Below are 72,089 nucleotides of genomic sequence, written 5' to 3' on the forward strand. Positions count from 1 at the left end.
AATACAACATTGTGTCTAAGTACGGTGTTGGGCGACCTTGAGTATGCATTGTCATAGATTCTACAACTCTGTGGAACTGTACTTGAGAAATGAACATCATTCATCCAGAAGATACTTCCTTATTTGGTAGTGGTGGAGCTGTCTAACACATCAGTCCAAAATCCCCCAGAGGTGTCAGATTGGGTTGAGATCTGGTAACTGCGAAGACCATAGCATATGATTTATCATTTTCATACTCTTCAGACCATCCAGTGAGATCTTGTGGATCCAACCCAACTGTCATCCAGTCCATTTCTGAATTTACCCCCACCACTCTTGTCTTTTTACTTCACCAACCGATGTGTCAGTGAAGCACATAATAATCAGGTGATGACTTGAAGCAGATGCATTTAAACATTTAATTTTTGAAAATGTACAGTGCAGAAGGCTCATGTGTGGGGAAATACACTATATGGACAAAGGTTTGGGGACATCTAACCATCACACCTACAGTTAGGTCCATATATATTTGGACACTGACACAAATTTTTTTTTTTTTTACCTGTTTACTGAAACATATTCAATTTATAGTTATATAATGGACATGGACATAAAGTCCAGACTTTCAGCTTTCATTTAAGGGTATCCACATTAAAACTGGATGAAGGGTTTAGGCGTTTCAGCTCCTTAGCATGTGCCACCCTGTTTTTAAAGGGACCAAAAGTAATTGGACAATTGACTCAAAGGCTATTTCATGGGCAGGTGTGGGCAATTCCTTCGTTATGTCATTCTCAATTAAGCAGATAAAAGGCCTGGAGTTGATTTGAGGTGTGGTGCTTGCATTTGGAAGATTTTGCTGTGAAGAAAACATGCGGTCAAAGGAGTTCTCCATGCAGGTGAAACAAGCCATCCTTAAGCTGCGAAAACAGAAAAAACCCATCCGAGAAATTGCTACAATATTAGGAGTGGCAAAATCTACAGTTTGGTACATCCTGAGAAAGAAATCACTGGTGAACTCATCAATGCAAAAAGACCTGGATGCCCACAGAAGACAACAGTGGTGGATGATTGCAGAATAATTTCCATGATGAAGAGAAACCCCTTCACAACAGCCAACCAAGTGAACAACACTCTCCAGGAGGTAGGCATATCAATATCCAAATCTACCATAAAGAGAAGACTGTATGAAAGTAAATACAGAGGGTTCACTGCACGGTGCAAGCCTCAAGAATAAAAAGGCTAGATTGGACTTTGCTAAAAACATCTAAAAAAAGCCAGCACAGTTCTGGAAGAACATTCTTTGGACAGATGAAACCAAGATCAACCTCTACCAGAATGATGGAAAGAAAAAAGTATGGTGAAGGCGTGGTACAGCTCATGATCCAAAGCATACCACATCAACTGTAAAACACGGCAGAGGCAGTGTGATGGCTTGGGCATGCATGGCTGCCAGTGGCACTGGGTCACTAGTGTTTATTGATGATGTGACACAGGACAGAAGCAGCCGGATGAATTCTGAGGTATTCAGAGACATACGGTACTGTGTGCTCAAATGCAGCCAGATTGATTGGTCGGCGTTTCAAAATACAGATGGACAATGACCCAAAACATAAAGCCAAAGCAACCCAGGAGTTTATAAAAGCAAAGAAGTGGAATATTCTTGAATGGCCAAGTCAGTCACCTGATCTCAAACCAATTGAGCATGCATTTCACTTGTTAAAGACTAAACTTCAGACAGAAAGGCCCACAAACAAACAGCAACTGAAAACCGCTGCAGTAAAGGCCCGGCAGAGCATTAAAAAGGAGGAAACACAGCGTCTGGTGATGTCCATGAGTTCAAGACTTCAGGCAGTCATTGCTAACAAAGGGTTTTCAACCAAGTATTAGAAATGAACATTTTATTTACAATTATTTAATTTGTCCAATTACTTTTGAGCCCCTGAAATGAAGGGATTGTGTTGAATAAATGCTTTAGTTCCTCACATTTTATGCAATCATTCTGTTCAACCCACTGAATTAAAGTTGAAAGAATAAACTTCAACTGCATCTGAATTGTTTTGTTCAAAATTCATTCATATTCAAGAGAATTTTTGGTACAGAACCAAAATTGGAACAATGTTGTCTCTGTCCAAATATTTATGGACCTAACTGTAGTGTTTGTTGAACATTCCATCCAGATTTAGCCCCCATTACTGTTATAATAACCTTCACTCTTCTGGAAAGGCTTTCCACTAGATTTTGGAGTGTGGCTCTGGGGATTTGTGTTCATATAGCCATAAGAGCATTAGTGAGGTCAAGCAATGATGTCAGGTGAAGAGGTCAGTGTTCCATTTCATCCCAAAGGTGTTCAGTGGGGTTGAGGTCAGGGCTCTGTGCAGGATACTTGAGTTCTTCCACTCCAAACTTGTCAAACCATGTCTTCATAGAGCTTGCTTTGTGCACAGGGGTATTGTCATGTTGGAACAGGTTTGGGTGTCTAAAGCCTAGGTCACAACCGGCCGTACGTGCTCCTACGGCTGGTCTATGTGCAAAAAACACAAGAAACGCACGGAGGGCGCACGTGTGACGTGCTGATTTTCGAGCCATAGACTGGCTGCAGACTGGCCGCAGAGGTTCTTTGTCATGTCAAATAAATTCTACGGGCGCTTATGTTTTTTTCAGGTTGCAAGACAAACTTATGGCCAACGTGCGTCTTTCTCCACGAACAAAAAAAACCGCTGCGATTTGGGAAACGCCAAAAATCACACGGCCAAAAAAATCTTCCGTCCGGTTGTGACCTAGGCTTTAGTTCCAGTGAAGGGAAATTGCAATACCACAGCATACGGTACTAAGACAGTCTAGAAAATTGTGGGCTTCTAAGTTTGGGGATGAACCACATATGGGTGTGATGGGCAGGCGTTCACATACTTTCGGCGTCTATGATTGAGGGGTCTTTTGTTCTTTAAATATACCTTTGTTGTCAATGCTTTCCATATGATTTTTCAATTTTCTCCACTGCTGCCGAATGCTGTTGGTAAGCTTCTCGCGAGCATGCTCACATGACATCTCTAAAGTCCCTTTAAAAGAAGTCTCCTCTTCATCATCTATTTGCTAGGTATCCAGAGTTATGAGGGACAACATGTAGAAAACAACAAATAAAAAATATTAAACTAACATTGGATTTCACAGTGGATTAAATTTGATTGATTACGTGTTTTTGTCATCAAGAGCTTCCACTGACTGACCAGATCTGTGAATTCAGTGTAGTTCTTCTGTCTTTGGATGTGGCTCTTTGGACTTAACATGGCCACCAGTTCTTGTTTCATTTGCTGAAGCATGTTTTTCAACTCAAAATTTTCCAGCATCAGCTCCCTCTGGCGTTTATCAAACTCATTTAGAAGAGTCCTGCACACTTCAGTTTCATGTCTAATGAAAAAAATGAAGGAAATTAGATCTATCGCTAATAATCTGTTGCTTTATCTGAAATAGGGACAAAGATCATGTTCATATGTGCCTGGTCAGGATCATGGTGCTTTAAATTAGGCCACTATATGTTTATATCTATGTAATGTTTTGGGAACCAACTAAATTACTCAGAAAACATCACTAGTAAGTTCAAAATAACTGCACATGCGCACAAGTGTAGTTTAGACCAATTTATGAACTGATGTAGAAATGTCAGAGGCAGAATTCACATACCATGCTGACAGTACTGGCATTTCTACTTCTTAGGGATGCAAGTGAAGACAAATATATTTGAATAGAACAGCTAAAGTGTTTTAAACAGATACAAATCAGCCTACTGATGGCTTAAGATACAGTGCACAGAGCTATTCTTGTTGAAAAGTAACACACACAAAAAAAGCATGTGAATATTGCAGACTACAGCACAAGATGAAGTTACCTTGCATCTGTCCTTCCAGTTTTCCACTGTCCTCTCCAGCCATCAGACTTCTCAACATAATTCAAAACCTCCATCCCTGATCGAGAGAATACACATATTATGTACATGCATTAAAGCTTGTTCTTCCATTGTTAAACACACACACACACACACATACACACACACACACACACTACGATACACCTGTGCTAACTGGGAACTGTATATTGATCCTTGTGTTGAATTTCATGAGCAATAGTGGCATGCAAAAGTTTGGGCACTGTTACTGAAAATGTTTGTTACTGTGAATAGTTAAGTGAGCAGAAGATGAACTGATCACCAAAAGGCATAAAGGTAAAGACGACACATTTCTTTTCAGTGTTTTCTGCAAGATTTGTGCATTATTTTTGTTTTGTACAATTGGAGAGTGAAAAAAGAAAAGGAACACCATGCAAAAGTTTGGGCACCCCAATACATTTGAGTTCTCAGGTAACTTCTACCAGGGTTCCAGACCTTAATTAGCTTATTGAGCTGTGGCTTGTTCAAATTCTTCATTAGGAAAGGTCAGATGATGCAGATTTCAAAGCTGGATAAATTCTCTGACTCCTCAAACTTGTCCCTAAAATCAACAGCCATGGGCTCCTCTAAGCAACTCCCTCGCATTCTGAATAATAAAATAATTGATACTCACAAAGCAGGAGAAGGCTACAAGAACATAGCAAAGTGTTTTCAGGTAGCTATTTCCTCAGACTGTAATGTTATTAAGAAATGGCAGTTAACAGAAACAGTGGAGATCAAGGTGAGGTCTGGAAGATGAAGAAAACTTTCTGAAAGAACTGCTCGTTGGATTGCTAGAAAGGCAAATAAAAAACCCTGTTTGACTGCAAAAGACCTTCAGAAAGATTTAGCAGACCCTGGCGTGGTGGTGCACTGTTCTACTATGCAGCGACACCTGAACAAATATGACCTTCATGGAAGAGTCATCAGAAGAAAACCTTTCCTGCGTCTGAGCCACAAAATTCAGCATGTGAAGTTTGCAAATGAACATCTAAATAAGCCTGATGCATTTTGGAAACAAGTCCTGTGGACTGATGAAATCAAAATAGAACTTTTTGGCCACAATGTGCAAAGGAATGTTTGGAGAAAAAAGGGTGCCAAATTCCAGGAAAAGAACACCTCTCCAACTCTGAAGCATGGATGTGGATCGATCATGCTTTGGGGTTGTGTTGCAGCCAGTGGCACAGGGCACATTTCATTGGTCGAGGGAAGCATGGATTCAAATAAATACCAGCACATTCTGGAAGTAAACATCACATCATCTGTAAAAAAAGTTGAAGTTAAAAAGACGATGATCCAAAACACACCTCAAAATCTACAATGGAATACCTCAAGAGGCACAAGCTGAAGGTTTTGCCCTGGCCCTCACAGTCCCCTGACCTAAACATCATTGAAAATCTGTGGATAGATCTCAAAAGAGCAGAGCATGCAAGACAGCCCAAGAAACTTGTAGAACTGGAAGCCTTTTGCAAGGACAAATGTGTGAAAATCCCCCAGATAAGAACTCAAAGATTATTAGCTGGCTACAGAAAGTGTTTACAAGCTGTGATACTTGCCAAAGGGGGTGTTACTAGGTACGAACCATGCAGGGCACCCAAACTTTTGCTTCGGGCCCGTTTCCTTTTTTGTCATTTTGAAAATGTAAAAGATGAAAAAAAAATGTTCTTAAAATATAAAGGGAATGAGTCATCTTTAACTTTATGCCTTTTGGAGATCATTTCATCTTCAACTTGCTTAACCGTTCACAGTAACAGCAATCCACTTTCCTTTACAATGTGAAGCAGACCTAGAATGGCTTATGTGGCTATAAAAACTAAACTCTTTGCTTGCTTGAGTGTTTAGTGTGTATGCTGCTCTCTTAGCTCTCTCAAAACACATTTTGTCTTATACTCAGTGGTCCACCTTTTGCGTAGGCAATGCAGCACCACCACACACATTTTACCTTGAAGTGAAATGTGCATAGTTTCATGCTGTTCAGTGGAAAAGCGCAACTAAACACACCCCCACACACAATCTCAGTCAAATATTTAGTACTAATACTTGTATACTAACACACAAAAATTGTATTTTTCTTTTTTAAAGTAACAAAACATGCAACACAGAATGACATTATAAGTTTTCCATACTCTGATTCATGTCCTTCTTGTCAGTAAGTAATTGACTGAGGTGCTCTTTAAGTCTGCTGAACTCTCTCTCTTTCTTCTTCAAACTGTGGTTGTACTGTGTGGCACGGCTTGCAATGATGTTCTGAAGCTTCTGAACCTGTTGAACATTTATAACAGTGTTACAGGTGTTGAACATACATTTAAAAGCATTGTAAATAATTTCATAACAAGAACATAGCTTACTGAAGCTACAGAGAACTACATGTTGCTATACAAATGTACCATATGTGGGTGCTATTATATACTGTAGTATGACTCTATAATCAATACAGAATGTAAGTGGCTTTATTACTGTCCTGTTTATAGCTAACGTCCTTACCTCCTCTTTTTCAGTTTTCAAACGTTTTTGTAAATTTCTTATATTAATTTCTAACTGCTGTTCTCGTTTACATAATTTGCCATTTTCCTTCTTGGAAAGTTCAAGCTGGTCCTAGAAAAGGGGATCAAGACACATAAGACTAAATGTTACTCACAAAACTTTAACATGAATGGCCATGTCAAAACCAAACTTTGCAGTACTTGATGCCAAAAACATTATTTGTTTGACAGTAAAACGTTGTGATTTCATGGAACTTTGAAAAAAAATTAAGCCTGATTTCCCATAGAGTAAAATAAATAAATAAATAAATAAATAAAGCTTTGTGTGTGGAGATGAAGAGATGCATGCAGTGGCATTACTGACCTTAAGCTGTGCCACTTCATGTTCATCCTCACTTCCCACAACAAAGTGATGGAGCTGCAGCAGCTCATACATGTTATTTAGGATCAAAATTATATCAAGTTCTTGATTCCTATTTGAATCATAGAAAATCGATGGCAAGCCCAGAGATGACAGCTCCTATGGATGTAAGACAGGATAGTCAGGTAAAATATTAGTCTACATTGCGAGCCATGATATATATATATACAGGGTTAGTCAAAATTATGTTAACACTAATGGATTATTTTTCTCCTGCAGATAGACGTACACCATGGGTAACAGATTAAATGGTACTGTTGCTCACTGTTTTTTGTGTGTTGAACATGATGGCGAACAGGTTGAGACCATCCTGTAAATCATCTTGCACATATGATGTATGTTTTGTGAATAAATGGTTTCTACCATTTAAGTGTTAACATAATTTTGACTAACCCTATATTTATTTATTAATTTATTTATTTTAAAGTGATCTAAATGAATGTACTTACTTTACCGATGTATTGCATGCACTCTGCGATGTTTTCCCCAGTACAGAAGACACTGGATCCACTGTAAGCTCTAAAAGGCAGAGGGGGCCTTATGGATTGGCTGTATGTCCTTGAGGGCGGCATCATGTTATTTATGTCTTCTGTACAAGTATGAAAATTAGAAGTGTTGTTCTCAGTATTTTGCAAACAACAATGCACAACTGTGTCACACAGAAAATGTAAATTAATACTGAACATTTTGAGACTGCTTTTCAAGTTCAAGTTCAAGTCAACTTTATTGTCAATAATGCCATATGTGCAGGACATACAGAGAACTGAAATTGCGTTTCCCTCTTATCCGTGGTGCAAACAGTAATAAACATGAAATATAAAATATAGGTACAAGATAAAAACTTTAAAAAGGGGGGGGGGGTATATTTACACACACAAGCTAAAGCTATCTAAGAAAAGACAGTGGTAATCCAGAAAGTATAAATATGGCAAATGTGGCAGTGTGAACAGAATTAATGGTATAAATTTAAACGTGACGAATGACAATATAAACAGATTTTGTGTTAGATGAGTTATAGTTAAGTGTATCCATATGCCAAATTATGTATCCTTAATTATAATCATAAAAAAGAGGCTGTGGGTGAAGGCAATACACGTGACACAGTTTATTGAGGTCAGGAGATATATCCATGTTTAAAATAGCACGTCAACTTTATATTTAGTCTTTTCATCTTTTTTTTCTGTTTCCACATGAGACTGACTGACTGACTGTGCAGAGCAAAAATATGTTCTTACTGAAGCTGTATAAAATTCATGTTGAAATTGCAATCCAGGACAGTCATTATAGTATTGTGTAGAGCGGGGAGACTTGGGATGGGGAGACTTGGGACAGTTTGTAGTCCCAGAAATTAACTTCTACCAATCAGGTTTTTGATTACATCAGAAGTTAGAGATTGCCCCTTAGAGTAACCTACTTCCTTTGGAGTCATGAAACTGGGCAATGTATGTGCAGTTAAATATTTTTGTCAACTGTCACATCCGCACACGTTCGCACTTGCCGTGCCTCAAACTGTCAGTCAAGTCTACACGCATTTGCGCTCTGAGCACACAGTGCACGCCGCAAGGACTAATCACTATGCACCTGTTCCGGATTAGAGGGCAATCACAGCGTGCGCATGTAAGGATTCTGAAAGCACACAGACCTTGTGAAGTATATGTGTTGTACCTAGTACCCAGCATTACCTAGCTTTGTTCTGTGTTTATGCTTCTCTGATTCTTGACTTTGTTTTGTTTATTTGGCCTCTGCCTTTTGCCTTACCTCTGATATTCTGTTTGCATCTCAAATGACCATTGCCTGTTCCCTGACTCTGTCTTCACCAAACGTTTTGATCTGTATACCTGCTTGTGTTTGTAAATAAACTCTTCCTGCAATTACATCCGTCTTCCGCCTCTATTACATGACATCAACCAGGACTTGTACAACCCCGATTCCAAAAAAGTTGGGACAAAGTACAAATTGTAAATAAAAACGGAATGCAATAATTTACAAATCTCAAAAACTGATATTGTATTCACAATAGAACATAGACAACGTATTAAATGTCGAAAGTGAGACAGTTTGAAATTTCATGCCAAATATTGGCTCATTTGAAATTTCATGACAGCAAGACATCTCAAAAAAATACTTAATTTATTTTAATTTATCTAGAAGTTTTCTCTATTTCTTTTCTCTGTTTATCTGTAATGATGCTGCTGGAATCTTAATTTCCCTGAGGGAACCCTCCCAAAGGGATCAATAAAGTTTTATCTAATCTAATCTAATCTAATCTAATCTAATCTAATCTAATCTAATCTAATCTAATCTAATAAGAGGCTGGAAAAGTTAAAGGTACAAAAAAGGAACAGCTGGAGGACCAAATTGCAACTCAGTAGGTAATTGGCAATAGGTCATTAACATGACTGGGTATAAAAAGCGCATCTTGGAGTGGCAGCGGCTCTCAGAAGTAAAAATGGGAAGAGGATCACCAATCCCCCTAATTCTGCACTGACAAATAATGGAGCAATATCAGAAAGGAGTTCGACAGTGTAAAATTGCAAAGAGTTTGAACATATCATCATCTACAGTGCATAATATCATCAAAAGATTCAGAGAATCTGGAAGAATCTCTGTGCATAAGGGTCAAGGCCGGAAAACCATACTGGGTGCCCGTGATCTTCGGGCCCTTAGACGGCACTGCATCACATACAGGCATGCTTCTGTATTGGAAATCACAAAATGGGCTCAGGAATATTTCCAGAGAACATTATCTGTGAACACAATTCACCATGCCATCCGCCGTTGCCAGCTAAAACTCTATAGTTCAAAGAAGAAGCCGTATCTAAACGTGATCCAGAAGCGCAGATGTCTTCTCTGGGCCAAGGCTTATTTAAAATGGACTGTGGCAAAGTGGAAAACTGTTCTGTGGTCAGACAAATCAAAATTTGAAGTTCTTTATGGAAATCAGGGATGCCGTGTCATTCGGACTAAAGAGGAGAAGGATGACCCAAGTTGTTATCAGCGCTCAGTTCAGAAGCCTGCATCTCTGATGGTATGGGGTTGCATTAGTGCATGTGGCATGGGCAGCTTACACATCTGGAAAGACACCATCAATCCTGAAAGGTATATCCAGGTTCTAGAGGAACATATGCTCCCATCCAAACGACGTCTCTTTCAGGGAAGACCTTGCATTTTCCAACATGACAATGCCAAATCACATACTGCATCAATTACAGCATCATGGCTGCGTAGAAGAAGGGTCCGGTACTGAACTGGCCAGTCTGCAGTCCAGATCTTTCACCCATAGAAAACATTTGGCGCATCATAAAACGGAAGATACGACAAAAAAGACCTAAGACAGTTGAGCAACTAGAATCCTACATTAGACAAGAATGGGTTAACATTCCTATCCCTAAACTTGAGCAACTTGTCTCCTCAGTCCCCAGATGTTTACAGACTGTTGTAAAGAGAAAATGGGATGTGTCTCAGTGGTAAACATGGCCTTGTCCCAACTTTTTTGAGATGTGTTGTTGTCATGAAATTTAAAATCACCTAATTTTTCTCTTTAAATGATGCATTTTCTCAGTTTAAACTTTTGATATGTCATCTATGTTCTATTCTGAATAAAATATGGAATTTTGAAACTTCCACATCATTGCATTCCGTTTTTATTTACAATTTGTACTTTGTCCCAACTTTTTTGGAATCAGGGTTGTATTTCTACACTGAAAAAAGAAAATAGTTGGACCAACTTAATTGAATTGTTTCAATTGGTAACACCTAAATGAATTAAATTCTTTGAAATTAAGTTAATGAGTTAGATTAACACAATTGATTTAAGTCACATGTACTTAATAATTCAATTGTTCTCAAATCAACGTTTTGCATTAATCCAACTTAAAATTAAGGCTTAAAGTTAAAAGGCAACTTAAAGTTTTCCATTTTTCCAACTCCATAATTTGCATAACCCAAAAGTAAAATAGTGCTCCTTTCTAACCTAATACCATGGTTTCATTAAAATTACGTTTTGTAGTAACCTTAAAATGAAATTTTAGTTTGTTAAATATAACTAAAATTACATTTTTAAGTTGGCTGAAAATCATAATCTGATGTTTTTTCATACTTTATTGTATAAATGTAAAGAACCATTAATTTTATGGCCACCAACACAGTTTTTGTGCCATCACATTACACATTTGTCCTTTTTAAAACACATATGCACAAAATGCATAAGTAACTGTTGGTAAGACCACAAACTTACTTTGTCAGCAAAGTGCAAAATAGTGCAACAATGTATTATACAAATATGCCTAACAATCTCAACTGGGGTGGGGGAAATTTCCGATTTTTAGGTTAGTCGCGATTCGGACGTGAACGATTCTGAATCGATTCACAAATGTCCAAAAATCGATTATTTAAATGCGTTGAATAAAGAAATACAGTGGCGCACAGGGGTAAACAAACATGGAGAAGGCGGAGACGTCATGACGTCAGAAGCACAGCATCACGAGAAACCTAACTGATGCAGGTTCACTCAAATGAGAATAGCAGGTTACATGTACTGAGGGAACAACGTGTAATTCCAAGTTGATATACTCCACAAATGTAAACTGCCTTCACTAAAGCAGAAATCTGAATGAAACTCACTCAGAACTTTACGTTACTTCAACTACTGCTGAAAACACTTTTTAGAGTGCAAATTCATCAGTGTACATTATACCATAGAATGAAAGTGGACTATGAAGCTTCATAGTCCACTTCCATTCTATGGTATAATGTACACTGATGAATTTGGGATTTGTTAGGAATTAAAGTATGTAGTCTCGAGTTATGATATGTCGTATCATTTATTCAATTTAAATTCTGGGGAAAAACAACTCAGGATTTTTTTTTTCAAAATGGCCAGATGGGGAGAGTTGGGACATTTTATGTTACAGGTTTATTCATATGGTTTACAAATATAAAATTGTTTAAAAATCTTTGTTAAAATGTGGGAGTGTCCCTGCATTAGGATTAAGCTTATTTCATTCCTTCTTGAGAAAGGAACTGTTTTGTCTCGTCAGGTTTTGGGTAAATAATCCATCAGTCAAGGTAATTGTTGCTGGTGATTTTAATGCTACAATAGGGATGGAATGTGATTTGAGTAAATGGCACAGTGTCGGTCAGTTTCATAATACCGATCCCACCAGCTTCAATGGCTTGCAATTAATAGAAATAGCGGAAACCAACAACCTGTTAAACACTATGTCTGCTACAAAGTCTAATGAACACAGATGGTCATTTGTGTCAAACCTGGGTTACAAACGGAGACTAGACTACATCATGGTCGAGTGGTATATGAAACAGGTGACAAAAAACTACAGGGTCTTTCCCATGCAGAGCCAGCCTTTTGAGTCTGACCATTGTGTGGTCGTAATGTAAGCCAGTTTTCCAACAAAAAGGAAGGCAAAGCAAATATTCTCTAATAAATCCACATGTGAAGTTAACCAGGACATTCGACACCTCAGAGATGACCCATTTATACAAGCTGAATACAGTGCCAGACTTGGAGCATGAACCAGACTTGTGGAACATGGATGACGTGGAGGAAATCATCATCAATACAATCAGACAAGCCTCCAAGGAAACAGTTCCCTCATTAGAAAAGGGGCCAAACCAAAAAAACATGGGTAAACCAAGAATATCAAGAGCTCTTGCTAAAGCAACGCCACGAGAAAGACTCAATTAAAAGAAGGGCCCTTGGAAATGATGTAAAGAAACTCCGTATCCAGCTTAAAAATGCCTACTTTAAAATCAAAGCAGATAAGATCAACTTAGCGAGCGAGCATCGTAATGGCGAGGAGGAATTCAGACTAATGAAACAGCACACATTGATGGAAAGATCCAATAAGCTGCTGATACCACTATCCAAGCTAGAAGACCACTTCTCTGAACACTTTGGTCCACGAACATATGAGCCCCAACCAGAATTAGAATACCCAGAAAACCATCCACCAGACGATCTTCCTGACATTGACACATCGGTCCCAGCTCGAAAATTAAAGCGGGAATGAAGAGACTCAAGAATGGGAAATGCATGGGAATGGATAAAATATATACCGAACACTTGAAATATGTGCTCTCTGAATGTTTCTTGGCATACCTTGTGCTCCTAGTGAGCTTGATATGGACATATCTTCAAGTACCAAGTCGATGGCTCACGGCAAGAATCACATCTTATCTCATTATCTCTAGCCACTTTATCCTGTTCTACAGGGTCGCAGGTAAGCTGGACCCTATCCCAGCTGACTACGGGCGAAAGGCGGGGTACACCCTGGACAAGTCGCCAGGTCATCACAGGGCTGACACATAGACACAGACAACCATTCACACTCACATTCACACCTATGGTCAATTTAGAGTCACCAGTTAACCTAACCTGCATGTCTTTGGACTGTGGGGGAAACCGGAGCACCCGGAGGAAACCCACGCGGACACGGGGAGAACATGCAAACTCCACACAGAAAGGCCCTCGCCGGCCACGGGGCTCGAACCTGGACCTTCTTGCTGTGAGGTGACAGCGCTAACCACTATACCACTGTGCCGCCCCAAGCATCACATGTCTCTACAAAAGTGGTCTGAGGTCATGTGCTGAGAATTACAGGGGACTGAGTATTATTGCAATTCTGTCAAAGATCATATCGGCGATAATTGTAGATAGACTTCATGATGCCTATGAATATATTCTACTCCCATCACAGTTTGGATTTCATACCAATAGGCCAACTAATGATGCTATCTTTATATTACATCATGTGCTTGAGAAGTCCAGTAAATCTGGGATTCCATTATTTATTGCTTTTGTTGACTTGAAAGCTGCATATGACTGAATACCATGTGAAGCCTTGATGAAATGTCTTGAAATCAGACTGAAATTGTCATGCGCCGCCCCTGACATCCACTCCGGAGATTACGGATCTCTCACTTCAGCGCCGATCTGGATCTGGGACAGGAATCCCTTCTCACCCGTATTCACGTCCTGGTTTTCACTGCTGTGTATAAATAAGCCGTTCTCAGACTTAGACTTTGGCAGAACGTCTCGTTTGCTTCTCTAGCCGTTTCTGAGCCTCTCTTGCTTCTCATGGTTTTGCTCTGTAGTTACTTTTTCTTGTTGGTGGTTTTTGCACTAGCATTCTTCTGGTTCATGTTTTTTTTGCACTAAGGGTTATTTCTGGTTCATGGTTTCTTACACTAAGGGTCTTTTCTTGTTCATGGTTTTTTGCACTAGCATTTTTGTCTTTGCCTGTCTCATGTTTTTGTCAAGTTGTTTGTCTCATTTTGTCCAGACTATTTTTACCATTTGTTTTTTGTCCTGTTTGTTTACCTTTTTGCCACGCCCTTTCTTCCCTGAATTAAATCATATTATTTATTGGATTACTGTCTGTGTTCGGCTCTTGGATCCTAACTTCACCACACCTCCATCAATCCTAACAGTATGTTCTGGCCAACATGGATCCAGCGAAACTCGCCCATCTGAGAATGGTTATCCAACAGCAAGGGACTCTCCTCAGGACCCACCAACAAGACCGACAACAAATTACCCAGAACCTCGCCACCCTGTCCAATGCACTCAACCTTCTCACCACGCAGATGCAGCACTGTCAAGCCGTGCCTACCCCTGCTCAGCCGTCTTCTACTTCAGCTCCTGCCACCGCCTTTCTCCACGAACCGAGACTTCCAGCGCCTCAGCCCTACGATGGAGAACCAGGTACTTGTAGATTGTTTTTTTCTCAATGTTCGTTGATCCTAGAGCTGAAACCTCTGGCCTTCCCCACAGAATGCTCCAGGGTAGCATATACAATAACACTCCTCACTGGCAAGGCCAGAGAGTGGGGAACAGCGGTCTGGGATGCCAATGCACTCTTTTGTTCCAGTTTCAAGGATTTCTCTGAGGAGACGAGGCGAAATTTCGATCGTTCTCTGTCCGGCCAGGAGGTGGCCAGAGAGCTCATGGAGCTGCGGCAGGGGTCCCAGTCTACCTCAGATTACACCATCGAGTTCCGGACGTTGGTGGCTTCGTGCAGTTGGAACGAGAACGCCCAGATCGACGTGTTCCTGCATGGCTTGTCCGACGCCATCAAGGACGAATTGGTATCGCGAGAACTGCTGTCAGACCTCTCCAGCTTCATGGACCTCGCCAACCGCATCAACGCTCGGATCCAGCAATGGAGGAGAGAGAAGAACCGCCCCAGATTCACCTCCTCTCCACCTTCCGCCACGTCTGTCGAACCCATGCAGGTAGGTGTCAGTGGAGGAACGACATTGCCAGCGGAGCACGGGGGCCTGCTTCTACTGTGGTCAGCTGGGACACATCTGCTGAGCCTGCCTGCTAAAAGGACGAGCTCACCAGTGAATCAAGGGGCCCTGGTGGGCAACGCTCGGAACCAGTCCCCCGCTAATCATCCTGTCATCATTATCCGTGACAACCAGCATCACCACCTCCAGGCCCTCTTTGACTCAGGGGCGGACAGGAACCTGATCTGCTCCGCCACTGCCAAGCGTCTGGGAATCCCGCTACTTGCTCTTGACGTCCCTCTCACTGTCCTGACACTCAATGGCACCGGCTTGACCAGCATCACCCACCTTACCGCCCCGCTCACCCTAAGGATTTCTGGTAACCACTCAGAAACCATTCAGCTTCACGTCATGAACAATCCCCACATGCCCATTGTCCTAGGATTACCATGGTTAATGCAGCACAATCTCCACCTTAACTGGACTAATAACACCATCCTAGGCTGGAGTCCTTCCTGCCTGGCCTCCTGTCTGAACTCCACTCTGCCTTCCACCAAACCACCACAGCCCTCAGCCAGCGAGTTTCCCGAACTCTCGCACATGCCTCTGGAATATCTGGACCTTAAGCTAGTTTTCATTAAGACCCAAGCAGTGTCCCTCCCTCCTCACAGACCCTACAACTGTGGTATCGACCTCCTGCCCGGGACAGTGCCACTCAAGGGATACCTCTACTCTCTTTCTCCCGCCGAAAGACAAGCCATGGAAAAGTACATTACCGAGTCGCTGGCAGCTGGGATCATCCCCAGCAGGGGCAGGGTTCTTCTTCGTCGAAAAGAAGGACAAGTCACTCTGCCCCTGCATTGACTATTGGGGTCTCAACGCCATCACGGTCAAGAACTGCTACCCACTACCTCTCATGACCATGGCCTTTGAACTACTCCAGGGAGCCAAGGTATTCACCAAGCTAGATCTACACAATGCATACCATCTCGTCAGGATCAGGGAGGGGGACAAGTGGAAGACAGCCTTTAACACCAACACTGGTCACTACGAGGACCTCGTGGTCCCTTTCGGCCTGACCAATGCACCCGCAGTCTTCCAGGCACTCGTTAATGACATCTTAAGGGACTTCCTAAACATCTTCATTTTCGTGTACCTGGATGCCATCCTGATTTTCTCCCGCTCCCTGGAGGAACATCGGGGTCACATCTGGCAGGTCCTCCAGTGCCTGCTAGAGAACAAGTTGTTCGTCAACCAGAAAAGAGCGAATTTCACCAGAGCTCTGTCTCGCTTCTGGGATTCATCATTTCCCCGGCAAGGATCCAGATGGACCCCCTCAAGCTTAAGGCAGTTGCTGATTGGCCCACCCCATCTTTGAGACGAGAGCTCCAGCGCTTCCTAGGATTCGCCAACTTCTACAGGCGCTTCATTCGCAACTTCAGCATGGTGGCCAGACCTCTCTCAGCCCTGACCTCAACCAAGACCCAATTCAAGTCGGGGGGAGGAAGCAGAGAAAGCCTTTTCCACACTCAAGCACAGGTTTACCACAGCACCCATTCTCACCATACCCAATCCAACCAAGCAGTTTATTGAAGAAAGAAAAGAAAAAAGAAAGAAACCTTTATTTGTCACATGCACACTTCAAGCACAGTGAAATTCATCCTCTGCATTTAACCCATCTGAAGCAGTGAACACACGCACACGCACCCAGAGCAGTGGGCAGCCACACTAGAGTGCCCGGGGAGCAGTCAGGGGTCAGGTCGAGGTCGACACTTCCGAGTCAGGGGTTGGAGCTATACTTTCCCAGAGGGCCAGTGATGACAAGGTCCACCCATGCTCCTTCTTCTCCTGCCGGCTATCCCCAGCCGAACGGAATTACGACATAGGCGACCGAGAACTAATGGCTGTTAAACTAGCCTTGGAGGAGTGGAGACACTGGCCCGAGGTGTCGGAGTTCCCCTTCCTAGTCTGGACCGACCATAAGAATCTGGAATACCTCAAGTCCTCCAAACGCCTTAATTCCCGTCAAGCCCTTTGGTCTCTCTTCTTCTCCCAGTTCAACTTCACGCTTTCCTACTGCCCACGCTCCAAGAATGGCAAACCCGATGCCCTGTCCAGGATGTTCTCCTCCCACCAAGAGGAGTCCAACCTCCCCGAGACCATCCTTCCTCCATGCTGCCTGGTGGGAGCCGCCATTCTAGAGGTTGAGACGCTCGTGCAGAAGGCCCTGGAGCAGGACCCCAGTGAAGGTAACCCCAACAACATTCCTCCTAACCATCTGTTTGTTCCCGGTCCTGTGTGTACCCAGGTGCTGCAGTGGGGTCATGGCTCCAAGCTGGCCTGTCATCTGGGAGCTGCCCAAACCCTGGCACTCATCCAGCAGCGCTTTTGGTGGCCATCCATCAAGGAGGACGTCCAGGAGTTCGTGGCACCCTGCGACACATGCTCCCGGAACAAGACAGCCAATCGACCTCCTGCCGGCTTGCTAAGACCCCTCCCGACTCCACATTGATCTTGGTCTCACATCACCCTGGACTTCATCACAGGACTCCCCAACTCAGGTGGCAACACATGCATTCTCTCTGTCATTGACCGTTTCTCCAAGACCGTTCATTTCATCCCTCTGCCCAAGCTCCCCTCAGCCAAAGAAACCACTGAACTACTCATCCAGCACATTTTCCGTCTACATGGACTGCCCACTGACATCGTTTCTGACCGGGGTCCTCAGTTCACTGCGCAATTCTGGAGGGCTTTCTGCAAACTCATCGTGGCCACCTGTAGTCTCTCCTCAGGCTTCCACCCACAGACCAACGGCCAGGCAGAACGGGCGAACCAGGCTTTGGAGGTTGCACTCAGGTGCATAGCGTCCAGGGATGCCAGTTCTTGGAGTAAGTACCTACCTTGGATCGAGTACGCTCATAACACTCTTCCTTCATTTGCCACAGGTCTCTCACCCTTCCAGTGCTCCCTAGGTTACCAACCACCACTCTTCCCCAACCAAGAGGAGGAGGTCGCCGTACCCTCTGCCCAGATCTTCATACAATGCTGCAGGAGGACGTGGGCATTGGCCCGGAGAAAATTCATTCACTCTGCCCTAGCATCCAAGAGGCAGGCCGACAAACACCGCTCTAAGGCGCCCACATACCGGGTGGGGCAACGAGTCATGCTCTCCACATGCCATCTGCCACTCAGAACCGTCTCCCGCAAGCAGGTACCTAGGACCCTTCCTCATCAAAAAGGTAATCAACCCATGTTCCATCAGACTGGCACTACCACTCACCATGTGACGCATCCACCCCATGTTCCACGTGTCACAGCTTAAACCTCTGGTCTCTCGTTCTTTGCAGTTCCTTCCTCACTGCATGTGTGAGATCCCGACTCTTGTACAGTGTACAGACATGGCAACTTACTACGAAAGAAGTCACAAAGATCGAGGTTGTATGGAATTGGATTCCTGAGGAAGATGGTGAAGGGTGGATACAGAAGACAGAAGGATGATGATAAACAGGATTGGACTTTCAAACTCTCAAATGCAGACCTACACTGCATTACTGAGACAAAACCAATCAAGTCCTTCTGCTTATACCAGTGCTTAAAATACCTGACGCATGTCTGCAGGATGGATAACAGAGACATAAGGAAACAGACTTTTTGACGAACACTCCCAAAGTTGGATGAGGTTGGAGAGACTGTTGGGGATAGATGCTCCACAGATAAGGAGAATGATGATGGATAGGACAAAATTTCAGCATCTATTGGATACAATAGATGCACCCTAAGGAGTCACAATCTCCAGAAAAGGGAACACGATGATGATGATGATGACTTTTTTTTTATCACTGTACCAGCATTGTGTGTTCATACAGTTCACTTGTGATAAGTTTTGATAATAAACAAAAAATTAACATGTAGGTCTAGGTATTTTATTTGTGTTCCACGTCTCCCCGCTCTGTCCCAAGTCTCCCAACACAATGTCCCACGTCTCCCCTCAATGTCTCATGCCTCGCTGCAAAAATATAATGACAGAAAAAGTGAAGTCTGAAGGTCAGTATATGTGACAAGCTGAGAAACTAATGTTGTGTTAAGAGGGTCGAGTAAATAAATACTCTCTAATGCAATATGAATGTGATGCTACCTGCAAAGAATTTCACACAATTTACAAAAGCTGAAAACTTGTCCCAAGTCTCCCTGCTCTCCCCTACTGTATTTGGTATTATACTGTATAAATACCATCATAACATAACATAACATAACATAACATAACATAACATAACATAACATAACATAACATAACATTATATGTAGACCTATAGGAATATTCGAGCATCATATTACCAAACTATGAATCTGTTATTCTCTCAGGCTTCAATATATCAAATCTAGAAATCCAGATTTATCCAGGACACAATAATTAAGTGGTCATGGTGTGTCAAGCACGAAAGAAAGAAAGAAAGTCAGGATAAACACCAACACTTACAGTATTACAAGAAGGCATATGTAGCATAATCTGATCTGCTGCAACTAGTCAGTAGCTATTATCTATGTAAAGACAATCAAATCGTCTTAATGCAAATAAAACAAATGCTTTAATGTGCATATGAAATCTGTATGTGCTTCACCTCGCCAAAGAAATCAGGTCAAGGAGAAGATGAAAGCAGTTTCTGCGACACAGCCTGTATCCACTCAAACCAGCTCACTACAGTTCATTTCGCAGTAACCGCACTCGTTGTGTTCATACAGCCGACTATGATGATGCGCAAATTGACTGAAGAGTCAGTCGTAATTATGATCAATTCACTTACTTGTTGTTTTTTGTCTGCACTGGAGAAGAACAACACCATGATCCACTAGTCTGGAGCAAATAACACCGACAGAGATTTGACATGCAGGGTGCAGAAAACGCAGAAAGCTTTAAAAACCGTGCGTTTTAATGTTGCATGCAAGTGTAGGCGCGCAAATCCAGTTCAACAGCTGCTTCCTGTTCAGCAGCTGTCAGTGAAACACGGAGGCTCATCTGAGCATCTGCGCTGTGTGGCCAGAACAGCAGGGCTGCCATTGGTCGTCTCTCTCCTCCTCCAGTGTCTCTGATTGGAGATCATGCAGAGCAAAATAGAGGAGAGCGGGGACCTTGGGACAAGTTTTCAGCTTTTGTAGATTGTGTGAAATTCTTTGCAGGTAGCGTCACATTCATGTTGCATTAAGCCTCGGTCACAACTGGCCGTGCGTGCTCCTACGGCCGATCTACGTGCAAAAAACGCAAGAAACGCACGGAGGGCGCGCGTGTGACGTGCTGATTTTTGAGCCGTAGACTGGCCGCAGACCGGCCGCAGAGGTTCTTTGTCATGTCAAACAAACTCTACGGGCGCTTACATTTTTTTCAGGTTGCAAGACAAACTTACAGCCTCGTGTGTCTTCCGTACAGCCGACGTGCGTCTTTCATACGATTTGCTGGTGTCAGGTTTGGGCAAAATGTCAATTTTTTTCGTACGTCGCACTTGCGGACTCCGTATGTGTGTCGTGCGCCCCACATACGTAATTAGCGCGGCCAACGCACTTTCAGATATTTCGTACGTCATCCATGCATGTCGAGTAAGTTGGCCGTGCATTGGCCGTATGGCGAGAGGGCATCAATCGCACAAAAACTTGGGTATATAAAGCTGCAGGGGTGCCTACGGCCATTTGTACACGTAGGCTTTAATTGAGAGAAAATCCAATTTCATTTCATTGCATTGCTTCAATATGCCAAAGGCAAAAGGGAAGAGGAGGATAGAAAAGGTGTCGGAGACGGAGGAGAGAGAGATGGCGGCAGAGAGGGAGGAGAGAGAGAGGACAAGGAGCAGTGAGGAGGAGGATGAAGACCACGACAGTGGCCAGCAGGCCAGGAGTTTGTCATACTCTTTCATCGTAGCAGATGAGGAGAGGTTGGTAGATTTTTTTCCATGCCAACCCTTGTTTCTACGACAAGACTTTGGACCTGTACAGCAACGTGTTGTGTGTAGTTCATTGCTACTGAACTACACACAACTGGTGAGTCTTGACCTGCTAAATACTAATTATGGTGCTGTTTTGGCATTTTCTTAGTAAAAATCCAACGTCGTTGGTACGCACAACGTACAGATCATGCACAGTTCTTGCAACCTTCATACGAAGCCTGCATGGAATGCACGGTCAGTACGATTAGTGCACGTTTGAAGGACGTTGGTCTTACAACTACATGCGTTGGCTGTACGAATGAAGCGACAGCCGTACGTCCGAGCAGCCTCAGATTTCGTGCGTGGTATGCACGTTCGACTTCCAGGTTGTACGCTGGGTGCGCGGTGATCTTACCCCTTCATGATCACCACAACTACGTTCTCCATGAACAAAAAAATGCAGCGATTTGGGAAAGGCCAAAAATCGCATGGCCAAAAAATCGTACGTCTGGTTGTGACCGAGGCTTAGAGCAGGAGTGTCAAACATATGGCCTGCGGGCCGGATCTGGCCCGCTAGATGGTTTAATCCGGCCCCAGACTTGTAGAGAAAAAATTTCTAAGGATGTCAAAAAAAAAAAAAGTAACTCTCTAGCCCATTCCTGTGACGACTTGTGAATTTTTAAAGAAATAACCGAAATGCTCAATTCAGCCGCTAGGGGCAGCCAAAAAAAGCAGTACTGACATAACAAGAGATCAGGAAATAAACAGCACATTTTAGCAACGTGCCCAGATATGCTGTCTGATTCCATGAATGGCAGTCTTGCCTCACTACTATTAAGTTGCTATCAAAATTATCAAGAGTGATACCCCCATTACCAAAATGTCTTTGTCAAAAAGAAGAAAAGTTGACGTAGAGTGCAGAGTTTTCCAGGAAAAATGGACTGAGTATTATTTATTCACAGAGGTGAATACAAAACCAGTGTGCTTGGTATGTAATCAACAGGTTGCAGTGCTCAAAGAATATAATATTCAACACCTCTATGAGACTCATCATAAAGAAAAATTTCACAATTTGTATGGACAATTAAAAAAAGAGAAGATAAACGAACTGTTAGCTGGTCTGAAGAAACAGCAGTCTGCATTTACTCACAGCCGTGAGGTCAGTGATGGAGCAGTGAAAGCTAGCTACCTTATTGCAAACGAGTTGGTGCAAGCATCCAAGCCATTTTCTGATGGTGAACTTGTGAAAAAATGCATGCTGAAGGCTGCAGAAGTTGTGTGCCCTGAAAAGCAATCTGCCTTTGCCAACATTAGTGTGGGGAGTTGGTTCAGGTTGTCAGATGTAAAAATGTATTCATTCAACTGTATAAAAAGTTGTTTGAAGTGAAATGCATTTTGTTTCAAATCCATTGGCCTCTCTGTGAATAAATGTGTAATAATCTAGATCCCTTGTGATCAGTGATTATGTAGGCTACAAATGTAGGCTGAAGCATAAAGCATAGCCTACTGAAAAAACAATGCTAAAGATTTGGAGTTGACAAAGGTTATTTTGCAATTATTTTACTGGTCCGGCCCACTTGAGATCAGATGGGCTGTATGTGGCCCCTGAACCAAAATGAGTTTGACACCCCTGCATTAGAGAGTATTTATTTACTATACCCTTCAACCATAACATTAGTTTCTCAGCTTGGCACATAAACTGACCTTCGGGCTTCAGTTTTTCTGTCATTATTTATACCCTCGCTCCGAAGAAGCGGGTGGGGTGGGGTGTCCGTCCATATCTCCGTCCATCCGAAACACCCTTTTTCTCAGCAAGCACAATCATAGCCACTTGGTACTTGGTACCAAACTTCAGCTTGGGGTTCTATACCATATATACCGTTTTCAGGTCTGTCGCACATCAACTTCCTGTTTACTGACTGAATGTATTAACGAAACATATAGGGTGGATTTAGAAAATTTCCATAACACTTTTCTCAGCAACTACAAAACAAAATTGCTTGATATTTGGTACCAAGCTTCAGCTTGGGGTTCTATATCGTGTGTATTGTTTTCAAGTCTGTTGCACATCGACTTCCTGTTTACCGACTGAATGTATTTATGAAACATATAGGGTGGATTTATAAAATTTTTAGTAGTGTTCAGAAATCAGACACAGTCTCAGTGTCTGTCAGTCTAGGCTGAAAACATATCTGTTTAGTCAAGCCTTTTGTGAATAGTGTTTATGAGGTAAAGGAGTAGATCTGGAGGGTCCTCAGACATAGAGTGTTTGGATGTATGGATGCTGTCAGTCCCCCACTTGCTTGCTCACTCGAGTTTGTTGACAGTGTAGTGGCTGGCTGCTTTATGTCCCGGGGCTCCCTCATGCCTCATGCCCCTTTTAGTTATGCTATAATAGTCAGTTTTGCCAGAGTCCTTGCTTGCACTCTACACAAAATGTATACTGTTTCTACTTATTCCGGTGACATTGGGCATACCTAACAATCTGTGTGTGTGTGTGTCGTCCCCCCCCCCCCCCCCCCCCCCCCCGTCTGTCCCTCTGAGTTACATGTCAATCCTGAGATCGAGATGCTGGCCTCTTCTGCTCCTCAGACCTGCCTGATCCATCCTGATGCCCTGTGTCTGGTCGGAGTCTCATCACATCACTCCTGTGGAGGACGGCCCCATATGGACAGTTGAAAGTCACACTTGGAAGATACTCTGGGCACTTACAGTAATTCTTTTATGGCTGAGGACTACAGTTGACTTGCTAACTTTAGGACTGCAGTTGTCATGAACAGTTTTGCACTCAAGTTTCCATCAATGAAGAGTTTATAACATCAACGAAACTGACTTCATGTTAAAACTGTTAATGTTATAATCATGTTGTCTGTTGTCGCCCAAATGAGGACGGGTTCCCTTTTGAGTCTGATTCCTCTCAAGGTTTCTTCCTCATGCTGTCTGAGTAAAGAGCAGTGCCACCATCGCCACAGGCTTGCTCATTGGGGATAGATTAGGGATAAAATTAGCTCATGTTTAAAGTCATTCAAATTCTGTAAAGCTGCTTTGCGACAATGTCTATTGTTAAAAGCGCTATAGAAATAAACTTGACTTGACTAAATTTTTGTAATATCTTTCTCAGCAACTACAAATCACAACTCACAAATCACACAGACAGTTTACCAGGATGCTGTTTGAAATCCCTGGGGAGAACACTGCTCTTTACTTAATTGTTTCAGGGTTAATTATTTGTTGAAGTCACCATTCATAATAAGTGTCCTATTCCTTCGATTGCTTGCATTCTGATATAAGCGAGAGCAGGGGTATATGTAAGTGAGCTCACAGTTGATCTTGTTTTTTGCAGGGAGACATGAGACATTGAGGGGAGACATGGGACATTATGTTGGGAGACTTGGGACATAGTGGAGAGACATTGAACACAAATACCTACTTTAATCCTACATGATTAATTTTTATTTATTGTCAAAACTGGTAACATATGAACTGTGTGAACACAATGCTGGTACAGCTATAGAACAATGTCAGTTTAACCAAATCTTCTTCTTCTTGTTCTTTCAGCAGATCATCATGCTCTGCATATTTGCTTTGACAGAGGTTGGCCTTCCTGATGCAACCCTCCCTAATCTATCTGAGCTTGGATCAACACTAAGTATGCACTGACTTGTGCAACCACAGTGGCTGGATATTTTTACCTAATCTGCATGACTTTGAACTGTGGGAGGAAACCCACACAGACACAGGGAGAACATGCAAACTCCACACCAAAAGGCCCCTGTCAGTCATGAGGTTTGAACCTGGAACCTTCTTGCTGTGAAGTGACAGTGCCAACAACTGCACCTCCACGCCGCCCCCAATTACCCAAACCTGACTAGACAAAACACTTCCATTCTCAAGCAGGAATGAAATAAGCTTAATCCTCATGCAGGCACACACCCATATTTTTAATAAAACATTTTTAAACAATGTTATATTTGTAAACCACAAGAAAAACCTGTACCATGAACTGTCCCAACTCTCCCCATATGCCATCAAAAAAACACCTTTAATATTTTCCACAGAATGTAAGTTAAATAAATAATGCTATATATGGTAATTCCAGGCTACAATTCCTAACAAATCCCAAATTCACCAGCGTACATTACACCATAGAATGGAGGAGGACTACAAAGTAGAAAATACAAGTTTTGGTTGACAAAAACATTTAACTGCACAGACCTTACTGCAGTGTCCAGCTTCATAGCTCCAAAGAAAGCAGATTATTCTAAGGTGCAAAATCTAACTTCTGATGTCATCTAAATGTCTGTGATGTCATGTAATCTGATGTCATGTGCCTTGCGCCATGGGTCACTTTTCATCTAGTTTGATGGCTCCATTAGGTCCTTGAATCACTTACATAAAAACAAACAAAAAAAACCCCCCAAAAAACCCTGATTGGTTGAATTTATAGGAATACAAACTGTCCCAAGTCTCTCTGTCCCAAGTCTCCCCACTCTTCCTTATGATTTGTACACATTAAAAAACATAATAATAATGTGAAATTATTATTATTATTATCATCACTAGTAATTATTGCCTGTGAACCTGATTTTGATTATGTTTGATTAGTGCTGATTGCAAGGTCCCATACAATCGAAACTCTGAGGCGAGTCAGGGAGGAGATTCCCCACCGAGGCTACACCGAGGTGTGTTAGTGTGAGCATGTAGCCTATGGGAAATGAATAGTGTGTTGGATTAGCACTAATCCCATGTTTTGGAAAATCGAGAATGTTGTCTTGGACCCTTCTGGGGCATCACCAATCCATGTGCAAAGTATGGAGTATGTGCATCCAGCCATGTCAAGTCAAGTTTATTTGTATAGCGCTTTTAACAGTAAACATTGTCACAAAGCAGCTTTACAGAATTTGAATGACTTAAAACATGAGCTAATTTTATCCCTAATCTATCCCCAATGAGCAAGCCTGTGGTGACGGTGGCAAGGAAAAACTCCCTCAGACGACATGAGGAAGAAACCTCGAGAGGAACCAGACTCAAAAGGGAACCCATCCTCATTTGGGCAACAACAGACAACATGACTATAATATTAACAGTTTTAACATGAAGTCAGTTTCGCTGATGTTATAAACTCTTCATTGATGGAAACTTGAGTGCAAAACTGCAGTCCTAAAGTTAGCAAGTCAACTGTAGTCCTCAGCCATAAAAGCATTACTGTAAGAGTCCAGAGCATCCTCCAGGTGTGACTTTCAACTGTCCTCATGGGGCCGTCCTCCACAGGAGCGATGTCAATTTGCATAGATGAACAGACAGAGAGACAGTCAGCCTTCCTTTCATAGTATAAAATATTTTGCTTGGACTTTTCTTGTACTTATTTTATATCATGATATATAGCGAGTTATAGTTATATCACCACACATTAGTTAACACACTTTAAACCTAACTGTGGAAATGACTGAATGAAATACTAATTAAATCATCACACCCATATGGGCTTGTTAAACATCTCATGTCAAAACCATGGGTATTAATATGGAATTAGTTTCCCCTTTCCTACAATAGTATCCTCCAATCTTCAGGGAAGTCTTTCCACTACATTGTGGAGTGTGGCTGTGGGGATGTGTTCATTCTGCTACAAGAGCATTAGTGAGGTCAAACAATGTCGTCGTGTGAGAAGGCCTGGCATTTCAATTAATCTCAAAGGTGTTCAGTGGGGTGAGGTCAGGGCTTTTTGCAGGTTAGGACACTCAGGTTCTTCTACTTCAACCTTGGCAAACCATGTCTTCATGGAGCTCGCTTTGTGTACGGGAGCATTGTCATGCTGGAACAGGTTTGGGTGTCTTAGTTCCAGTGAAGTGAAATTGTAAAGCCACAGCATACAAAGACATTCTATACAATTGTAAGATTTCAACTTTGTGGTAACAGTTTAGGGAAGAACTTTTTTATGGGTGTGATTTCAGGTGTCCATGAACTTTTGGCCATATAGTGTACTTTGTGACCAGTTATGCTGAACTGGAAAACAAAGTGAAAAATAAGTTGAAGTGGATACTTGAAGAGAGATCTGGGACCACTCCTCTGTGCAGAACATTTTAGGATCCTTTGTGGTCGAAGGTTTTTGCATGTGGACTTTGAACTCTACAATTCAGACCATTGGATTTCAGTAGGCTCCAAATCTGAGATGATCCAAGATGGAGATGGTCATTGCAAAGCACTGATTTCAACAATATATTTAAAACACTTGTTGTGGCTCTAATAGTGCATTATACAAATTAAGTGAAGACATACAATGTCAATTTTTTAAGCAGTTTGGAATTACGAGTCAACAAAAATTACATGGTACCTGTTTGTGAAATAATGATTAGGCACAGAATATTGCACCACCTTCTTCTTCTTACTACTACTACTACTACTACTACTAATAATAATAATAATATCTGTGACACATTGTAGCATAGTCTACAGATCAGAAATTTTTAATGTAATTACAACAACATGCCATCATAATCAATCAGTTCAATTTTCAACTTTATCAATAAGCTGTACGTGAATACTACAATACTTAACATCACAGTTAATAATCAGGCAAATTGTAAACACATATTAACAAAATACTTTAGTCAACCACTGGAAAATTGTTTCTAAATGCACAATGACACTAAGAAATGTGCCTCATTTTAGAAGACCAAAAGCTGGTATATGAAACTTAAAAAAAAAAAAAAGATATTGACTATCATTATAACAAAACAGCAAAAATACAGTCTAAAACTTGGTGTTTACGCTGCTGAAAGACACCTTGGAAAGCATTAAAGTGTTGTTCAAAGTTGGAGCTGTCAGTTTTGTAAGGGTTAATCACATATCAGTCCTTATACCACAACCAAGATGGTTTGGCTCCTCCAGTATTGTGGCAATGTAACAAATGCCAACCACTGTAATATCCTGTGGTGTAAATGGTGTTCAAGCTAGTACTTCCTAAGAGAAGGACAATGAAAGGGACATTCATAGAGATAAGATAAGAGTGCCCCGCGATGACCTGGCGACTTGTCCAGGGTGTACCCCGCCTCTCGCCCATAGTCAGCTGGGATAGGCTCCAGCTTGCCCGCGACCCTGCACAGGATACGCGGTTACAGATAATGGAAAAACGGAAAGAGAAGAGCTTGTTGCAGGTGACGGGGATTCACTTTGTTATGGTCCCGCTCTGTTTGCGCATGGCCACCCTGACCTTTACAAAACATGTCATTCTTCAAGCAATATTTCCACAGAGGTTGCCAAATCCAAGAATGTTACAATGACAATTACATACGTTGTTACTTCCAATACATTAACATCACCTCATAGTTTTAATAGTAAATCACATACATACAGAGTATATACCTACAATACCTTACATAATCATCGTACCAACATGACAATTAACATCACTACTATTGTACAGAACATGACAATGAACATAACTTGTGTAGAGTTTGTGGTTAGTTGCTAACTGGGACAGGCCCTTTCTGCTGCTCATCATCATTAAGTAGATCTGTGGGGCCCCTTTTTGTTTCTAGCCACCATGTTGTCATCTCCCCTTTGCCCTGTAAAACAAAGAACAGGCAAACAGTAAATCTCCACTGATACTACAGCACATAGAAAAACATTGGTGGGAAGGAAGGTGGGTGGATAATAAACGTGGTTGTAGAAGCCAGCTGAAGGCAGGATTTACTTGCTATGGGAATTCAGAAAACGTGGGTGCCTCCATTTTCTTTTCTTTTTTTTAGCAACAAGCGAGCCAGCTAACTGTGATGAATGATGTATAATTTCTTCTTCAAAACAGCAATCTGTATAGTCACTGTTATAGATTTAACAAGCAAACATATCTTGATGTTGATTGAGCTAAAGTAAATACTCGTTTAAAGGTAAGAAGTGCCACACCGTTTACTGCTGATGCTGTGAGGAGCCATGCTGATTTGATATCACTTGCTGACTTGAGATCATCCTGTGTTCCTGAGTGGCCCTGTGGGGCCACTTTTTTAAATTTAATTTTTTCCCCACCATAACCCCAAAATACTAAACCAAACACTAAACGCGACAGAAACTGTTCGCAAATATCTCTTACTGAGATCATCCTGAGTAGGAATTTCAAGTTGAGGGAGCACTTTCTTTGGGTTTTTTCCGAATCAGACTTTGGATATTACCAGTTACGACCTTTAGTCAAATGCAATACTACCCTGTGGGCCACTTTTTAAATTTAATTTTTCCCCCACCATAACCCCAAAATACTAAACCAAGCACTAAATGCGACAGAAACTGTTCTCAAATATCCCTCATATTTAAAAAATAAATAAGTAAAATCAGTGAAAGCTGTTACCTTCACATTCAGAGTGCCACGGCAGACCAACACATATCCTCCGATAGTGTGCAGCAAATCAGCTGTAGATTCACTACACTGAATCTTTAAAGCTGCAAGATGTATGAGATTGACACTGTAAAAGTATTGTTGTGAAAAAGGTGATAAATGTATTAAATTACCCCGTAGGTAATCATATGAAGAAAAAAATATTAAGAACTGTGCAACCGTGTATATTTTTATTAAATTGTCAGTGATGAATGTAAATCTGAAACCTATGTTGTCCACATTAACAGTGTATAATAGTCATTAAAGCACACACCACATAGTATCAGTGGCTGTCGTGTATGTAAAACATTGACCCTTGTTTCAGTTACCTTCACAGGTGGACTCCATGCGGGATGCTGTGTTCACAGTGTCTCCAAATAAACAGTAGCGTGGCATTTTGGTGCCAACCACTCCAGCCACTACAGGCCCTGTAAAGGCCAGATCAAACACTGCTGTAGCTACTATACATACACTCACCAGCCACTTTAATAGTAACACCTGGTGCAATTTTCCAATCAGTCAATCATGTCTTAGCAGCACAATGCATAAAATCATACAGGTCAAGAGTTTCAGCTAATGTTCACATTAAACATCAGAATGGGGAAAAAGTGATCTCAGTGACATGGCAGACCAGATGGGCTGGTCTGAGTCTTTCAGAAACTGCTGATCAACTGTGATTTTTTACAGTCTCTTGAGTTTATGCAGAACCGTGTGGAAAAAAAAAAAACATCTGTATGCAGTGAGTGGCAGTTCTGAGAAAGGAAACACCTGGTTGATGAGAGAGGTCAAAGGAGATTGGCCAGACTGTATCGAACTGACAGGAAGGCTTCGGTAACTCAATTAACCACTCTTTACAGCCATGGTGAGCAGAAAAGTATCTCAGAACAGATAACACATCAAACCTTGGGGTAGATGGGCTACAAAGGCAAAAGACCACATAGGTCCAGAAGTCCACTCCTATCAGCTAAGAACTTTAATCTGAAGCTACAGTGGGCACAGACACATCAAAACTGGACATTTGAATGTTGGATAAACATCACCCATTCTGTGTAAACTCTAGACAACAGCCTTTTCCCATTCTGATATCTGATGCGAATATTAACTGTTGTTTACCTCTTTCTGCATGATTTATGCATAGTACTACTGACACAAAATTGGATAACTGGCCAACTGGATTAAGGGAAATACGCAAAAGAGAAGTAATTTTCCAAGACCAGTTTGACTTCCTTGACTGCAAAACAGAAACCATTTTAATAACACAAGAAAGGTTGATGATACAAAGTCAACTTGGGCAGTTAAAGCAAATAAAATGTGAATGCTAATTTACTCTTTGAAAGGAAACAGAATCTAGTTCCGTCATGTGACAATAAGGGCATGGTACATTTCTAGAGTATAACAATGCCTGGGGCTGTTTATGAAGATATGCCATAAAAGTACTGGTTGCATGTACTTCAGATGTAGTATAAAGACATACTGTAAACCAGTGAGTCACAGTGGTTTCAGCAACGGATTCTACAAGCCACTATGAGGGTTGTATAACAGTCTGTTGTAGAGGGAGTTCAAGGAGATAATATTAGTGTAAAAACATACTGACCTGAGTGTATGCCAGCTCGTATCTTCAGCTGGGTAGTAGGCTTGTGTGGGATTTTAAATGCATGGCAAATGCTGATCAAATCCAGGGCCATGCTAGCAATTTCGCCTGCATGATTGATGCCATTCTCATTTGGTACACCAGATACTACCATATCTGAAAGGTTGGTTAAATAAATAAATAAATAAATAAATAAAGGGTGTCAGTACCTGAATATAATCTTATCTACAGTCATATGAAAACAGGAAATCATCTCATATGGGTAGAGATGAAAGTAGCAAAAATATTCTTGTTGCCAGACTTACATGCATCTCCAATAGTTTCCACTTTGTACACGTCATAGTTGTCAATGATGTCATCAAAAGTGGTGTAAAGTTTATTGAGAAAATCCACTACCTGGTGGGGAGTGCTGGAGCCAGATAGCTGAGTAAAACCTACTATGTCACTACCCGAGAGAAGAAAGTTATAGACAAGTAATTATGTAGAAGGATCAAACTTAGCTATCACTTGTGCATGGACCTTTATTTAACAGTACCAGCTGATCACTCATTATTATGCTACTTGCCTGAAATAAACAGTAGCATTAGTGTAGCTTTGTGGCTCCGCTGTGCGTCCTTGTCTAAGATCATCAGCCACTGGTTTAGGTAGCATACCTATCACATAATGAAATCAAAATTAATCTTCTTAAGCAGAATAATATAAACTTAGGACTATATTAATTTATTTAACTGTGTTGCTGTCTAAGCTTTACAAAGCAATTTCCTACAATGGTTCTCTTGACTGACAAAAATAAACACCTCATGTCTAACTTGGAATAACAAAAGAAGCTTTTATCTTTCCACTAGATGGCGACTGTAGAACAACACTTGGTGAGACATGAACAAGTGATTTTAGGAGCTTCATGCTTGCTTTAATTACAACCACCAACAAAGTTGGTCGAGATGTTTTCGCTGTCGTTTGTTTGTTTGTCTGTCTGTCTGTTCCCAATGTAACTCAAAGTAGTGAATGGATTTTAATGAAATTTTTAGGAAATGTGAACCATAGGCCATGGAACAATTTGATTAGATTTTGATGCAAATCCAGATATGTATGCAGAGCCAGGATTTTTTTTTTGGCCTGTTCCCAATTTAACTCAAAAAGTAGTGAATGGATTTTTGTGAAATTTGGTGTACAGTTTTAACATTATCCTAGGTTCAAGTGATTTGATTTTGATGTTGATAATGTGTGGCTTGGTGGTGATATGCACTCTACTAAGTGCCCTTCTAGCTTGATATATGAAGGAGGACTAATGAGAAAGCACTCTGGATGTACTATAAAGCAGGCGGTCTGTCTTCTGTTTCTCTTGGAGAAGATCTTGGGTTCTCTCAGCAACAATGGCCTCCAAATGCTTACTGTATTTTTCCATCTAGAAGCATAATACAAAGATATTATTCCAACTGACAGTAATATTTACATTGGCAATCAACAGAAATAAAAATGATATGTGAAGGTTGATACTTTCTTTGCAATACTGGACATTATTTTACATACGGGACCCTTTTTCAATGGAATAAAAACAAGTATTCTATTCCCTTCTAGCAGGTTTCATTAATTTGGTTTGATAGCATGCAATATTGTTAGTATATCGCTTATCCTACGTGTATTACATCACTCTACCCAATGGAGAATGAGCGTTGAACATGGTTTACGATAATGTATGGTTGTTAAGACAACATGACATCACATGTTGGAGCTGATGCGCATATTCAATGAGAAAGTTTTCTCCTGTGCATGCACAGAAGCATTTCTTTGTTCGACAGCGGCACCCACAGTAAACTGTAAACTGTTGCAGTGAACTGAAAATGCCATAAGATACGTATTACACGTAAAACTTCCATGCTAGTGAATGACTGACAATTTGTCAACCCTGTTCTTAACTTTTTGTAAAATCTATAATTGTTCCATCATATAATAATAATAATAATAATTTTTTTTCATGGTATATCAGATATATTCTATTCAGCTACTTGTCTTCGACTTGTTCAATATTATGCTAGCTGATATACCACAAAAAAAGCCAGCCAATATTATTTAAATATTGAATAAGATGCCGTTAATTGTGTTATATTATAGATGCTTACCAGGTTCATCATCATATCAACGGGACTGACTTTGTGTGGGTTCATTTTATCCAGCATCTTTTTCACCTGCTCAAACGTTGGCCTGGTGGTGACACTGTGGGACCAGCACTTCTTAATCAACTATAATTATGATAATGCACAGAGATGAAGTGAGCTTCCCCCTCCCCCCCAATGCAATCTATGAACAATATCAGAGAAGCCACAGAGCAAATTCTTTATTTGCCAAAGGGAATGTGTTTAAATCCACAATGTTGTGTAGCTATATAATACATTGAATTTTGGAATTTGCAACATTTTTTTTTATGTTTCAAATGTGAATTTATGATTAAATGTGACATGGTCGACCTTTTCTTCATGTCATCAACCACAGTTGTTCTGTTTTATTTTGCACCACCTGGATAATCAGGAACAAACCTCACAGTACTCCACTTGATTAGGACAATCACTGTCTGATTTCCCAGCTTTCAGTTCAGGAAGAGGTGGGCGCCACATAATATCAAGCTTCACAGGTTCGGTTTGTGCCTGCCACAATTTCAGGAAAAAAAAAACAACAACCAGTTACCATCCACAGCCTAATACTTGCCTGATATTGATTCCGCTACTCCTCAATACTTACTGAGATAAGGTCACTGCGTGTGGCTATCTCCACCAAGATAATGGAATAGCTACAGACATAAAAAAAAAAAAGAAAAATATTGATTTCAGACCATTAACAGTATTTTATTTACTCTTTGTTTTAGGAGACTCCAGGATGTACACTCAGGATGCTGTCTCTCTTCAGGTGTGTGTTTTAGTGATAACAATATTTAATGTACTGTAAAACCAAATATTGAGTTTTCTGGACTGAGCTATTGTATGGTACTTACCTGGTAAAGTATATTTCCAACAAAAATGTACTAGAAGTGCAAGCATGGCACCTTCTTTTTTTTTAAAAAATCCATTATTTTCTATAAGTTAATCTACTCAATACATTAGATGTAAATTACATGACTAATGTTGACTCAAGTCTTCAAAGTATTTACAATGCAATAAGTCATAGATAGTGATATTACTTGTTATTTTTCATATATATATAAAAGACATGTTAGCAGAGGTATACTGTGTATGGCTGTATGTTCAATCAATCAATCAAATTTTATTTATATAGCCCTTTACAATAACCAAAAGGTACCCAAAGTGCTTTACATTGAAGCCATAAAACAGAACACCAAAACACATAAAAACACAGGTTTTGACTGCAGAAGGTGCCACCGTGTTGCAGATTACCAACAGCCTTTCAGAAGTACATGAAATAAAACGGACGAAACGAAGCACCCCTCAAAAACAAGACTCCCCTAGTCAGGATTGAATGCCAATCTAAAAAAGTAGGTCTTCAACTTTGATTTAAAAAGGCCGGGATCAATAGTGATGCGAATGTCGGGGGGCAGATTGTTCCACAGTCTGGGAGCAGCGGCAGCAAAAGAATGATCACCCCACTATCTCGACCTTGGAACTTCTAACAGAAGCTGACCCAAAGAACGCAGGGCCCTACCATGATCATGAATAGTTAAAATCTCAGACAAGTAAGAGGGAGCCAGGCCATTGATGGCATTAAAAACAAACAACGGAAGTTTAAAATCAATTCTAAAATGGACTGGAAGCCAATGGAGTGATGACAGCACAGGAGTAATGTGTTCACGTCTAGACATGCTTGTTAAAAATCGGGCCGCAGCATTCTATACAAGTTGAAGACGTAAAATTGAAGACTGGCTGAGGCCAACATACAGGGCATTACAATAGTCCAGTCTCGAATTGATAAATGCATGAATTGCCTTCTCGAGATCCTACCGACTGAGAAACGGCTTCGCTTTGGCCAAGAGACGAAGTTGAAAAAAGCTTGTTCTAACAACAGAACTAATCTGTTTATCAAATTTAAGCCCACTGTCAAACGTTACCCCAAGATTTTGTACGAATGGTTTAAAAAAGGGGGCCAGAGTACCAAAATTTGTTGTAAAAACATTTTGACTTGGCTGCTTTTGGTAGCATAGATGTGACTGAAGGGCGTAAGTGAAATGTATTTAGAAGCAAACAGAAACAATTGATATGTTTTAAATCAAGGACTGTAAATATAGAATACTCGCCACAGCTGAGTTTTTCAAGGTCAAAAAGTAGAATGTATCGGAACGGTGATGTTGATGACAGACTAGGGCAAGCTACCCTGAACCTCCTGGTCATTTAGGGAGACACTACTTTCATCCAAATGCGAAGTATGGTGATATTTGATTCATTTAATTTTCAGTAATTAAATCGACTAAATTGACTAATCAGGGTCAAGTTGAATCTGGAGCCTATCTCAGGAACACTAAACATGAAGCGGGATATACTCTGGTTGGGAAGCAATTTAGAGTAGCCAAACTACTTTTTGTGGGTTGGAAAGAAACTGGAGAACCTGCAGGAAACCAATATAGACATGAGGAAAGCATGAGAAACACTACACACAGAGAGTAAGCCGAGCTCAGCCAACAACAACAGCTAGCCTGCTACTGTGCTGTCCAGTTTTGTTTTCCCAGTTTAATTTCAGATCACGTGAATTTGGCCATGACCCATGTTTTCATAAATGCCAGTCGATAATTCCTATAGCTAATCTAATATGGATGCAAGTCCATACTACATTCAGACAGTCTTTATTTACCCCTGTATTGAACAAATTGCACTTTAAACAAAACAAAGACTCATCAACTTAGTAATACATACCCTGTATTGATTGATCCAACTTTTTATGGCAAATGTAAATCAGTGAAGAGAATGTTATCACATTTCAGAGTCTGCATGCAGTTTATGTACATAATTCTCACCTGTACACATCAGCTGCAGCAGTGTTGGTGCTAGTGTTACCCAACAAAACTTCAGGTGCAGAATAAATGCGGCAGAGGTTTCCACAATGGAAAGTGCTGCTTAGGACTTCCGAGTCCTCTTTTCGATAGGCCATCAAACCATAGTCTGTGTGAGCATGGATGAATTTGGTATTTATCATGACTTGTGAGACATTTTTCTTCTAGAACATGAAAACCACTGAGTAAAAGGGAAAGTTTTTTTTTTTTTTACCTGATATTTTACAGACCCAGCGATCATCAACAACACAGTTGTGCGAATGAAGTCGTCCATGGAATATTTTGTGCTGGTGAAGATAAGCCATCCCACGGGTGATATCAGTGGCAAATGATAAACTGAAGAAAAACAGAAAAACAGATGAAAAGCGCTCATTTTGTACCACATTCTACTTCTATTAGAATATTTGAGAAAAAAAATGAAGGATTTACCGAAAGCCCCAGTTGATAGGAATATCGTAATTCAAAAGAACATCAGCCAGGCTTCCTTTAGGACAATATTCTGTAATGATGCAAATGTATGGGACTTCGATGGAGCCTCCGATAAACTTAGCCAGATTTGGATGATCTAGTTCCCTAATTGAGAACAACCATTTTGTGAAAACAGACTTGTAGGACTCAAATGGAGCCATGAATGGAATGCGATATGAAAGAAATATTTTACTTCTAAATCACAAACTTTCATATCCCATCAGATTTTATTACATTTGTATACTGAGTTATAATAAGGTTTGGAAATCCCATGTTTCGTGATGCATCTTATACTTCCTAACTCATTCACTGGCACACAGGCCTACTTGGAAAATCATAAAGTAGGAATATTAAGGCTTATTAACCATTAACGACTACTGACCTTACTTCTTTCACTTCTTTCCGGATTATTTTGGAGAGAGTGAAGTGCTTCTTCTGGATGTGTTTCACAGCCACTGTCCTTCCATCACTAACAAGAAAGACAAGCAGATTGTATTCTGTATTGCGTGAGACCACATGAAAATACAATAACTTGCTACTACTCACTAGACGCCTGGCTGAATGAAACCTGGCTTGAAGCTGGTGTTCACCACTGTGCACACTGTGACATCTGTGGCCCGGCTGATGCTGGAGTTGCTCTTCACTGGTTGCAGACTCGTTGTGCTACAGAAGCCCATGTAGCATGCTTTGCCTATGAGCACCATACAGCTGTCACTATCTTGATAATTTTTTTTTATTGTGCAGCCAAAGAAGGCTGAAAAATTATCAGTTATACTGTGTTTCTATGCACTGATTAAAAGACAGACCATAAAATCTCCGTTTATCAGACTGATTTGACTATGGTCCTGTAAGAGCTCACCAAAAATGATATTATTGTAATTGATTATCCAGCTCTCATCCCAAAACATCTTCTGCTTTTGATATTGCAGCCACTATGGAGAGGTTATAGGGTAATGATTAAAAACACAGAATTTATATATAATACTGCTAATGGTATTATAATGCTGATTTACTGGGTATTCCATAAGATGCTTTTTTTATATTATTATCACAAAGCTCTTTAATGAGGAAAGCGAAATTGCTTTGTTAATTTATTTCATGAATGCAATTATACTGTAGTATGTTGACAGATGTGTAATATGAGCTTCCTCACCACTACAGTTAAGATGAAGCCAGTACAGATTAGGGCTACCGGGAGTCCAATGGAGACCTTGATGGACATGGCCATAGGGCAGACACCACAGTCTGCAGGGCATGTCAGACAGCTCTCCTCTAACTCGCAGATGTCATCTCCACACACTGTCCCACAGAGATAGACAAAAACATATATATATTCTGTTGTAAAAAGTTATACTAAAAAAAAAAAAAACTATACATTTTGTAATTTACTACTTCCAACATTATAATGGACATAATGTAAATACTACCAACCTTGGGCACTAACGACAAGCACCTTGGATTCCAGTGCAGCATGCATCTGTCCTACCTTGATATGAGCAATGACTGATGTGACTCCCAAGTGCACAAGCACCACCTGTGCAATGAGAATAATTTAGGCTTGGTTAATATAGAAAAGAAATATTGTTTTCATCACATGTCGACTAACATTAATATAATGTACATTCTTGGAATTTTTTTTTAAATTATGTTTAAAAGTCAAAGTAACACAAACAAATGAGCACAAAGACAGAGGCTCTTGGGTCACCTTTGAGGTCCACAGAAGTTGGCTCATCTTGCCTGCTTTAGAAACCGTATGAGTGACAATCTCGCCATCATCTGGGATCCAAGGACCACAAATCCCTCTGCCTCTCTGTGACAGTAAACAGCAATTTATGGTGCCTTTAATATTAGGGTATTCGAATGATTAAAGTTAATTCAATCCCTCTACTATCTTGGTGCAGATATGCATGCATATTTTTATAAAGTGTTTTTGGGTCATATCCTACAGTTTTCTTCCAGTTTCTGATCTTGTGCTGGATGCTGAGCAAACAAATTCTACAAACTATCTCACCTAAGTCAATGTATAACTACAAGCTTCAGCCATTTTTGACTGGATATCAAGTTAGGATTTCAAGGGGGAAAAAAAAGAAAGAAAAGAGAGAAAAAAAGTTTTCTGTTCCCCAATAATACTTGTATGTACGATTATACAATATTAGATGCTTCTTTTGGTTGAAAGTGAATTTTTATAAAATGTTTTCTTAGCAAATGAACAGTTTATATTTTACAGTACGTGCAATGCTTAAGAGTAGCACATAATGACTGACTAACCATAAGTGCAAGGGGACAAGAGTGGATGTTGGCATGATACACGCAGCAGTTGTGCTCATTGGCGTTGTTCCAGTTAGACGGACATTCATGTTCATAGCAAAATCGTTTAGCCTCTGAAGCATTACTGTAAGAGAAATGCAAAAAATATCTGGTATGAGGCTGGGATCCATGCTTGGATGGTTGCTATTTAAAAATGAATTGTGTTTTCTTGATTTAAGTGTGCAATCAAAGCTATCAAGTGGGGGCAGCATTCAAAAGGGCATGACTGAAGTCATTCTGAAGATCTTGTATTTTATACACAGTATTTGATTGGAGTTGCAGCGAACAGGAAATTGGAGTGGGAGTTCCCATATTTATCATTTTTTAAAAATTATTTAGAAAGGGTAAGCTTTTATATTAATGTTCTCTTAGTTGACGTTATATTATGCATTAGTTAACATGAACAAATTTAACTTCAGCATTAATACACAAAGTAACATTAACAAGTAATGAACACTGACACTTGGATAGTAACATGTGGAAAAGGGCTTTCTGGTCTGATGAGACCAAAAATTATCTTTTTGATCTTGGCAAAAAGGTAAAAACCCAAACCTGCATATCATCCCAGAACATCATACCCATCATGCTTCACTGTGCACAGTGAAGCATGATGATGGTGGGATAATTTTTCATCAACGTGCATAAGGATAGGAGCAGGCTTCACTCAATATATTTTTATAAATTCTGAGAGTGCTGGCCTAACATATAGTCAGTTCAAAAGAAAGGGAAAGAGGCCGCACTATACATACAGATATTTACCGGTATTCACACAGACGCGTTTTAGCGTGTGCCTTCCTCAGTGTGCAGCACACTGAGGAAGGCACACGCCAAAACGCGTCTGTGTGAATAAATATCTGTATGTATAGTGCGACCTCTTTCCCTTCCTTTTGAACTAATTTTTCATCACCAGGAATTGGGAAACTGGATTGAGGACAGGATGGATGGAACTAGATACAAGGCAATCCTACAAGGAAATGTATAGCAATCTGTAAAACACTTGAAACTGAGGCAGAGGTTCACCTTCCAACATGACAGCAATACTTAAGCAACCAGACAACCATCCATCCATTATTTATACCAGTTATCCACCAGAGTCAGAGGGGAACCTGGAGCCAATCCCAGTTCACGTCGGGCATGAAGTGGGGTACACCCTGGGCAGGTCACCAATCGATCACAGGGTGAACAACCATTCACACACATGGGCAATTTACACTAGCCAGTTGATCTAATCCACATGCCTTTGGACTGTGAGAGGAAACCGGAGCACCCAGAGGAAACCCATGCAGGCACATGGAGAACATACAAACTCCACACAGAAAGACCCCAGTCAGCTGCAAGGTTCAAACCCAGAACCTTCTTGCTGTGAGGTGACAGTGCTAACCACTGCACCACCAGGCAACCAATGCTTATATTTTGTATTGTCAATTTGGCTTTCACAATAAATACTGTATACAGTATTTTGCACCATCAAATGTTCTACATATTGTACAAATCAAATGATAAAAATCCCAATTAAGACAAAATATGGAAAAATTCAAGGTAGATGAATACTTACGCACAGCATTCTATTCCAGCAAGACAAAGCAAAAGTTAAATTTCACTGCTAACAAAACAGTGTCTTATACTGTCACATGTGAAATATGTAAAATAATAAGTGAAAAAAAGATCAAAATATATGCTGTTATATGCAATATATATATATTTCTTTTTTTTTAATGTAACCAGGAAGACCTGTTAAACTTTTTCCTATGTGGGACACATAGTGAGTAGATTTCCTTAAACATTTTGAAATAAAGCTGTTTCAAGATCAGAAAGTCTGGATATGATCTGAAAAAGTATCAGTGCTGGCAAATTACAAAATGCAATGTTCTCTTTCAAAATCTTTGTTGTAAGGTGCTGACTATAAAGTTGAATTCTGGGCAAAATGTTCTATTTCTACTGCGATTGTTAGGACTGGGACTGTTTTGGCCTCTAGAGGCCGCTGTTATTTCCATCTTGTCATGTTTGTTTTGGCCTCTAGAGGCCGCCACTGTGTTTTTGTGTTTGTCTTCATTGCCTGTTTCCTGCCCTGCCCTGTTCCTTAATTAGTGTGTGTATAAATACCCCTCGGGCAGCACGGTGGTGTAGTGGTTAGTGCTGTCGCCTCACAGCAAGAAGGTCCTGGGTTCGAGCCCCGGGGCCGGCGAGGGCCTTTCTGTGTGGAGTTTGCATGTTCTCCCCGTGTCCGCGTGGGTTTCCTCCAGGTGCTCCGGTTTCCCCCACAGTCCAAAGACATGCAGGTTAGGTTGACTGGTGACTCTAAATTGACCGTAGGTGTGAATGGTTGTCTGTGTCTATGTGTCAGCTCTGTGATGACCTGGCGACTTGTCCAGGGTGTACCCCGCCTTTTGCCCGTAGTCAGCTGGGATAGGCTCCAGCTTGCCTGTGACCCTGTAGAAGGATAAAGCGGCTAGAGATAATGAGATGAGATAAATACCCCTCTGTTTGTTCCCTTGTCATGGAGTCTTTTTCCTATGCTATGCCTGTTAGTGCTAGTTCCCTCTGTTCCATGGTCCTTGCGGTTTTTGTACTTTGCTTTCTTTTTGGACCTTTTTGAATTTTGTTTTTTCCTTTTTTGAGATCTTCTGAGCGTTTGCATTTTTGCCTTTTCTTTTCTTATTTTTGGACTTTGAACTTTTGGATATTTTTTATTTTCCCTTTATCTTCTGAGCTTTTGGATTACTTTTGCTTTGGATTGTACATTTTGTAAATAAACTTTTTGATACTTTTCTACTTCCGCCTCACGCCGCTGCAATTGAGTCATCCCCCTGGTGGCCTAGTGGGGGTTTGTTGGATTATCACACCAGTGAACCAGGTTCAAATCCCAGCAAAACCCTAATAGTGGGCCTGTTAAGCATAACAATTGTGCACAAAATGAAAAAAGCATGAAACTTTCAGGGTTTGTTCTTGAAGGCATAAGCTTTAATTTGAGACGTGGAGGCATTCTCAGTTTGACCTCTGGGGTCAGCTAGAGGTCATTGACCTCCATGATATCACATTTCTATGCATGAAATTAGAAAAGGCTGTATCTTAACATCTAAATGTGATGTAAATGTAAAATAAATGTGTTTTTCCATGTGCCTGGACATGAAAAAAATCACATATAATACTGATATTCCTCTTAGGGGTAACTTCAGGGGTCAGGTAGAGGTCATTGACCTTTGAAATTTGAAGTTTCTATGCATGAAATTCTAGACGGGTGTATCTTAGGATCTAAATGTGATAGAAATGTGTAGTTAATGTGTATTTCCTTGTTTCTGACCATGAGAAACCCATTTTTGATACTGATATTACTCTTACAGGTCATCTCTGGGGTCAGCTAGAGGTCACTGACCTCCAGCATAATGCATTTCTATGCATAAAATTAGAAACGGGTGTACCTCAGGTTCTAAATGTGATAGAAATCTCATCTCATTATCTCTAGCCGCTTTATCCTGTTCTACAGGGTCGCAGGCAAGCTGGAGCCTATCCCAGCTGACTACGGGCGAAAGGCGGGGTACACCCTGGACAAGTCGCCAGGTCATCACAGGGCTGACACATAGACACAGACAACCATTCACACTCACACCTACGGTCAATTTAGAGTCACCAGTTAACCTAACCTGCATGTCTTTGGACTGTGGGGGAAACCGGAGCACCCGGAGGAAACCCACGCGGACACGGGGAGAACATGCAAACTCCACACAGAAAGGTCCTCGCCGGCCCCGGGGCTCGAACCCAGGACCTTCTTGCTGTGAGGCGACAGCGCTAATCACTACACCACCGTGCCGCCCTGTGATAGAAATGTAAACTAAATTTGTATTTCTATGATTCTGTCCATGAGAAACCCATTTTTGATACTGATATCATTCTGAGAGGTCAACATCATGGAGAACAGGCAAGGTTGGGAAACATCCCACATTTTGATAAATCTATATAAAAATCTCATGTGTTTTGGATTGTAAGAAACAATTCCATATGAATATGAACATGACAGAAATATACTTCAACTTGTCAGAAATTATAAACTTTAACTAATCAAAAACTCGAACTACAATCAAAACTCTAAATGCAGTGTAAACAGTTGAACAGGTTCCATAAAGAACATTTTAAAATCACTATAGTATCTACATTTATTCTAAGGGCCTTGACCTTTGGGGATTACAATGTTGGCCTACAAATTGTAACTACAGAACACTGGAAAACAGAACACTGAAAACAGAACACTGAAACAGAAACACTGAAAACAGAACACTGGAAAACCACACCCCTTGCCCCACTCTGAACCGTGGGAAAATAATGGGCTACACACAAAACATGAATGAACATGAAAATTCCGTTGAATCTCTACCTCTGCTAGACTGACATATAGTTATTCCTGTGAATTTAGAATTGCCCTATCAATGTCCAACATTAAAATGACTGAAAATTAAACTACAATATACTGTATTCTTCAACTCTAGTGCAAATGAGAGCAAATGCTCCAAAACATTACTCACTTTGAAATTATCAATGGAAATGGGGCAACTGTGTTCAGCTTCTGACATAGTTTGTGACCACTGGAGATGTTTTACTTATCAGAAATGAGTTGTGTCATGTCCAGAAACATGGAATCATATATTTACTTTACATTTACAGTATTTCACATTTTAATCCAAAGATAGATTGTTTCTAATTTCATGCTTAGAAATGCATTATCGTGGAGGTCAGTGGCCTCTAGCTGACCTCAGAGGTGACTTATAAAAATGATATCAGTATTAGAAATTAGTTTATCATGGCCAGAAACATGGAAATACACATTTAGTTTACATTTCTATCACATTTAGAACCTAAGATACACCTGTTTCTAATTTCGTGCATAGATATGCATTATGCTGGAGGTCAGTGACCTCTAGCTGACCCCAGAGATGACCTGTAAGAGTAATACCAGTATTAAAAATGGGTTTCTCATGGTCAGAAACAAGGAAATACACATTAATTTCACATTTCTATCACATTTAGATCCTAAGATACACCCGTCTAGAATTTCATGCATAGAAACTTCAAATTTCAAAAGGTCAATGACCGCTACCTGACCCCTGAAGTTACCCCTAAGAGGAATATCAGTATTATATATGATTTTTTCATGCCCAGTAACATGGAAAAACACATTTATTTTATACTTACATCACATTTAGGTGTTAAAATACAGCCTTTTCTAATTTCATGCATAGAAATGTGCCATCATGGAGGTCAATGACCTCTAGCTGACCCCAGAGGTCAAACTGAGAATGCCTCCACGTCTCAAATTAAAGCTTATGCCTTCAAGAACAAACTCTGAAAGTTTCATGCTTTTTTCATTTTGTGCACAATTCTTCTGATAATAAGAGCTTAACAGCCCCACTATAACAGCGATTGGAGTTTTGAGATGTTTTGCTGCTGCACGCACACACACAAACACACACACACACACTGTGCATCCTGTGAGAGAATGTTTGCCGAGATAAAATGTGTCATGCATTTTACGATTCTGGAGATTGCTGAAGCAAGTGAGCAGCAATATCATGTGACCACCATTTTGTGCACAATTCTTCTGATAATAAGAGCTTCTAACAGCCCCACTATAACAGCGATTGGAGTTTTGAGATGTTTTGCTGCTGCACACACACACACACACACACACACACACACAGTGCATCCTGTGAGAGAATGTTTGCCGAGATAAAATGTGTCATGCATTTTACGATTCTGGAGATTGCTGAAGCAAGTGAGCAGCAATATCATGTGACCACCATGGGGCGTTTGACCTACCAAAACAAGTCGGCATGGGCAAACATGGCAGACTCCGCTCTCCCACCAACTAAAAACCAGTGGAAAAGAAGAAAAGCCTGCCTTTCTAACTGCAAGATAGAGCAAGGTTAGATGACATAATTTTTCAGGATAGATAACTCAGTCATTCTAGCTAGCACTTAGCTATCTTAGCCTGAGAATGGATGAGCTTAACTCCATGGCAGCCAGCATGTAGTTATACACCTGTTTTGATCTTATAGAGAAAGAAATGATAACACAAAAGCAATAACAGAGAAAAGATATATTCGTCTTTTGTTTCATGGATCTATTCGCAAATGTCAACCACAAATTACATCCCTGCAACTCAAAACTCTCTAAGATCAATGCAGAGTCATGATGTTTTCCATGTGTCACCATCTTGGTGTGACGCAGTTCCATAATTATGGTAATTAGTTCAAGCTCCTTGTGTTCAGCTGTTTCCGTAGGGCCATACTGTGCTCTGGTTTCTCCCACAGTCCAAAGACATGTAGGTTAGGCTAATTGGTGGCTCTAAATTGACCGTAGGTGCGAGTGTGAATGGTTGTCTCTATGTGTCAGCCCTGCGATGACCTGGTGACTTGTCCAGGGTGTACCCTGTCTCTCGCCCATTGTCAGCTGGGATAGGCTCCATCTTGCCCCTGACCAGACGTGGGTAGTAACGCGCTACATTTACTCCGTTACATTTACTTGAGTAACTTTTTGGATGAATTGTACTTGTAAGAGTAGTTTTAATGCAGCATACTTTTTACTTTTACTTGAGTATATTTGTGAAGAAGAAGCGGTACTTTTATTCCGTTACATTGGGCTATATTCTGCTCATTACTCGCTACTTTATTTTTATTGATCCGTGCGATGCGTGGTCTGTTTGTTTATGTTTTGTCGAGACTTCCAGCAGAGGCTCTGTCACATGACAGCATCTCACCGATCAAATGTAGCAGCCAGAGCCATAGTTGGAGGAGCTATGGTTTAACTCCGTTTCGCCAATCAAACAGAGCCAAGCCGCCGCGCGCGCCCGCACACAAAATTCCCGCGGCAAGAGCAGTCCAGGTGGAAAAGAGCACGGAAGCAGAAGGAAAATGGCAGAGACAACGGCCAGCGTTTCTCATCAAGCTGAAGAGGCACACCCCTGGCCACACATACAAACCATGTTCACTCTCCAAACAACAAAAAATAATAGTTATGTTATGCGGTGTCACATATGTCTCCCCAAACCAGTGGACATTTCAGCTTATAAAAACTCAACGTCGAATTTGAGGAAACACATTGCGGTAAGTAGGCTATGTGCTTTTGGCTGTCTTCGTAGGCATGTTGTAACATCATAAATAACTGTAAAATACATTGTTTTGTGGAAATGTATTGACGCACTGCGGCCTCAGACGGCAAGATAACACACACACACACACACACACCAGAGAACCAAGAAATAAAACTACAAAAAATCTTCCTTTTCACTTTTTCACTATTCACTTCCCAATCACTTTTTATTGATGTGAAACCAAAAAATGCTCATGAAAATAAGGTTGCTCGCCTAATGTCAGCTCCTCAATAGCGTTACAGTTGTACACGGCTCTGGTCAAAAACTGGGAATGGAAGACTGGTGAAAACTTACTAAATAACAAAACGCATAACATATCGTTTGTGAAATCTCCATTTTTTCAAGCTACTGAATTTGTTGTGGATTAGAGGGATTTGTGAAGACTTTAGGTGTTTTTTTTCTGTGAGATTTGTTTTATTATTTGTCTAAGTGCTTGTTCACAAAAGGAAGGACATTAGCTTGTTAGTTGACCGCTTGCTAGTAATCCCCACCACCACCCAGCCAAGCTGGGCACTGGCAGCTAGTTAGCAACCTTTTTGCTTGTTACTTCCACTTGCTAACTCCTCTGTGAGATGGATCCAGTAAACAACTTTTTGGGAGATGAAAGGATTAACATCGTCGATCGCATCTTACAGGATTATTTCCAGTCTTTTTTGTACGAGGAGATATTACGTGTGATGTTCAGCTGCTGTTAAAGCTGAACAGTCACTTCACGGAGTGAACATGCACACACACGTGCACACACACACAATGTTATGGTTTATGTGCAGACTACCTTTTTCTTTGTAACCTCTACCCATTGTTTTATGTTACTTTGTAAAGATTGAATTAATATTTAATTTATTATTGTTTTCACCTGTTCACAGCTAAAAGGTCACAGCTTCACAGTGCAAAATTGAGAGCCAGCTGCTGTTAAAGCTGAACAGTCACTTCATGGAGTGAACATGCATGCACACCCACAGTGTTATGGTTTATGTGCAGACTGCCTTGAGCTTCTTGTTGTTATTGTTAATACACAGAACTACACACACACAGTTTATGTGTGAAATATATATGAAATCTCTGCCTGTTATGACATCCTGATCAATAAACAAAAGTTACTCAGCAGTTACTCAGTACTTGAGTAGTTTTTTCACTTAGTACTTTTTACTCTTACTCAAGTAATTAATTGGACGACTACTTTTTACTTGAGCAACATTATTCTAAAGTAACAATACTCTTACTTGAGTACAATTTTTGGCTACTCTACCCACCTCTGCCCCTGCCCCTGCACAGGATGAGCAGTTACGGGTAATGGATGGATGAACCTACTGAAACGGATTCTGCAGCACCACGAGCAACGTTTTCTATGTCTTTAATATTGAATACCAAGAATATGCTACCACAATTAAATAAGCATTCAAAAAGTAAGTATTTTGGTGTGTTATTTCAGTTATTGACTTGGACTGGCATACATACACACACCGGCCACGTTAATAGGAACTTGTTCTTGATTCTAAGATTCCTGTTCTTGGCTGGCAGGAGTGGAACCCAATGTGAACTTTTGCTGTTGCATGCTGAGATGCTTTTCTGCTCACCATGGTTGTAAAGAGTTGCTATGAGTTACTATACTCAGAAAAAAGTACTGAAGCATTCAGGCCTTCACAGCCAGGCTTTGTAACAGTTTCTTCGCACATGCCATCAGACTCTGAGGGCTTGGAATGATGCACACAGACTGTTGATTACACCACTCCCACTGCAGTCTTTGCACAGTGAAGAACATTGCACCATCACTTTTTACAATGTTTACAATGCTTCTCACATACAGTGTTTACATTTATTTATTTTGTTTACATATGCTACCTCAATTTCTGCATATTATCAGGGACTGGTAGTGGTTGGCACTGGACTGTCTTTTTGTGCTAGTTGTTTTTGCACTTTATCTTGTGTGTAGTTTATTGTCTGCAACGTTTGCACTCCCTGCGCTCTTGCACTTTATGTTGTTATATGTAAATTTGTAGTCCTGTGATGTTTAATGTAGCACCATGGTCCTGGAGAAATGTTTCGTTTTAACTGTGTACTGTACCAACTGTATATGGTTGAAATGAGAATAAAAAAAAAGCCTTGACCTTGACCCTTCCTGGCCACTCGAACCAATCTGTCCATTTTCCTCTAACCTCTTTTATCAGTAAGGTATTTCTACCCACAAAACTGTTGCTCACTCAATGTTTTTTGTTTGTTGCATCATTCTGTGTAAACTCTAAAGACTGTTGTAAGTGAAAAACCCCAGGAGATCAGCAGTTTCTGAAACACTCAAACCAGTCCATCTGACACCAACACCCATGGTACAGTGAAAGTCACAGAGATCACAATTTTTCCCATTCTGATGTTTGAAGTGAACATTACCTGAAGCTCTTGATTTGTATCTGCATGATTTTATGCATTGTGTTGCTGTCAAGGGATTGGCTGATTAGATAACTGCATAAAACAGCAGGTGGATGGGTGTTCCTAATAAAGAGGCCAGTGAGTATATCTTATTAATCACCTGAAGTGTAGGATCCTGTTTTTGACTGCATATTCATAAAAGGATTCTGAGGCTGTGACAGAATATGTAACATTAAACTCTTCCCCATCGGTGACTTTCTCTGGAGGACGCTGCACCCAGGCCATCTCTAACCCTGTAAAAAGAATTAATGACATTTTCTTTCTTTTCCTCTTAATTTTCATGTTATGTTTTCACTTTCATGACACATCAAATGTAGTTACAATACAAGATCCTCTCAAGAAAACATAAGGGTACAATTTTGTGCAATATTAAACCTTCTGAAAAAATGTTTATTGGCTTTTGACTTATGTTTATTATGAAAACTATTTGTGATCTATCTGGTGAAGGAACTTTTCTAATCATAAAGAATTTTTTGTTGTATTTGTAAAGGAGACACATTCAGTTTTCACCGCCAGTTAAAACCTCGAGCAGAGGAATGGAGATACAGTAAGGAAGTTTGATGTTGTCAGGTTGGGAGTTGGATGTATGTGCAGGAGTGTTTTATTAATAAAAAGAGACAACAGGCAAACAACCCAAAACAGCAGACAAAATCAGAAACGTGAAAACAGGCAATAGTCGAGTGAGGCACAAACAGACTATCAAAGGCACAGACAAAAGCAGAATCAAAGAACAGGAACTGGAATCAGGAGATCACTATGAGAATACACTCGGTAAAGTGTCACTAATCAACTCAATACTTTGCAGAGTCGTTACGGCGTGCGTGTGAGTCTGCTTGGCCCACGCACTGTCCGGAGCGCACCCGACAGTCAGTCGATGCAAGCGCAAGTGTGACATCAAATCAAATCAAGTTTATTTGTATAGCGCTTTTAACAATAAACATTGTCGCAAAGCAGCTTTACAGAATTTGAACGACTTAAAACATGAGCTAATTTTATCCCTAATCTATCCCCAATGAGCAAGCCTGTGACATGCTATTCTTTGGCTTATTTTTGATGACAAAAATTAAATAGTAAATAATGAGCCATTCACCTTGCATATTAAGGTTCATTGTTTTGATTTTTTAAACATCAAACTTCTGTCTGGAAGTCAAATTTTAATTACCTTGCATTTTGATCGACAGTTTTTACTTGACCAAATAAATTTATCAATTAATTTGTGTTACTTTACTTTTTGCCTGATACCTGATCATTTTCTCTCTGCTAAAATAAGTTAGCTATTTTCCTGCAGTTACAGCCAGTTTGCTCTGCCTGGATGAAGCAGGGATGTTCATGCAGGCATTTGTATTTGGCACAGTTATAGGTTTGGGTACAAACAGGAGGTCTAAGCTGTAAGAAAAAGTCCTGTTCAGGTGTAAAGTGTGGCTCTTTATGCTAGATTTTATTTACAGTATGCAAGTTAACAGTGCATCAGAAACATTTATTAGTCACCTCACAAACTGCCAAAGAGATCAGGGAATAAATAATAAGTAAGGCAATAATACTTCTCACAATCAAGAGAAACAAAACAGTAATAGTCCCCAAATAGTTCAAAGTAGTACGGAGTCAAATAAGTGAATACTTATATACTTTACAATTTACAAGAATTTACAAGAATTTACAAGAATACTTATACAATTTATCTGAAAAGGTTGCACTTACCACCACAGCTGATCATGTTGTAATCATTTGGATCGATTATTGGCCAGCAGTCATATTCTGTATTATCCAAGTCATGCCAACATTCACCTACCATAACCTGAAGAGAAACCTAATGAAATCATAACTTTTGTTATGTTACTCAAAAGAGAGCATGGGCTCGCGCTTAGACACTCCCTGCAGGCCAGTTAATTTATTTTTGTTAATCTACCACATAATGCATATATTTACAGTTACACAATACAGAACTTACAAACAGTATCACAGCTAGGAAAGAAGAGAAAATATGCATCAAACATCCTTCATGCTGACTCTGCATGAAAACCCTTATAATGAAATAAGGTTGCTCTGTCACTGGCAGCATACTGGACACAAAGACGCATTCACTAAGGTACCCTTCATTCTCACCACAAGTGTTTCTGACACAGGAACAAAAGCAATTTAATCATATATGCTGTACTGGACTTTTCTCAGTAACTCAGAAGAGAAATCTGTATTTATAGGTAAAACAGTGTCTTAAAAATATATCCCATGATATCTAAAATAGCTTATTTGTGTCAAAAATAATTTACCTATTTGTCCTATTTAGATATTTTAGCCCAACTTAATCACACTAAACTAAAAAAAAATTCTGAAGCAATTCTTACCAGGAAGAAGATGAAAGCCAGGATGTAGTACAGAGCCATTGTAAACTGCTCATCACTGTGGGTTTTTGGTGAAGACTGACCTGATAAACAACTGCTGACTGCTATCCACTTTTGGTTTTGCTCCTTGATTGCCCTCCAATTATTCAATCAGGCAAAGAACCCACACTAATCCACAGTCACGTCCACTCTCCCAAGGAGACACAACTGACCTTCAGCCCGCACAAGCACCAATGTTCAACTAATACAAGACCATATATTAAAAAAAAATAGTACTCTTTAACCCTTAAATGGGTTATGTATTCTGGGAGATACAAACATTTCTCAGGCTCTGGGGAGGAGCAGTGATTGGGGGGTAATTTCAGTGGGAAACACTGAAGAGTGGGCTGGCTAAGTTCCCAGGTCATGTTACTTGATATCAGTACCCTGTCATCAATACATCATCTTTATCAAAAATAATATGGAGGCATACAGCAAAAAGGCCACTGGTTTGGCAGTAAATGTTGATTAAAAAAATACAATATTTTATAGAAATTGATGTATTTTTATGAAAATAATTTTTTTTTTAAGTTTGATATTATATGATTATATTAATAAAATGAATTCTATGTCTACAGTTTGGATAATCTGACATTAAATGTCTCTATTCCTGAGGAAACATTTCCTGAAAAGGTTTTTCGAAACTGTATCCTACTCCACTTCCATAAATTTGGGACACTGTGTAAAACATAAATAAAAAACAGAATATGATGATTTGCAAATCATGAAAACCCTTATTTCACTGAAAATAGTACAAAGACAACATATCAAATGTTGAAACAGAAATTTTATTTTATTTTTTTTTATATTTGCTCATTTTGAATTTGATGTCAGCAATATGTTTCAAAAAAGTTGGGGCAAGGGCATATTTACCACTGTGTTGCATTACTTCTACTTTTATCAACACTGTAAATATTTGGGAACGGAGGCGCTAAGACTGTATGGTGTTACGCTAATAACAAGCCATGGGTAACACAGGACGTCAAAGCTGTCCTCAACAGGAAGAAGGCCGCCTTCAGGAGCAGGGATAGGGAGGCGATGAAAGCAGCACAGCAGGAGGTGAAATGCTACATGAGGGAAGCTAAGGACAGCTACAGGAGAAAGGTGGAGCAGAAGCTGAAGGAGAACAGTATGAGGGAGGTCTGGGAAGGTGTGAAAACCATCACAGGCCACAATACAAAGACCAGAGTCATTGAGGGGACAGTTGAGAGGGCGAACGAGTTGAATGACTTCTTCAATCGGTTCAACTAGCCCACCCTGTCCCTCACTGCAGCCATCTCTCCTTCTTCCCTCAACACACCTTCCCCCAGTCATCACAGCAGCCCCCTCCTCCCCCACCTCAACACAGACTCCTCTATGCATTACTGCAGACCAGGTCAGAGGTCAACTGAGAAAGCTTCACCCCAGGAAAGCAGCAGGCTTGGACAAGGTGTGTCCACGACTACTGAAGACCTGCGCTGCTGAACTGGGTGAACCACTCCAACGCATCTTCAACCTCAGCCTGCAGCTGGGGAGAGTGCCAACCCTCTGGAAGACATCATGTATCATTCCAGTTCCCAAAAAGAATCGGCCCAGTGAGCTGAACGACTTCCGACCGGTGGCACTCACTTCACATCTGATGAAGACGTTGGAGCGGCTCTTCCTCAGCCTCCTCAGACCCCAGGTACAACATGCCCAGGACTGTCTGCAGTTTGCGTACCGGGCAGGTGTTGGTGTGGAAGATGCCATCCTCTACCTGCTACACCGAGCCCACTCGCATCTGGATAAGGGAAATGGCACAGTGAGGATCCTCTTCTTGGACTTCTTGAGTGCTTTCAACATCATCTAGCCCCTACTGCTTCAGGACAAACTGAACAGGATGCGAGTGGACCCCTGCCTGGTCACCTGGATCTCCAGCTACCTCACTGACAGGCCGCAGTACGTCAGGCTGAAGGACATCACGTCTGACACTGTAATTAGCAGCACCAGAGCACCCCAGGGCACGGTGCTGGCCCCTCTTCTCTTCACCCTGTACACCGCAGACTTCTGCTACAACTCGGAGCTGTGTCACATTCAGAAGTTTGCTGATGACACAGCCATCATTGGGTGTATCAGTGACGACAGAGAGGAGGAGTATAGGAGCCTGGTGAGGGACTTTGCTGTGTGGTGCAACAGGAACCATCTGCAGCTCAACACCTCGAAGACCAAGGAGCTGGCTATTGACTTTGGGAGGTCCAGACCAAGGTCACAACCAGTTCTGATCGAGGGAGTCAAGGTGGAGGCTATGGATTCCTACAAGTACCTCGAGCTGTGGCTGGACAGCAAGCTGGACTGGACTTGTAACACCAACCACTTGTACAGGAAGGGACAAGCAGACTATACTTCCTTAGTAGGCTGCAGTCCTTTAACATCTGCAGGAAACTCCTGTGGATGTTCTATCCATCTGTGGTTGCCAGTGTCCTGTTTTACACCATGGTGTGCTGGGGGGACAGCACATCCAAGAAGGACACATCCAGGCCGGACAAACTGATCAGGTAGGCCGGCTCTGTGGTCGGCATGAAGCTGGACTCTCTGGTGACGGTGGCAGAGAAGAGGTCTATGGACAAACTATTGAACATCATGGACGATGCCAGTCACCCTCTGCACACTGTCATCAGCAACCAGAGGAGCCTGTTCAGTGACAGAATGCTGCTTCCCAAGTGCAGGATGAACAGACTCAAAAACTCCTTTGTCCCTCATGCCATCAGACTGTAAAACTCCTCTCTGGGGGGGAGGAGGGGTAACAGGAGGACAGAGGACAAGAAGGAGCAGTAGCCTAGCCTAACAATAAGCAATACTGGACAATGTGCAATATAAAGTGCAATATCTTTCCTGCTCCCCCCCCACACACACACACACTTACCCTAACTCCACTTCTCCTACCTTCCCCCCTCCCCCTCTTCCCCATATCTTATTCTTTTATATTTGTATATGTAAATACTTAATTTATTTTAATTTATCTAAATGTTTTCTCTATTTCTTTTCTCTGTTTATCTGTAATGATGCTGCTGGAATCTTAATTTCCCTGAGGGAACCCTCCCAAAGGGATTAATAAACTTTAATCTAATCTAATCTAATCTAATCTAATCTAATCTAATCTAATCTAATCTAATCTAATCTAATCTAATCTAATCTAATCTAATCTAATCTAATCTAATCTAATCTAATCTAATCTAATCTAATCTAATCTAATGCTCTGAAACGTGTATATATAATTCAGCATTAATGATGCCTTCCCAGATGTAAAAACTACCCATGTCATATGCACTAATGGATCCTCATACCATCACAGATACTGACTTTTGAACTGTCACTGATAACAAGCCGGATGGTCCCTCTCCTCTTTAGCCTGGAGGATGTGGTGTCCATGATTTCTAAAAAGAATTTCTACTTTTGATTTGTCAGACCTCGGGACAATTTTCCACTTTGCCTCAGTCCATTGTAGAAGAGCTTGGGTCCAGAGAAGGCGGCGGTGTTTCTGGATATTTTTTATATACAGTTGTGGTCAGAAGTTTACATACAGTGACATGAATGTCATCTTGGATATGAATGTCATGGCAATATTTGGGCTTTCAGTAATTTTTTGAACTGTTCTTTTTCTGTAGCAGAATGTACAGCATACATCTTTAATTTAAAAAAATAGAATTTGGTGCACAAGTTTTAATTTTCTTTGGGTTTTCTGAAAAAAAAAAACCAGGTCAAAATTATACATACAGGGTTAAAAATACATACAGCACACCTAATATTTGGGTAAAATGTCTCTTTGCAAGATTCACCTTGACCAAACATTTTTGGTTACCCTGAACAAGCTTTTGGCAGAATTCTGGTTGGATATTTCACGACTCTTCATGAGTAGAGTTCATTGGTAGAGTTCAATTAAATTTGTTTTAACTGAACTCTAATTCTACCATGTGTGTTTGCCCACGCAGTCTTTCACAGAGTGAAAATTACTTGAAATATAACAGCAGTACTAAGTAGGCATGTTAATTAAAATAGTAGGTTACATGTAATAAATTATATATAATCATGTCAAACAGTAAATGAAGGTTAGTAAAAGTTCCATTTGAGAAAATAGTGTTGACACCACAAGCAGTGTTAGATCCAACTAAAGATGACTGAACCACATCAAGTATATTATGTAAACAAGGATAAGTGAAAATATTAATAAATTATGAAGTTAAATTGAAAATCTTCCCAGTAATTTATAACAAGAATTTAAATCTTATTCCTTTTTGGAGTGTTCTTTGTTGTACAAAGATGTTGCAGATTTGGCACTAGCTATAATATCACTGCTTGGGTAGCAGTTGTAGCACTCCTCATCACAGTTCATTTTAATTTGCAGATATGCAGTTAATGTGTCTGCAGCCATATTTTTTCTGTACTCAGTATGAATTTTCCTAACCAATGAAAAAGCCCTCTCACTATCTGCATTGCTATGTGGGAGGCACAGAAAAGCAGCAAAAAGTTGTTTCAGCATTGGAAACCTGGCAACACCCAGAGCAGTTTTTACATCGAAGACCTTTCCCTAATATACATCTATTATTTTCCTGGTCAATAAAAGAAAATCAGAGCACGACAAACATGTAGACGGTGTTAAATTGCTTCCATCCCCTACTACACATTTAAGAGACAGGTTACCAATGGTCGTTACCACCATTACTCTTCATTCAATACTTTTCCAGTTTACTGATGACTGATGGTAGTAACGGGTGTTGGTCATCTGTGTCTACATATAATGCCTATCAGCAATTAAAATGTTTAGGGAAGCGAAACCAGAAATTGCCGGGTAACTACAGTTGTCGTTGTATAAACCGTGACTCCCAGTATTGCCTCCCTAAATTATCATCATAATGGAGGAAGCTTTCCTTCATGCAAACAGTAAAAACTAAAAAACAAAACAACCCCCCCCCCCCCCCACACACACACACACACACAAATGCTTACCTGTGCAGTCTTTGAATCGGGAAACATTTTTTTTTGCTAGCTGTGAAAAATGGTCTGCCACAGTTGGGGGGATGTCGTGTTTCACAAGAAATTGGCAGAACATAACTTCTGCAGCTGTCACAGAAGTCAGGGCAGTCCGAGCCGATGTACTTAAATGACCGAGAAAACCACATGCAACTAGCCTAGTAAACTAGACCCACCCGCCTAGCGGCCAAAAATATTTTTGCCTACGAGTGGGTCTAGCCTCGCACCATATCAACAAAACACCCCGGGCATCAAATCGTGCCCGCCAATCACAGCGCAAGGTTTTTGTTTGGATTCTTTGGGCGGGCTTTTGCAGGAGTGACGACAAAGCTGCGCGACGCTGGAGAAAGCACAACAGGAAAGATGGCTACGGCTAGTGAACAGCGCTAGTTTGACTCCGCTTTGGAATCAGTTTTAGAAGAATTAGACTTGGAGTTTTCGTTGAAACATGAGCAGGAAGAGGCTCTCCGCTCATTCCTTTTCAAGAAGGACATTTTCGCTGTTTTGCCGACCGGCTATGGCAAAAGTCTGATCTACCAGCTGGCTCCGCTTGTAGCCAAAAGGATGGGGCTAGTTTGTGCAGTACGAAGAATTAATAAACAGCTTTGAAACATTACTTTTTGATTTTCTTATTTTCCCGTTATTTTAAATTTAAGGGAAATTATTTCACCAAACACCACTAAATAAAAATAAAAACTCAAAAACAGTTTAAGCAAACCCTTGAAAAACACTTGAAAAAAAAACAAGAGTGTATGTTAAGTATGTGGTACAGACTCCAAACTTGTGGTCATTATCTCCAAACTTCTTAATATCTAGAACCTGTTTATTAATTAATACGCATTTTGAAAAATGATTTATTTCAAGGTCTCCCCCACTGCTTTCTGTCGCTCTGACTACGTCACAGTCACTGTTGCGCTGATTGGTCAGAGCGTTGGCCTATACGCACAGAGACAGTTTGAAAGACAGCGGGTTGTTCCTCCCACACCCTTCGGAAATGTCTACGACCGAGACCAGACTAAATATTCACATTTAGTCTGGCTTGCCAGGCTAACATGCAACTATAAAACCACATAAATCGAAAATAGTTCCGTTTCATTGGGAATGTGTTTTTGAAAAAATAAATGGTGGATGCTAAGAAAATTTTCTCTGAGTAACGGAAAAAATTTCTGATACAAAACGTAATTTTCCTGTATGAAAATCAGTGTACGCCGTATTAGCCAAAAAATTGCATTTTCCCGTACAAAATACAGGGAAACCGTATAACTTGACATGTATGTATATGTATCCTAAATGTTTTAGAGCATGAAGTGTCATGTTGTGCTGCAAGTTGAGGCATTTTAAACCAAGATTTCAGAGTGCATAACCACACACACAAAAAGATTTTGCAGCACGAAGTCTCATGTCTGATCCAGTTTCTGTCGGTGACCCTCTGCTACAGCTGAGCAAACACACTTTGCATTTTCTCTGTGGAAAATCAGTCTAGTTCCAGGTTGTGCTTTCTTTTTAGCATCACTGTGGCATTTATATGCTACACAATGAGGCATACTTATTTAAAAACTGATAAATTTGGTAAAATACTTATAAAACAAGCAAAACTGCACTGTAAACAGAAAATATAAACAGGTGAGTTGCTCCAAGTGACCACTACCTGACGTCATCACACATGTCACCACCGCAGGAAGCCCATTTGGAATTTTAAAGAAAATTAATTTTTCTCGAACACTATTTGGTCTCCAAAAATCAAAGTTTGCTTTTTGCAATCTGTGACTACTTTAACTCAAAATAAGTTTGAGAATAAATCAGCTGGAGGATCCCTTTAAGAAGTATTAACCCTCTTATTTCATTTGGGAACAATTTGAGCCCATTCAAAAGATCTCTAAACATGAAAATCTCAAATTTCAAATTTAATGACTGTTCCTTATTTAATGAGAACAACTGGGTAAAACATAAAATTAACATCATGATATATTCTCAATGTCCTCTCCAGGCTTTTTTTAGCTGGAGTATAAAACATAAGAAATGCCAACATTTTTCACACATTTGTTTTGGGTATTTTGGATGATATTTCGGAAACTATAACATACAGTTTTACTATCTTCAAAAAACTTCTCTCTGCTTTAGGTCCATAACCTAAAATTATCATAAATGTAGTAGTGCAATAACCATTGTTATTCTATCCACATTCATTGAATATGAGCAATCGCATGGTCTGATTGGCTACTCTACTGCTAGGCTATCAGCTCATATACTGTGAGTAGAGAAAAACAAAATGGCGGAGCGTGTTGCTGAACCAACCGAGGATGAAATAAAAACTCTACTTGAAAATAAAACCCCCCAAAATACAAAAAAGCAACAAAATATGGAATAAAAGTATTTGATGGGAAGAACATATCTTTTTTATTTTTCAAGAATTATTATTATAGCGCCCTGTGATGACCTGGTGACTTGTCCAGGGTGTACCCCGCCTCTCGCCCGTAGTCAGCTGGGATAGGCTCCAGCTTGCCTGCGACCCTGTAGAACAGGATAAAGCAGCTAGAGATAATGAGATGAGATTATTATAGCATTTTTCACAAATTGCTCCTGTCATTTTGCCGGTTTGTTTACATTCTAAGCGGAAATGATTTTGTCGGACGTTTTGTATAAACTTTTTATTTATCAAATTTGCAAAAAATAAAAATGCTCTTTCTCAAAATCCAGTAAATGTGGATAGAATAAAACAGTTATTCCACTCAATCTCATTGTACATGGCTTATAGCCATCTTGGCGCTATGGGCCTCGTCGGCTATCAGCTCATGTACGACTCAATTTCGTGGAATAATTGTTAATTATCTCACATGACATGTGGGATGGGAAAACAGTATTCCTGCACTTTGATATTTCCCATACCGTGGAAAATATTTTATTATTATTATTATTTAAAAAACATTTTTCCAAAAGTTACAAGGCAATCACTAAAGATCTTGAAATTCTTGTTTCAACAGTTTGTAATGTCAAGAAGCTTCACAGTCATAAACCTGTGAAAAGGGGACATAAACAGAGGCAACCTTGTAACCTTGGGGAATTGAAGATGATTTGCCAAAGAATTGTACCACAACAATTCAAAAAACTAATTACATAGATGTCTCAAAGCTGTAATTGCCAACAACAGCTTTAGTGCCTGAATACTTTTTCCCCCATTAATTTAATTTTTTAAATATACTGTATATTTGTTTATGTGTATATACTGCATACCTTTTATGTTCATAGTTATAAATGAGTCCAAATGCATTATGTGTATACAATTGAAGTGAATACATGCATGGCAAGTATTTTAAATGCATTAAGTACATTCTGATACACAACAGCAAAGGGTAAATAGTCATGTACAGTATGTTGAGGTATGCTGGACTGCCCTTGAGCTCCAGAGGAGGCTATGGCTCAGTTCCAAGTGTCAGCTCTAGCAGTTTATATGAACTTAGTTAATATGAGCATGGGCGCCGCCAGGGGGGGAAAGGTTAGAACAATTCTAGGGGCCCAGCACTGCCATGGGGCCTTTTAAGGGGCTGATAATATGCTTTTAATGATTTTAATAAGACTTTTGAAAGAACAACAATGCAATATTCCATCTGGTAAAATGAGCTAACTGAACAAGGTTGTCTATTTCTTGAGTTCTTCAACATATTGTCATTTAACCCTCCCCCTTTTGCGAAATGGTACGGTCCAGTTCCGGTAGAAGCGTGATGCATTAAATCTGTGTGCTGATCAGTCCAACGCTACTTGCTGCTGTGTCGCGGTGCAGCAGCCAGCCAGCCAACAGTGGAGTGCGTACAGTCTATGATCGCTAAATATGAAGAGTGGCTGTCAAAAACGTAAAGAAAGGCAGCTGAAAGCTGAGAGGGACCGGAGAGGCAGGCAACTGGTCACTCAGTTTTTCCCAAAGAAAGGTAGCTATCGCTCACATGTGTGTTCAAAATATTAGCGAATGGTAAATGAACAGTATGAACGTGGTTGGATTAGCCTATCAAGAGAACACTTTTACAGTTTGTACAGTGACATTTTTTCCATTTTAATAACTGAACTGACTTGTGTAATAAACAAGATGAAATATTACATTATGCTGGTGCTAATAACTAGTGCTAATAACCAGTTTCATAACTAATGGGGTGCCCTAAATATGCACAGATTCAGCCTCAGGGGGACCTCCGCCCTACCAAACCACTGAACCCCCCTTTGGAGAAGGAGGTAAGCAGCAATACAACCCATAAATGCTTTAGGATTGAAGTTTTTAATGAGCGAGCGCCATATACAGTTTGCTAGATTAAAGTGTTGCTAATAATGGACACCAGTCAAGTGTTTGACATGGTTGTGTGTGTGGAATGCTCACACGTTCTAAACCATTGGTTTCAAATTGAGGAGCTGGAGAAAGCGCAGCACACATAAAAGAGGGATAGAGGTTACAACATATGAAGAAATACGTACGTAATTGATCAAATTGAAATATCACTCTGTGTCACTTTGAAATAAATTTATAATAAGATGTTTCCTATCTTTTATGGGTAACATTTGTAAGGCTACTGAGTATGGAGTTCATTTAAATGCATCAAACTTGTCCCTGGTAGGTTAATACATAAAATGTAATAACAAAGTCACAAACTCAAGGTCTATGGGCTATCAAAAGTCAAATAATGACAATAGTGCAATTGTGACGAGGGTGGGCAAAGTTGGGGGGCCCAAAATTCTAATCTTTCATGGGGCCCAAAATTTCTGGCGGCGCCCCTGAATATGAGAACCATGAAAATTCTTCATGTGATGATGGTAGTGACATCTCAAGGATGGATTTTATTTTGAAATCTTCAAATGGCCAACAATTCTGGGATGTAGCTTTTTTGCTGGGAGCTGTAGTCAGATGTTTTCAGTGGACAACCATGCCTATTGGCCAATGAATCGCACATTATAGGTGGACATGGGCTGCTTCACAGGTGCATTGACATTTCAACATTCAGAAGTAGCTGGTGAGCTAAGATGCACAACAATGGTTTAAAACCTATAGAGAAGTGCATGACGGTATTATGCACATCCAGTACTGGAAATAGCTCCAATGTATCTGATTTGTGCTGTTGTAGGCTCTAAGAACCCTGACAATCTCTGTGTTGAAGCACTGGCCTCGGGGTGGTAGCCTGATAAAAGACTCACATTTATTGTAAGCAACCTTAAAAAGAATTTCTGCTGTTTTCATTGCAGTGGGGGGTTTAACTATTGGGAGTAACTGGGAGGTTTTAGAGGATCAACCACTTATGAATTGTGGGATTGTAATAAACCCTTTGGATTAGGCCAGATCACCAGAGGTGGGTAGAGTAGCCAAAAATTGTACTCAAGTAAGAGTATTGTTACTTTAGATTAATATTACTCAAGTAAAAAGTAGTCGTCCAATTAATTACTTGAGTAAGAGTAAAAAGTACTAAGTGAAAAAACTACTCAAGTACTGAGTAACTGCTGAGTAACTTTTGTTTATTGATCAGGATGTCATAACAGGCAGAGATTTCATATATATTTCACACATAAACTGTGTGTGTGTAGTTCTGTGTATTAACAATAACAACAAGAAGCTCAAGGGAGTCTGCACATAAACCATAACACTGTGGGTGTGCATGCATGTTCACTCCATGAAGTGACTGTTCAGCTTTAACAGCAGCTGGCTCTCAATTTTGCACTGTGAAGCTGTGAACAGGTGAAAACAATAATAAATTAAATATTAATTAAATCTTTACAAAGTAGCATAATAACAAAACAATGGGTAGAGGTTACAAAGAAAAAGAAGAAAAAGGTAGTCTGCACATAAACCATAACACTGTGTGTGTGTGTGTGTGTGTGTGTGTGTGTGTGTGTGTGTGTGTGTGTGTGTGTGTGTGTGTGTTCACTCCGTGAGGTGACTGTTCAGCTTTAACAGCAGCTGAACATCACACGTAATATCTCCTCGTACGAAAAAGACTGGAAATAATCCTGTAAGATACGATCAACGATGTTAATCCTTTCATCTCCCAAAAAGTTGTTTACTGGATCCATCTCGCAGAGGAGTTAGCAAGTGGAAGTAACAAGCAAAAAGGTTGCTAACTAGCTGCCAGTGCCCAGCTTGGCTGGGTGGTGGTGGGGATTGCTAGCAAGCGGTCAAGCTAACAAGCTAATGTCCTTCCTTTTGTGAACAAGCACTTGTAGACAAATAATAAAACAAATCTCACAGAAAAAAACCACCTAAAGTCTTCACAAATCCCTCTAATCCACAACAAATACAGTAGCTTGAAAAATGGAGATTTCACAAACGATATGTTACATGTTTTGTTATTTAGTAAGTTTTCACCAGTCTTCCATTCCCAGTTTTTGACCAGAGCCGTGTACAACTGTAACACTATTGAGGAGCTGACATTAGGCGAGCAACCTTATTTTCATGAGCATTTTTTGGTTTCACATCAATAAAAAGTGATTGTTAGGAAGATTTTTTGTAGTTTTATTTCTTGGTTCTCTGGTGTGTGTGTGTGTGTGTGTGTGTGTGTGTGTGTGTGTGTGTTATCTTGCCGTCTGAGGCCGCAGTGCGTCAATACATTTCCACAAAACAATGTATTTTACAGTTATTTATGATGTTACAACAGGGCCTACGAAGACAGCCAAAAGCACATAGTCTACTTACCGCAATGTGTTTCCTCAAATTCGACGTTGAGTTTTTATAAGCTGAAACGTCCACTGGTTTGGGGAGACACATGTGACACCGCATAACATAACTATTATTTTTTGTTGTTTGGAGAGTGAACATGGTTTGTATGTGTGGCCAGGGGTGTGCCTCTTCAGCTTGATGAGAAACGCTGGCCGTTGTCTCTGCCATTTTCCTTCTGCTTCCGTGCTCTTTTCCACCTGGACTGGTCTTGCTGCGGGAATTTTGTGTGCGGGTGCGCACGGCGGCTTGGCTCTGTTTGATTGGCTAAACAGAGTTAAACCATAGCTGCTCCCACTATGGCTCTGGCTGCTACATTTGATCGGTGAGATGCTGTCATGTGACAGAGCCTCTGCTGGAAGTCTCGACAAAACATAAACAAACAGACCATGCATTGCACGGATCAATAAAAATAAAGTAGCGAGTAATGAGCAGAATATAGCCCAATGTAACAGAGTAAAAGTACCGCTTCTTCTTCACAAATATACTCAAGTAAAAGTAAAAAGTATGCTGCATTAAAACTACTCTTACAAGTACAATTCATCCAAAAAGTTACTCAAGTAAATGTAATGGAGTAAATGTAGCGCGTTACTACCCACCTCTGCAGATCACTAATGAAATCAACTTTGAGGCCAGGAAGAGCAAAGAATGGGCACTGACTTGTTCAGGCCAGTTGGAAGGTGTCTAGTGGTATAGGACTGGGCACATCAGTGACAGACCATAAATCGCTGCATAATATCTTTGTTTAGTGACAGCCACCTTTAGTGTTTTTTTCTTCTTTTCTTCTTTTTCTTTTTTTGGATCCCGGGACAGCCGAAGTGAAGGGTTGTGTGTACCCCCGTATTACCTGCTCTCTCATGAATGTGGGGAAATGTTTTGTCTGCAGCGCACTCAGGAGGGGAGGATCCACTGACTTGAGCATAGGAAATATCGTCCATCATCTCCCAGCAAATGGGGCAACAATGCATGAATCTGATAATATGGCATGGAGGGGATGAGGCTTTTGAGGACCAAATTCTCTGATGCATCAACCTTTACTACAAATGTGGTAGTGTGTGTGTTGCTAGAGGGTGAAATGCTTCTTGAGTCTTGAAGGCATAGTCTTTCCATCTCTATGTCTTCACTTCTTTTTCATAGGGAGATGAGTGAGATTGTGCCTGAGCTAATCTGGATAAGGGAAATGGCACAGTGAGGACCCTCTTCTTGGACTTCTCGAGTGCCTTCAACACCATCCAGCCCCTTTTGCTTCAGGACAAACTGAACAGGATGTGAGTGGACCCCTTCCTGGTCACCTGGATCTCCAGCTACCTCACTGACAGGCCGCAGTACATCAGGCTGAAGGACATCACGTCTGACACTGTGATTAGCAGCACCGGAGCACCCCAGGGCACTGTAAAACCCGATAAGGTCACTGAGCTCAAAAATTTTATTGAAACCGATTACGTAAAAATTTCTGAGGTAAGTAACTTCAATTTTTTAAGGTAAGATTTCTTAAAAATTACAATTAAGTGTAACTATAGTGTCATTTTTAAGAAATCTTACCTTAAAAAATTTAAGTTACTTACCTCAAAAATTTTTACGTAATCGGTTTCAATAAAATTTTTGAGCTCAGTGACCTTATCGGGTTTTACAGTGAGGGCATGGTGCTGGCCCCTCTTCTCTTCACCCTGTACACCGCGGACTTATGCTACAACTCGGAGCTGTGTCACATTCAGAAGTTCGCCGATGACACAGCCATCGTTGGGTGTATCAGTGATGGCACAGAGGAGCCTGGTGAGGGACTTTGCTGTGTGGTGCAACAGGAACCATCTGCAGCTCAACACCTTGAAGACCAAGGAGCTGGTCATTGACTTTGGGAGGTCCAGACCAAGGTCACGACCAGTTCTGATTGAGGGAGTCGAGGTGGAGGCTGTGGATTCCTACAAATACCTCGAGCTGTGGCTGGACAGGACTTGCAACACCAATCACTTATACAGGAAGGGACAGAGCAGGCTATACTTTCTGAGGAGGCTGCGGTCCTTTAACATCTGCAGGAAACTCCTGTGGATATTCTATCAGTCTGTAGTTGCCAGTGTCCTGTTTTACACCATGGTGTGCTGAGGGGGGCAGCACATCCAAGAAGGACACATCCAGGCTGGACAAACTGATCAAGCGGGCCGGCTCTGTGGTCGGCATGAAGCTGGACGTGACGGTGGCAGAGAAGAGGACTATGGACAAACTATTGAACATCATGGACGATGCCAGTCATCCTCTGCACACTGTCATCAGCAACCAGAGGAGCCTGTTCAGTGACAGAACGCTCCTTCCCAAGTGTCAGACGAACAGACTTAAAAACTCCTTTGTCCCTCATGCCATCAGACTGTACAACTCCTCTCTGGGGGGGAGGAAAGGTAACAGGAGGACAGAGGACGAGAAGGAGCAGTAGCCTAGCCTAACAATAAGCAATACTTGACAATGTGCAATATAATGTGCAATATAAAGTGCAATATCTCTCCTGCTAGCCCCTTTCTCCCCCTTCCTCTCTTCCCCATATCTTGTTCTTTTTGTATATGTAAATACTTAATTTAATTTATCTAGAAGTTTTTTCTCTATTTTCTATTCTCTGTTTATCCTGTAATGAGGCTGCTGGAATCTTAATTTCCCTGAGGGAACCCTCCCAAAGGGATCAATAAAGTTCTATCTAATCTAATCTAAAATTGCATGAACCTAAATTACTTAATTGAATAGGGCTGTGACAATTGGTGCCTTGAGGCTGCATCATGAATCTTGAGGCTACCTTGAGCATGATGAACCAGGGGAGGCCTAACACAATGAAATGAGCTAGTAATGATGAATTAATTGTGGAGCAAACCAGTACCAGTGCCCAGAGGTGGAAAGAGTACTAAAATATTATACTCAAGTACAAGTACTGTTACTCTGATAAAATTTTACTTAAGTACAAGTAAAATTACCAGACAAAAAATCTACTCAAGTAAAAGTAAAAAGTAGATCATTTAAAATGTACTTTGAGTAAAAGTAAAACGTTGTGCAAAATGAAAAAGAAGAGGAAACAAGGATATATGTACATCTCAACCCAGATGTTTTATTTAAAGGAAGTGTATCAAATTGAATGCTTAGGATAATGCTGCATTAAAACTGAGACAAACAAAAAAGGTCAATACACACAGTCATGTCGTTTACATCGCCCTGACCACACACAAAGCATTGTACACGAAATATGAAAGTGAAATGTTGCACCGAAATCTCGTAGCTTGCCTGTGTGCACTGTGTGTTATTGAACAATTCAATTCAAACATTATTTGTTTTGCTTAGTATTCCTTTCTGGCCTGTTGGATGTAGAATGGTAGGAGGACTGATCACGTCAGGTTGGCGAGCTAACTTGCTTGCATGATTAGCCAACCGAATAACAGACTAGTTACCGTTATGTTACAGTACCAACAGGTTGCTACTTCAACATTAGCAATGCCATCCACTATTTTTGGAATATAACCAGCCTATTGTCGGTTTTACTATGGAAAGGAAACATTATGATCAGGGGCGCAGATACGTTTTTTGAACGGGGGGGGGACAAAAAACTGGGGGGGACAAAAAACTGGGGGGGACAAAGCTGCCAGCAAACCAACCCCAATCCCGATATGCCTGTCAAACTTGTTGTGGGTAACCATAGCAACCAAGCTCGAGCTCGCAACCTGTGCAGTCTGCGCAGCTCATCCGACCGAATATCAGTCTTTGTTTTGTTTTATGTGAGTTGTTGCAACTATGTATATACTGCTGTGCACCTCAATAAACCGAATGGTAATTAGTCTTTTGATTTTTCCATGAGGTTTGCCTTATGCAAAGAAAGACAGCACAGACGTTTTTTCCTCCCTATAAGTGGGGGGGACCGAACGAGGTGAATTTAAATCTGGGTGGGACGAATCCCACCCGTCCCAGCCTCTATCTGCGCCCGTGATTATGATGCCAATGACAATACTTACCTCAACATGCTCGCGCAGATTAGACGTCGAATTTTTGTATGCCGCAATGGTTGTCTTCTTGGGCACACATAATCTGCATTGCATAATGAAACTGTCACCCCTTTTCTCTACGAAGCTGTAGTGATCACGTATGTAGGGCCAGGGGTGCACTTCATTACTGGAAGAAATTGCGTTTTCTGCAGGGTCGTCCACCACAGGTTCCTCGGTCTCCTCCATGTCCGCAGGGGCGCTTTATCAACACCCGTGGCCCAGGGGCTAGGCCCCTCATAGGCTACCTGTCAACCCTACCCTTACCGTTGGCCAGGAAAACACTCTTATTTTATTTGCAATACGTGTCAAGCATTTACAGTGTAAGCGCGTAATTAGCCTAGAAGCCTACGATAGGTTACGTTTGGCTCAGCGTAGCTGCGCAAGGCCCACGCTCACTTCGCTCAACACATCCAACCACAGAGGGAGAGAAGAACACGCGCATTATCATTACAGAGCCGGTTCTGATTATTACCACGGACAGGACAGTGATACTGCGTAACTTTCACGCAGGGGCATGGCCAGAGATAACCACACAAGCGCGCGTGCGCTAATGTAGACCTATGTGTTGTAAACATAAAACACACACCTACAGACAAGTCCTTTTAAAAAATAAAATACATAAAAATAGCTCGGCGGCATGAAAACAAACATTCACTGCAAGACAAGGTGCCCTAGAATCGCCATCAGTTTTTAATATCTATATGGACTTTGTTGTCAGGATTGCACAGCATGAGATATCAAAACTGTACCCAGATACAGGCTTCAAGTTCAGATATTGCATTCCAAATGAGGTATCCACAAGAGAAATGCGTACGAAAGCACGAGCATCAGGAGAGGGTTGCATAACAGATTCTATACGCAGATGATCAGGCCATACTTGCTGGATCCATCGAGGAGCTTCAGAATATTCTTCAGTTGTATGATAAGACCTACACCCGCTTTGGTTTACAAATATCATATGTCAAAACAGAAACAATGGCTTTTAACGTCAATGATGATATCAAATGTAAACCAAGTATCATTTCCCTTGGCGGCACTAATATTAAAAACGTCCGCACCTTTAAATATCTTGGTTATAATGTCAGCAACTCTGATGAATCCTCACACTTCCTGCATGCTAGGATAAGTGCTGCATTCATGAAATGGAATGAACTGAAACACGTTCTAACCGACCACCGAATACTATTAAAAACCCGTATAAAGTTCCTAGTGGCATGCGTTCGATCTCGTCTCCTGTACAGCACACAGGCATGGCAACTATCATCCAGTGAAATTCACAAAATTGAGGTAGTGTGGCACGGCTTCCTAAGGAAAATGATTAAAGGTGGATATAAACGAAAGAATGCCCCTGACCAAAAGAACACTACAAATGAAGATTTTGACTGGAGCTACAAGATGTCCAATGCTGACCTCCGGAAACTGACAGGAACCCAGGATATAAAACTATCCTGCTACGTACAACAACTAAAATATATTGCTCACGTTTGCCGGATGGGCAATAACCAAGTGCAAAAGCAGCTCCTGTTTGACAAAAATGGTTAAAATGGACGAAATGGGAAAATCTGCTGGGCATAGACACCCAACAGATAAGACATACGATGATGGACAAATCAAACTTTGAGCAACTGCTACAGCAGAAGCACCCCTAGAGAGTTTAACTTTTGACAGGGGAACATGATGATGATGATGAAGGTACTTGGCTCGGCGGCCACATGAAATGTAAACACCATGGACAGCGGCCAAACTCATAACTCTACAGACCGAAATACACGAAACCAAGTCCTACTAGGGTCTATTTTACCGATCTTTGTTCAAGCATCATGCAAGTCTTCCTTCTCCTTGAATAAGACCGTGCATTCAACTGCCTTTTTGACATGACTGCATAGAAATACCACTTGCAACAATATTTCACGCACTCCATCAAGAAAAAAGTTAAACATGATGAACACGGGCATACTGTTTTGAGCATACGATTTTTTAAAAAGAAACTAGCTACATCAAAGTCCTTCAATAAACCCATCCTTTAGCGCAAATGAGCTTAACCTAGTTCAAAGCATGACGCTAGCAGTAGCTGCATAAGGCAAAATCATGTGGGCCTTTCGTCAACAACAAGCCACAGCGGGCAAACAATAATCAAGTGTCCTTACCTTAAAACGTTGTCTTGACCACAGAACTTCTCAAGTATTTCACTTAAATCCACACGGGTTAACAACACACCCAACACAGCTAGCGAGAAATGTGGATATGCGCTAGCTTTGTATTGCTATTCCCCTCAGTATGCTTACTCTGTCTGCTGCCCGAACTGTGAACATTATAGGCTACAATCTTTTCATCAATTTCTTCAGTAGATGCCGTTTTAGACAGGGGCGTCAGAAGCATTTTTAATGTGGGGGGACACACTGGCGGGGGGTCCTCCGCCAGAAAATTTTTAATTAATTTTCAACAATAAGTCCTCATTCAACTAGTCCATATATTCATCAGCCTGTTTTTAAACCCACCGCTACGCCTAAGATAATGAGATGAATGTGACACAATTTATCACCAACAATGACTTTATGGGTGCATTTTACTTTTTATTTTGTGTTTTCTATTTAGTTTTAGATGTAACACAACATGCCACTGGGCCAAGCAATAGTGACACTCAACTGTATGTTTAAAAATAAGAATATTCATAATCTCACACAATGAACAGGCATGACATGGCATCATGCAAACTTCATAACACAAAATCACACTGTGTCAAGCAACGGTGACACATAAAAAATAACTTCACACAATGAACAAGTGCAGTTTTGTCAACCTACCGGTACATGCAATGGTGGTACTACAGTAGCATTTACAGATTAGTATAACAAATAGATTTATAGATAGAACTCCTTCTTATATTGGTGCCACCACAATTTCTACCACTTCATAACTTTTATCCCCCTTTCCTTCACAATCCACCGGGAATAACATCCATCTCTCTCCATCGCTTTCCTCTCTACTATTCCTTCCCCATACACTGATTTCCCATCTTACTTTCCAGAAAACTGCCAAAGACCAGACAAAACAAGGAATCAATAAATATAATCAGAGCAGACTTGACCTCATTCTTGGCATTACAGTAAGGCAGGCCTACTGGGTTTGAATTAAATGATAGCTAACGTTAAGCTAGCTGATACATCTCCTAACATTGACGAGCCAGCTAACTGCACTAACATTTCCATTGGGACAAAAAAAAAAACCTGTCCTGTGGGGAAATTTTGACTGACTTTCCGCTTCTTTGTAAAGAATGTCCTTATGTCCATTGTGTCTGGGGAGGAGCAAATACTGCAAACAATTCATCATCAACCAAGAATACCCCATTTCATTGTTTAGTTGAATATTAATTTAACGTGTCCTAGGGTTAATTTTGAGGGCAGATAACAAAAGAATACGGTTTTAGCAAAAGCTAGACATTGTGAGGTTGCAATGGGGCTGACGTCACCTCCTCCACTTTCCAGCAGCTGCACCAACATTTCTGTGCTCGCGCTGAGATTCACTTCCCTCGCGCGCGGTGAGCTGTTGTAGGGAGCGCCCGGAAAACCCGGAGTGGATTTTCAGTACTCTGTGTATTCTCTTATCGATCAAGTGGAATGGATTCTTTCACGAAGCAATAGAAACGGCGCTGGGTGAACTAATATTTTATGTTAAATGTGGGGGGTCCAAACGAAGAATTATGAAATGTGAGGGGGACATGTCCCCTTCACATTCAATGGTGGCGACGCCCATGGTTTTAGACATTTTATTATCCCCATCGAAATATGCTATTATACTAACAGGATTATAACTCAAATCACACGACACGTATTCAAATCACAACTGATTTATTTTACTGTTGGACAGATCATAGCATATCTAGCCTAGCTGCACATAGCCTAGCTGCTGGTAGGCTGATAACTGATAAGTAGCTGATATTCTGAACAGATTGGTGATCCTTACCTTAAAAAAGTCTGTGACTTTAGGCAACGATTCTATCATTACCTGCATCTCTCTCTTTTTTTCCTTTTATGCGCCCTGCTAACATGTGAACGCTTCATCTTTCAAAGCCTCTAAATCTGAGTCTCTGCAGTCTTTGGCGCGCTTTCGTGCGTGACTTACATTTTGTTGCATTTTATTCTGGTACAGTTGTGGGTGTTCGTTTCACGAACCACATCCACCATGTCTCTTACAGCAGGCTACTGTGCGCTCATTTACTTCTAACCTTATTTCTATCCGTACATTAATGTAGGCCCACGATTCCGACAGTTTATTATTTTATTAATATTACAAGGCCCCTGATTGGCTGTGGCCCAGGGGTTTGAGCCCCCCGAAGCCCCCCCCCCCTTAAAGCGCCGGTGCATGTCCGCCATTGTCTGTGTGAGACTCGCGCGCGACAACTGTCCTTCCCGTAATTCATTTCCAGAACGCATTTCCCCTTCTCCGTTTTGGCCTTTTTTATTTATTTATTTATTTTTACTCAGTAACGGTTGTGATGTAAAATGTACCGAAGTACACTACTTAAAAGAAAACATACTTAAGTAAAAGTAAAAGTACACTCTTTAAAAATTACTTAAAAAAGTATAAGTACACAAAAAAGCTACTCAAGTACAGTAACGCGAGTAATGTAATTCGTTACTTTCCACCTCTGCCAGTGCCCAGGGGGTTGCCATCTACTGTCTGGATGCTTAGTAGGGTTGTACAGAGAACTCAAAGGATGTTCAGTCATTGGGCCACTTCCTCATCCAAGTTTCTCACTGTACTGAAGTCACTTAACACTGGAAAACATATTTCCTTTGAACAACATGTCAAACAAGCTAGAACTGTGCACTTTGTTTTCTGAAAGCAGGATGTCATCTGCAGTCTCATCTGTGAGGAAGAGCAAATGTGTGGATGTAAAATGCACTCAGCTCAGATCTTTTTTTTTTTTTTGCGGAAAGTAAGAGTATGTTCAACCATGAATTTCTTTCTCTGGCTAAGACTCAAAAACTGCTCCCCTACTGCATTTCCCAAAGTTGAATAGTTTAAAAAAATCATGAAACATCAGGTTAAACTGTTGCCAAGGGACCACAAGGGAAGTTTCATTCTGATAATCACCTTCTGGTTCAATGTCCTGGGTGTAAAAAGAGGGTGAACCACTGAAGAATATAGCTCACTATTTTAATAGACACTTATTTTGACAAGAAATACAGTATTTTCTGTCAGAGTTGTGTTTTCTGTTGTTATCAGGAAGTCTTGGCCTGTGATCTGAGTAAAACTATCAATCTCTCTATTTCTGAGTAGAATTGCTGACATTGTGTGTGAGTGCCCAGGAGCATTCTTTGGGCAGTGAAGCCAAGTCTCAAAACCTGTAACTCCACTGGATCTACTGTGTCACATTCAGGGGTAAGATGTGGATTCATGTACTGGAGTTTATTGACAGTATCCAGGTTGAGAAAGCTTATAAACATTATGCCAAAAACAATTAGAAGTCAGATCACAGAAGACTAATCAACCAAGGCACAAGGCCAGTCCAAAACACAGCAACACAGTCAAAATGTGAGGTACATGAAGATATCAGACAGAACAACATAAAGACAGATGACTCATAACTTAGACAGATGGTTGGCAAGAGTTCACAAGGATGTGATAAAGGGCAGACTTTGAGGATGCTTCTCATTATGTTAATTATGTGCTCTTGATTTATTTCCTTGTTTCCATTCCATGCCCCTTCTTCCAAGGAACTGAGATAAGTGTGTATAGATAGATATATAGATATAGATAGATAGATAGATAGATAGATAGAT

The 72,089-nt window shown here is 40.7% G+C and overlaps 2 protein-coding genes across 2 annotated transcripts in view; both read right to left on the reverse strand.

Annotated features, from left to right (window-relative positions):
• The window catches only part of LOC132898948 (afadin- and alpha-actinin-binding protein-like), a 14,990-nt gene extending 7,616 nt beyond the window's left edge, over nucleotides 1-7,374 (reverse strand). The window contains exons 1-7 of the mRNA XM_060940612.1: nucleotides 7,252-7,374; nucleotides 6,746-6,901; nucleotides 6,383-6,493; nucleotides 6,025-6,160; nucleotides 3,863-3,938; nucleotides 3,204-3,384; nucleotides 2,931-3,069 (exon numbers count right to left, since the gene is read on the reverse strand). Of these exons, the coding sequence (XP_060796595.1) occupies nucleotides 2,931-3,069; nucleotides 3,204-3,384; nucleotides 3,863-3,938; nucleotides 6,025-6,160; nucleotides 6,383-6,493; nucleotides 6,746-6,901; nucleotides 7,252-7,374 (922 nt within the window). The remainder of the gene's footprint in view (nucleotides 1-2,930; nucleotides 3,070-3,203; nucleotides 3,385-3,862; nucleotides 3,939-6,024; nucleotides 6,161-6,382; nucleotides 6,494-6,745; nucleotides 6,902-7,251) is intronic.
• Nucleotides 7,375-27,542: 20,168 nt separating this feature from the next.
• Nucleotides 27,543-50,631, reverse strand: LOC132899048 (atrial natriuretic peptide receptor 2-like). The gene is made up of 23 exons (XM_060940694.1): nucleotides 50,593-50,631; nucleotides 49,949-50,057; nucleotides 48,351-48,483; nucleotides 38,647-38,770; nucleotides 38,084-38,188; nucleotides 37,810-37,912; nucleotides 37,532-37,677; nucleotides 37,238-37,310; nucleotides 36,925-37,069; nucleotides 36,761-36,847; nucleotides 36,340-36,483; nucleotides 36,125-36,246; nucleotides 35,875-36,019; nucleotides 33,657-33,705; nucleotides 33,455-33,562; nucleotides 33,041-33,160; nucleotides 32,232-32,325; nucleotides 31,486-31,573; nucleotides 31,226-31,365; nucleotides 30,924-31,076; nucleotides 29,659-29,757; nucleotides 29,303-29,394; nucleotides 27,543-28,529 (listed from the first exon to the last, which is right to left on the reverse strand). The coding sequence occupies exons 1-23, from the start codon at nucleotides 50,629-50,631 to the stop codon at nucleotides 28,425-28,427; spliced, it is 2,523 nt and encodes an 840-aa protein (XP_060796677.1). The 3' UTR covers nucleotides 27,543-28,424.
• Between the last annotated feature and the right edge of the window lie 21,458 nt (nucleotides 50,632-72,089).

The sequence above is a fragment of the Neoarius graeffei genome, chromosome 15, assembly GCF_027579695.1.
Source record: "Neoarius graeffei isolate fNeoGra1 chromosome 15, fNeoGra1.pri, whole genome shotgun sequence".
NCBI lineage: Eukaryota > Metazoa > Chordata > Actinopteri > Siluriformes > Ariidae > Neoarius > Neoarius graeffei.

What these genes read in the sequence shown, in the direction of transcription:
- LOC132899048 (XM_060940694.1), bottom strand. Translation starts at nt 50,631, where the DNA reads ATGGCTCTGTACTACATCCTGGCTTTCATCTTCTTCCTG. An exon ending in AACAGGATCCTACACTTCAG is followed by an intron (nt 38,771 to 48,350) that starts GTGATTAATAAG and finishes TTTCTCTTACAG; the next exon opens with TAATGCTTCAGAGGCTAAAC. An exon ending in ACGAGCTGGCATACACTCAG is followed by an intron (nt 29,758 to 30,923) that starts GTCAGTATGTTT and finishes TGGCCTTTACAG; the next exon opens with GGCCTGTAGTGGCTGGAGTG.